This window comes from Lactuca virosa, chromosome 3, assembly GCF_052849685.1.
Source record: "Lactuca virosa cultivar CGN04683 chromosome 3, Lactuca_virosa_CGN04683_v6, whole genome shotgun sequence".
In the NCBI taxonomy this organism is placed as follows: domain Eukaryota; kingdom Viridiplantae; phylum Streptophyta; class Magnoliopsida; order Asterales; family Asteraceae; genus Lactuca; species Lactuca virosa.
This window is the reverse complement of record NC_136428.1, coordinates 444,253,489-444,325,577: the sequence shown is the minus strand read 5'-3', so window position 1 is coordinate 444,325,577 and position 72,089 is coordinate 444,253,489.

The window sequence follows — 72,089 nt, the reverse complement described above, 5'->3', positions numbered from 1 at the left end:
ACATCACAACTTACCAAAATGTGCAAGTGTAAGAACATTCCTACTTAAAATTATGTCACTCAAGTCACAATCTTGGAGTAATACTTTAAGACTTGATTTTGGAACGAAGTACGATACATCTTATTGACTTAACCACTACAACAATTCTCGATTCCTCTTCTTAACCAAACTAGTGCACTAAGGTGTCCTTAGAGGATGAATTGTAATATGGTTCCTACGATTACCAAGACGATCATAAAACACGATACAAAAGTACTCTCCCTTCTTTTTAGATTGGAGAAACTTTTCATCTTTCCGCCTTCATTGATTCTACTTATTCGTTATGCCGTTCATTGAAACTTTTCAATGATTTAGAATTACACTTAATCTTGTAAGTATAACCACATTTACTGGACTTTTAGTAAATCATGACGAATAATGTTATTTTTATTTATGGTGGACTTGACCAGTGTACAACATTGTGAACTCTATCTCCTAGTCCTTCACTTGACTCTTTGTCAAGGAATTAGCCTTAAATTTTATAAGTACCAGATTTACATACATCACATGATTCAAATCATATGTTTCCAAGATTCTGTCCAATTGAAACTTGGGCGATGGGAATCTTTCCTTACTTAGAAAATTACGACATTACCATAAATAACATAACTAAGAATCACATCCATTTAATATTGCTTATAATAGAAACACCCAGACATCAATTTTCACAATTGCCATTGAAAGGAAATATAAATAAGACAAAATCAAAATTTATTTTATTACGGAAAAATATATCCTTACAATGCAAATGAAAACTACGCTATTAAATATTCCTAAGCAATTTGTCATAGCTCTAAGCAGCAGCTCAAAAATCTGATCATCGAATCCATGCGATCGTAATCCATTTCTTCGCGATCAGACTCAGCTCACTCCTTCCTTTAAGCTTCCTTTGTTTTCTTCGATACTTCAAAACATAAAAATGTAATCTTATCACATCATGTATTAAGAATCTCCAAATAGGAACTTAATGGAGTTAGATAGTGGATTTTACCTGAAGCAGAGTCATACATCTTGACTCTCCCATCTCTTAGATCTCTCAAGTAGTCAGGACAGCTTCGTAACTAATGCCCCTTCTTTTGACAGTAGAAACATATGGACTCTTCTGGAATGGTACACGGGACTATCTCAGACTCTGCCTTTCTCTTACGTAGAGAAAACTTTTCTGGACTTCCAATGTTGCCATTGCTCGTAGAAGGTTGGTATATTGATTTATCAGACCAATTTTCTCGACCAGTGCGCCAAATCATTTCTGATTCAGTAGCAATAAGCAAATAAGTTAAATCAATGAGGGTCACGTCTCAGTCCATCATATAGTACTCTTTAATGAACTCACTATATGATTCGGGAAGTGACTGAAGAACCAAGTCAACAGCCAACTTCCTTGAGACATCGACACCCAACATTCCCAATCTATCAATATGCAACTTAATATAAAAAACATGAGCGCATACCGACTTTCCATCTTCGTGTCTTTTTGCCAATAGGGCTTGAGTGACCTTGAACTTTTTAAGTCTTCGAACACGTGGTCCAGGGAGAATTATTGGAGGAGGAGGAATTGAAGCATGATTTCCATTTCCACAATCCAATCGTGGAACATCATCTTCATGTTGAAAACTTTTTCCAACGGATTCAGGAAGACCATAGTTGTTAGACTTTGACATCTACAAAACGGGAGAAAATTCAAGTTAGTTGATTGATTGAGTCCTTAATAAACACCCAAATGAGATATTAAGGCTAGGACCCAACACAATATTCTACAACTTGGAAGAGGGATGTCGTAATCCAAATTGCAGAACATTTGAAGGTAAGTGAATGACGATTCACTAATTTTCCACCATGAAAAACGAAAAAGAGATTAAGTTTTAAATGTATTGAAAACTCCTAGATCCTTTGAGATTCATTGAACTTTTCAATGGCATGCTTAAATCTCGATATTCCCCTCGATTTGTGACTGGGATGCCGAGGATCACAAAACAGGGTTTGAATAACCATGCAAACTTACATGGTGCCCCCAATGTTACAGTCACCTATTCGATGTGCCGGTTAACCACACACGCTCCACCGAACTATGACAAACATCGCGTCACCCTTCGCTACCTTTGCTTAGAACCCATTTAGTGTGTCGGTTAACCACACACGCTCCACTAATGTCTCAGCAAGGGTACAAAGTGTAATTTCATGGAATTGCATCAAATTCACTTTTGCCTAAAGTAACTAAGATTAGGAATTTTGTAAAAACATTTAGTTACTTTATAATTCATTATACTATTAATGGAAAGGGTTTGCCCTGTAACATCCGGATTTCCAGGTATCATAAATTAAGTATTTATTTTTGAGTCAAGGAGAGGGACTCGACGAGTTGACGCCTAAACTCGTCGAGTAGGATTGCGACTGCTGGCTAGGATTAATGAATGGACTCGACGAGTCGGCGAGTCGACTCGACGAGTTTGCGCTGTGGACAGAAACTCTAAATCTTTGGGCATGTGCCCTATTTAAGGGTCCTTATGGCCCTCATTGCGGCCACACACCCACTTGAGAAACCCTAAGGAACCAGAGAGCATAGAGAGTGAGGGAAGGAGCTAACTGCATCACCTTTAGTGCGTTCTTGCAAGAAGGAGAGAGGGGATTCAAGCTAGGCTGATTGAGGAGCTCAAACCTACCATTAATTCACCAAAGGTTGCTGTTGAGGTATGAATCCATGCCTATTATCGTGTATAGAGTATATCTCTTGAATCTAGGGCTTCTTTACCCTTTCTTTAGTTGGAATATGGAGCATGTGAAGTCTCATTGAGGAATAGACTTTTGATCTGGACCTTGAGAAGTCCAGAGTGTCCCAACAACCAAGCTTTATGCTGTTACATGAGAATATTGAGCCTAGGACTCCATTTTTAGAGGTATTTCATCAAATAGAGCCATATGTGCGATGCATGAACGTAAAGTTCGGACCTTTACGTGACTTTTGGGTGTTAGAAGGTCAGATCTATAAGTTAGAGAAACAGATCTAACCTCAGAAGGTCGTTTGAGCATTCTCATGGAAGAAACTCACCGAGTCCATGAGAGGACTCGACGAGTCGGATTGTGTTGCACCACGATTCGTGATCAGTGGTTACCCGTCGAGAGAAAGGTTAACTCGACGAGTCAAGTGAGGCCTTAGGAGGATTCAGAGGACACACATGGACTCGCCGAGTCACCCGAGTGCACTCGACGAGTCTGGACAAAGTTGGACCGTTCACTGGGGTTGACTTTTAGGGTTTGGTCAACATTTGGACATTGGACCATTGGAGGGGTAAAATGGTCTTTTCCCCTTCTGAGAGAATATAGGGACGGACTAGTCTAGCCTTTGAGAGCCGTATTAATTAGAGATAATTACTTTATGTGATTAGGCGGAGGCTAGATCAGTGATTCGAGTTCGAGACTTTCCGAGATTACCCGAGGTGAGTCTTCTCACTATACATTACATAGAGTGCTAACTATGTGCAGACCGGAGGGTCTTATGTGTTATGTGTATGTTTGATTTTATGTGCATTGTGATATATGTATGCTATGTGTTATATAGACCGGACCGGAGGGTCCTACGATTTAGACCGGACCAGAGGGTCCAACGATTTAGACCGTACCAGAGGGTCCAACGAGCTAGACCGGACTGGAGGGTCCAACGAGCTACGGGACGGGAGGGTCCCGCTGAGATACATTGACCGGAGGGTCATACCGAGTTATAGCCTCGAGTGGCTTATGTGTTGTATGTGGTATTTTGGGGAACTCACTAAGCATTTACGCTTACCGTGTTATGTGATATGTGTTTCAGGTACCAGCGAGGATCGCGGGAAGGCGCCGGCATGATCCGTACACACTGGCAGAGGATTATGTGTTGAGATTCTGGGATATGTTTTTTTGTGGTGACATTTGATACATGAGATTTTGAGAATATTATATGAGTTTTATTATGTTTGAAAAATGAAAAATTGTTCTAAAATTTACATCGTTACAAGTTGGTATCAAAGCCTTGGTTTGAGGGATTCGGATGCACCTTCGGGCGTATCTGAACTCAAACTGAGGATTTGAGAAAAATTTTCATAAAAGAAACAATTTTTCTAAAAGAGTAAAAGATTTTTGAGAAAAGCAGAACAGAGCAGTGTGTACGATCAGCCAGCGCCCGGACGATGATTTCCTAAAATACCCTTACGTTATGTGTTATGAGATATTATATGATATGCTATGCATGCTAGAGTAGGCTAGGTATTCATGTCTAGGACTAGAGTGGCCTGATTTGTGATGCCTTAGCCTAGGAGATTATTGCTACTATGAGTTACTTCGAGAGTGAGTAGTTAGCAGCAAGGAGCTTATGAGTGGTCTACTGGAGGGTTGCCTGTGTTCAGCGAGATATAGGGTACTTGTGATCTGGGATCCTAGGAGGAGGACTTGGGGTGAATACTAATGCGGTGTGGAAGGTAGTATAGGGCCCGTACTACTGGAAACACCGGATCAGTGAGCAGTCCAAGTAAGAATCCTTAGGGTACTAAGGAACGAGTAGGGTTGAGTTATCGAGTGCGAGTATACTCGAGCGTGTCTCTGATTTCTTTGTGTTGTGTTTCTGAGACATCATGGTTGGGACACGCCACACACCAGGGGGTAGCGGCGTTAGCAACAAGGAGATTCGTCGGATGATTCATGACGAGGTGGCCGCGGCGATCCGGCAGGCCATTCCGGAGATGTTTGGGTCTATCAAGACCACACTGATTGAGACGTTTGAAGAGAGATATGTTGTTGTTACTGAGGCGGCGGCTGCTGCAGCCACTGCAGCTGTTGCTGCCGCAAGGCCACATGGAGGTGACTCGTTGCTGTACCGAGAGCTCAGCAACACGAAGCCACCAGAGTTTGATGGGACTCAGGATCCGATATCCGTGATGAGATGGATCACTGAAATTGAGGGATGCTTCTACACGTGTTCTTGCCCGGAGCATCTGAGAGTACGGTTCGTGCTGAACCACCTTCGCTTGGGGGCGAAGGATTGGTGGAAGTTTGTGACGGCTGATTTCACCACAGCAGAGCTTACCGCGGTGACTTGGGATAAGTTCACCTCCATGTTCCGAGATGAGTATGTTCCCCCGGTGGAGAGGGAACGGTTGGCGCAGGCGTTCTTGTTCCTCAAGCAGGGCACGGAGTCCGTGACTGTGATCACACGTATGTTTCATGAGAGGGCGTTGTACTGCCCTGAGCACGTGTCCACTGAGCGGGCACGTATGAGCCGATATATGAGCATACTGAGGAGAGACATTCGAGAGTTCGTGGCGAACTCGACATACCGGACATTTGCCGAGCTCCAGTAAAATGCCTGGAAGAGGGAGATTGATCTAGAGACTCAGGCCAGGGAGGAGGCCGAGTCTCAGAGGAGGGACAGGCAGCCGACACAGTCTCAGCTGGCAGCCAAGCGGGCAAAGCCCGCTGATTCGAGATCTGGAGGTCCGAAGGGCCGCAATTGCAGGAAGTGAGGCAAGAGCCATGAGAGGTGATGTCATGGTTCGAGTACCACGATTCGTAGCAGATTGAGAAGAGAGAACATGGTTCGAGTACCATTATTCGTACTGGATTGAGAAGAGAGAACATGGTTCGAGTACCATGATTGTAGCAGATTGAGAAGAGATAACATGGTTCGGGTACCATGATTCATAGCAGATCGAGAGGTGGCCACATGGTTCGAGTACCATGACTCGTGGCGGTTAGTGCTACTGGTTTACCAGTTATCATGTTCTGCTTTATTAGACCGAGATCAGATGTGATAGCGTGTGGGGCCCGAGGGCCATGTCGAGCGAGTTCTTAATGGAGCTTACCTTGATAGGGAAATCGAGTTAGTTCCTGAGGGACTTTTGGTAAGATGCCAGTTGGAGTTGCAAGACTCAGGGATGAGTAGAAGATGGTGATTTATGGAGGATTACGGTCCGATTTGAGCAGTCGGCTGATAAAGGAGATGTCACTTTCTGTGACCAGAGTTGTATTATTTCGGTCCCCTGTGATGGGCAGAAGAGATATTGAGCATCCGGTTTCAGAGTTGGAGGTAAACCCTGTGGGGTAGCATATGGTTGTGATCTTTTCACCAGAGTATTTGAGCAGCATATTTACTGCGAAGTATGTCCCATTCCATGAGAGGGTTATTAGTGGGGACTGAGATGCAGGAGAACGAGGAAGCACCTTTCTGGGTGAGGCATACTTTTGGCAGCAGTTCCAGGAGATTTCGAGGTGTATACCGGGGAAGTAGCCCTCGTCGTTATGCTGCGTATCGGCCGTGAGAGTGAGGTCTCGTGCTTTGATGATGATTCCCGTATTAGGGGGCTGGTCTAGGAGTTAGAGATGAGGTGGGTAATAGTGCATTATTTCCGGACCGAGAGTCAGGATTATTTCGGGACAGTTTGGGTATCCGGCGGTGTGTCGTTCTGAGGCTTCGAGATGACTAGAGACAGTCACGTCGAGAGGATTCTGAGATTTTTGTCTGAGTTATGGGATATTTGGAGTTGTTTGGTTTCCATCGGGAAGATCATTGATGTGACTACGTAGTACATTCCAAGGGTTAAGCATGATGTACCCGGTGAGACAGTCTGTGGAATAGACTGTTGGTATGACAATTGGTGATGGTTCAAACCATGACTGGGGGAGAACTAATACTTTATTAAGAGTCTCAGAGATTTGTTCAAGATTAGTCAGAGGACTGGATATAGTGACCTGCGGGATGGATACATTGCAGTATCTGAGTATGATGCCATGAGTATAAGATCAGCGGTAGAGTCAAGACAATGCGAGGTGCCGTGATGGTGTACCGAGGTATCCGATTATAATGCCCTGAATTTCAGATTATTTTGAGACTTGGTTTATGAGATGGCAAGTGGTGCATCGCGTGTCTACGGTTCCAGTGAGAGCCTTTCAGCTAATTGACATCAAGCGGGATTATCTGAGAATGTGAATTGCAGTGAGAAAAGGTGTTTTTGTCAATTTACGGTCGTCAGGAGTAGTGATGCTTAGCCTGGGTGGGTGTGTGCATCTATCTATGGTTGGTCCGTAGGGCATGAAGGCGTCGACCTGAGGATGAGTTTGTGAAGTGGTAAGAGCAAGTACGGTAAGACTGCGGGGAGCTGCAGTTTCAATGAGTTAGTGCAAAGGGGTGTGGTGATGCTACGGGGAGCCGTAGTACTCAATATTCAGTGAGAGGTTGTGGTGATGCTACGGGGAGCCATAGTAATCGCTATTCAGTGAGAGGTTTTGGTGATGCTACGGGGAGCTGTAGCACTCACTATTCAGTAAGAGGTTGTGGTGATGCTACGGGGAGCCGTAGTACTCATTATTCAGTGAGAGGTTGTGCTGATGCTACGGGGAGCCGTAGTACTCGCTATTCAGTAAGAGGTTGTGGTGATGCTACGGGGAGCCGTAGTACTCGCTATTCAGTGAGAGGTTGTGGTGATGCTACGGGGAGCTGTAGTACTCACTATTTAGTAAGAGGTTGTGGTGATGCTACGGTGAGCCGTAGTACTCACTATTCAGTGAGAGGTTGTGGTGATGCTACGGGGAGCCGTAGTACTCTCTATTCAGTGAGAGGTTGTGGTGATGCTACGGGGATCCGTAGTACTCACTATTCAGTGAGAGGTTGTGGTGATGCTACGGGGAGCCGTAGTACTCACTGTTCAGTGAGAGGTCGTTGTGATACTGTGGGGAGTCGTAGTACCCACTAGTCAGTGAGAGAATGTTGTGATGAAGTACTCCCTAATCAGAGGATGACGCAAAAGAGTTTTAGGCTTGGGTAGCCCTAATATTTGAGTTTGTGGGAGCCTGGTGGTCGAACCAGGGGCGAGACTGGGGTCTCCTTATTTGTCGGGAGTCGTTATATTCTGAATTGAGTAGTAGTTGTCGCAACCAAAGGGAAGTGGATCAGTGAGGAACACATGGGTTGCGGGTCACGAGTCATGTATTGAGTGGTTCATTGGGACGAGTGGTTCCAACTTTGGGGCAGATCAAACTCTCGAGTTTGAGTTTGGCTCTGGTAGCGCGTCGGGTAGGCGAGACGAGATTTTAGATTTAGAGATGTGTTCCATGTTGAAGGGTATTGGTTGTCATCCGGTGTCTTATACCTGAGTAGGTCAATTTGTTGGTATGGGAAAACCGCGAAACGCATGTAACTAATGAGTAGTATACGACAGAGGTCGAGGGTGAGACAAATTCCGTATTCGCTTGAGGTAAAGCGAACTTCATGACTTGTGTGTCACACTGGGCCGAGATAGTTGTTGTGAGAAGGAAGTCAGTGAGACGTTTTGGGACATGCAATGGGTAGCCTTTGAAGGTTCAACTGTTAGACCTGGTAATCAGTGTTAAAAAGGAATATGAGAAATGGAGTTGAGGCTTATGATTTCTAGATGTCTGAGGACACTTCTCAGCGAGCATGATTATTCTCTTGTGTCTGAGGGCAGGGTGTTGAGAATTAATTGTCCGGATGGGTTCTGTTAGCAATTCAGTGGATGAGCCCTGGTGGGATGAGAACCCTTCCATTTCTTGGGGCGTGCATCGAATCGTTACTATGTTTGGTATGAGTGATCGGTAACCGATTGTTGGATTTTGTCTGGAGAGAATCAGATGGGCAGTGAGTTATCAGGGTTTGTTATTCGAGGAGCGAATAACATAGTGGTATCTTGAATGGGTGGTCTGGCGGTAGGCTAGGCTACTAGAGCTTCCAGATTTTGGGAGGTCAGAAAGGGGGGTAACTTAGCGGCAGAAGGGGGTCGGTTTTGTTCCGGATTTAGGAGTTCCTATTTGGATTCAGGTGTCCATAGAAAAGATATCGGTGGGGTATGAGGCCCTTTTCAGTGGTGCTTTCCGAGTTATAGGTTCGAGCTATGTGTGAATGAAGAGCGATTTCGAGGGAGAAATCAAATTAAGTGGGGGAGAATTGTAACATCCGGATTTCCAGGTATCTAAAATTAAGTATTTATTTTTTAGTCAAGGAGAGGGACTCGACGAGTTGACGCCTAAACTCGTCGAGTAGGATCACGACTGCTAACTAGGATTAATGAATGGACTCGACGAGTCCGCGCTGTGGACATAAACCCTAAATCTTCGGGCATGTGCCCTATTTAAGGGTCCTTATGGCCCTCATTGCGGCCACACACCCACTTGAGAAACCCTAACGAACCAGAGAGCACAGAGAGTGAGGGAAGGAGCTAATTGCATCACCTTTAGTGCATTCTTGCAAGAAGGAGAGAGAGGACTCAAGCTAGGCTGATTGAGGAGCTCAGACCTACCATTACTTCACCAAAGGTTGTTGTTGAGGTATGAATCCGTGCCTATTTTCGTGTATATAGTAGATCTCTTGAATCTAGGGTTTCTTTACCCTTTCTTTAGTTGGAATATGGAGCATGTGAAGTCCCATTGAGGAATAGACTTTACATCTGGACCTTTAGAGGTCTAGAGTGTCCCAACCACCAAGCTTTATGCTGTTACATGAGAATATTGAGCCTAGGACTCCATTTTTAGAGCTATTTCATCAAATAGAGCCATATGTGATATGCATGAACGTAAAGTTCGGACCTTTACGTGACTTTTGGATGTTAGAAGGTCAGATCTATAAGTTAGAGAAACAAATCTGACCTCAGAAGGTCGTTTGAGCATTCTCATGGAAGAAACTCGTCGAGAGAAAGGTTAACTCGACGAGTCGAGTGAGGCCTTAGGAGGATTCAGAGGACACGCATGGACTCGCCGAGTCACCCGAGTGCACTCGACGAGTCTGGTCAAAGTTGGACCGTTGACTGGGGTTGACTTTTAGGGTTTGGTCAACATTTGGACATCGGAGCATTGGAGGGGTAAAATGGTATTTTCCCCTTCTGAGAGAATATAGGGAGGGACTAGTCTAGCCTTTGAGAGCCGTATTAATTAGAGATAATTACTTTATGTGATTAGGCGGAGGCTAGATCAGTGATTCGAGTTCGAGACTTTCCGAGATTACCCGAGGTGAGTCTTCTCACTATACATTACCTAGAGTGGTAACTATGTGCAGATCGGAGGGTCTTATTTGTTATGTGTATGTTTGAGTTTATGTGCATTGTGATATATGTATGTTATGTGTTATATAGACCGGACCGGAGGGTCCTACGATTTAGACCGGACCAGAGGGTCCAATGATTTAGACCGAACCAGAGGGTCCAACGAGCTAGACCGGACTGGAGGGTCCAACGAGCTACGGGACTGGAGGGTCCCGCTGAGACACATTGACCGAAGGGTCATACCGAGTTATAGCCTCGAGTGGCTTATGTGTTGTACGTGGTATTTTGGGGAACTCACTAAGCATTTATGCTTACCGTGTTATGTGATATGTGTTTCAGGTACGAGCGAGGATCGCGGTAAGGCGCCGGCATGATCCGTACACACTGGCAGAGGATTATGTGTTGAGATTGTGGGATATGTTTATTGTGATGACATTTGATACATGAGATTTTGAGAATATTATATGAGTTTTATTATGTTTGAAAAATGAAAAATTATTCTAAAATTTACGTCGTTACATGCCCTATCCTACCCGTTCGGCTAACGATCCTCCAATAGTCAAGAGTGCGGTGGGTAAGAGTGGACACCCAATGGCGGTCATTTTACAGGCCGTTTCCTTAAACACCCCTTGTAGACCAACTTCGTGAATGAGACCTACTAACGGTAAGACTAACATTTAAGTTATACATATATAATATTAGACCTTTAATTTTATATATAGTATAAGGGTGTATTTTACACTTTTAAAATACTATGTGGTCTAATTTAACAAATTACACTTTTAATTTAATTAAATGTAAACTATATCATTATGGATTTATTAACTCTCTTTTAATTATACACTTAATTAATTTAATAAAATCATCAGGGTGCAATTTGAACTTTTTAAAAAATTAGGGTTTTAGAATTTAACATTTTAAAATTAAACTTTTAATTAAAATTTAAATTCCAAAACTTGAGGACAAATTTTGAAACTTTTCAAAACTTTAGGGATTAGAATTTAAATATTCCAAAATTAAACTTTTAATCAAAATTTTAAATTCCAAAACTTGAGGGCAAGTTTTGAAACTTTTCAAAACTTCCTAGATCAAATTACAAATAATTCAATTAATCAAATAATTAGTGATTATCTAAATTTGACCTAATTCATTTCCTTACAAGATAATTTAAATCAAAACTACAAATAATTAATCTTTATCTTATAAAACAAGTAATTATCTTAATTTTAACAATTATCTACTATTTGGATTAGGATAATCAATGCCATATCTGGAAAAACAATTTATGGTAATTATCTAAATCAAAATATGGCAAAAATTTCGAGATTAGCTGTCAGAACTGAGCTCACGTCGTGAGCACTATGCTCACGTCGTGAGGCTAGTCAGAACCCAATAAAACGAAATATTTCCATATTTGAATGATCAAATATAGCATCAAATACATTAGATAAACAACCTGTCTCTCATACCATTGATGGGTTTTGAGCACTACATCATTCCTATGGTATACATGCAAACCCTAAAGCTTTGGATCTAGTTTGTCTAATGAACATGCAATAATCATCCAAAGCTCATAAACCCTAGATCTAGCATATGTATATCGAAATTAACATGTAAGAACACATCTAGATGAATACCTCTTATAGAATGGCTTGAATCTCGTTTCCTTGGAGCTTAGAGTCACAAATGTCACTCCTCTAATGGTTTACAAACACCAAGAGCAAGAGGATGACTTATGAGAAGGACGAGGAGCAGCAAAAACATCCTAGGGTTCTTTCAAAAAAAGTTAGCCACGTTTTTGGGGCCATAGGGGTCTTTATATAGTGAGGCTATTAGGGTTATCAAACAAGGAAACCCTAATTTGACTGCTTAGGCTCCAAACAGCCCATGGACTCCTTTAGAACACCCCTTAGACGAATTCCTTATGGGCTTCCCACATAACTCGTCCAAGCTATGTTCCAAGGTAATCCATAGCCCAATTGCAATTATCTTATAATTACAATTCCAGTCCCCTAAGTTTAATTAATGTCTTTTAGTCACAAAACTAATTCTTAATTAATTCTTGACTAATATTAATTAAACAATATGATTTCTCCTTTAATATATTAATCATATAATATATTAATAAATCATAATTAATCCTCTTTCTCCATAAATCATCCTATCAAGTTGCTTTGGTGAAGGCAACCCTAAAGGACCATGCACAACCGGGTCAAATACTTACCAAATATAGTTACGGGCTTAGACACTAATCGAACATAATACTGCCTGAGGGGCGAAGTACAGAAACTAGAGCATGAGCTGTGGAATCTTACCATGGTAGGCTCAGACATTGTAGCATACACCGATAGGTTCAGCGACTTAGCTGCACTATGCCCAGGGATGGTTACCCCGGAGAGTAAGAAGGTAGAGAGATACATTTGGGGACTACGTTCTCCAATCCAAGGAAACGTATTGACAGTGAAACCTCTTACGTTTGACAGTGCCAAACGCCTGGCTCGAACATTGGTGGATTATGGGATCCGCCAAGGCATAATGGACCCCATTCATGGGTCAACCAAAGGAGGCGATGATAATCAAAGGCCCGAGAGCAAAAAGAGGAGACAATCAACACAGTTATCCTCCGAAGGACAACAGACAGGTGCAGCCTACGCTGCTACGACACCAACCACCCCAGCACCCGGCAATCGCTATGCTGGAACCCCCTCTAAATGTAATAAGTGCAACTTCCATCATCTCGGAAGGTGTCGGAAGTTGTATTGCAAGAACTGCCTCAGAAGGGGACACACCATCCGCTTTTGTAGGGTACCGGAACGAACAATCTCTCAGGTCCCATTTGAGGAAGTGAGCCAGGCCTGCCACGACTGTGGTGAAACGGGGCACTACAGGAGAGATTGTCCATTGGCCAGTAACTCTGGTAAAGAGGGAGGAATAGTAATGATCACCGCAGGTGAGTCTACCCTGGAAACCCCCGAGAACAGCGGTATGTCTTCCAACTCAAATCTTTTCCCAAACCTATATTTTCAAGGAAACCATCTCACAACTAAGTTCTAACTATAATAATTTCTTCCTCGTTTAAACAAAGTACATAGTTTATGTAGAAACTAAATACTCTTTTCCGGTAGGCTATAATGACTTGGTGTAAACAGTAGGGCCATATATAATTAAGGACCAATAGACTTAGAGGACGTGATTCCGCCTTATTTCCTGTTCCTTGTCTGGTTGTGGATTTAGGGCAGAGTCACTCGATCGACCGTCTTAATCATCTTAATTATATATGACTTGTAGACACCAAGCGATTATAGAAGGACCGGATAGGAATCATAATATCAAGTATCATTCACAAGAACAATTTCTCAGTTAGTACACTTAATAAAGTACAAAACATTCGCAGTAGTAATAGAAGGTCAACACAAAAAGCACTAGAAACGTTCACACACAGATACACTGATGCCATAACGAAACAATCCTTCCGAACTAACTTAACACGCGATCTTACGATGTCATCCCGCTTAGTCTAACTGAGTCTACGTTATACCAAACCCACGTGTCACCGAGGAGACCCTTTGCCTTAAACCGACCGAATAACAAAACTCTCGTCACTCATAACGACAAACTAGATGCGAACCTCAAAATTTCATCTCGTTTCAAACCCCCGAAAATACTCATGCGAGGAGTATGGTATCCACCCGTAACCTTCCTTAAGCACCCTTAGCAGACTATTTTGGAAACACCACTCGCGCAGCAAGTCAAGTTCAAACATAGAGGCTAGGGACAGATACGGTTAGCCTATCGATGTTGAATGTACACGCGAGGGTGGTATATAATTAAGATTCTACAGACTTAAGATGTGTGTTTCCACCCTATCTCCTGTTCCTTGTCTGGTTGTGGACCTGGGGCAGAGTCACCCATCTGATCGTCTTATCAATCTTAATTATATACGACTTGTGTACATTAGACAATGGTAGATGGACCAGGTATGAGTCCTACCATGAACTTCAGGACAAAGGCTGCTCAGAACTACGAAAGGACATTCTACCAGTTGGATGAACATAGTTGAGCAAACTAAACCTACACGCCCACCACAGATAAGAATAACGCACCCATCAATGATAATCCGCCGAAGCAACCAGCGAAGATCTGGATTCATTGAAAGAATGCAAGGATTGAATGGAACCAAAGTAACCATCTATTTTCCTTATCCTTAACCATCCACTCGGAATCCGAATTTCGGGACGAAATTCCCTCTAACGGGGGGATGATGTGACAACCCGAACCTTTTTCCATTTCCGTTATCCAAATTCCGTTAATAAAATTTGGATTTTTAATTTAGTCCTGTCGATTCCTTTGGCTTGGAAAGTCAATTTGTTATATAATTGAGCTTCATATATGAGTCGGGACCAAAACTACGCGAAATTTCGAGTTTTCCTTCGATCAAAACAACATTCACGGCCTGACTTGGGTTCACAACCGTACACTTGTTTACGGCCAACGTCGGGGGGACCCCACCACCGACCACAAAAACCCCTATAAATACGAGACCCTACCCCTCATTTACATTTTTCTGGCCGAACACCCTCTATTTCTCTCTCTAGACTCTCGACCGTACACCCCTAAAGCACCTTTATTCTTCAGTAAAACATCAAAAAACACCATTGGGGGTTCATTTCGGAGCATCTAGGACATGTACTCATCGATTCCAGCACTCTTTTTCTTGAGTGTACGACCGTATTCCTTCAAGTTCGTTGACCGTACACTTATTCACGACCGTACACCTTCAAAGGCCGTACACCCTTCAAGGCAGTCTACGGCTGTACACGGTTCACGGTTGTACACTTCCTTTCACGGGCGTACACACTCCTTAAGTGATACATTAGGCTAAAAACCGCTTTCCTCGATTCAATCAAGTCCCGGTAACATCCCTTAACCGAAAGCAAGTGTTTTCCAACACTTTATGTAATGAAATCACTAATTTAGATACATATATGTATTTAATTGTTATTAGGATTCCATTATGTGCCACGTACAACAACTCGAGGGTCTTCGTTTCCAGTTCATTGATTCGATGCTTGCACACAATTAACGGTGAGTTCATACCCCTATACTTTTCCGAGTTTTTAATGTTTTCAAGAGGAATATAAGCAAAAGCACAAGTAATATTGTGTTTAAAAATATAATTTGGTTTATTATATTTTCCTATCATTAGTATACATTGAACATAAAACTTACTAAACATGATGAACATGGTTACTACTACATTTGCGGACAGTTTTATAAACATGTTAAGATACAAACTTTACAAACACAGTTTTCAGAACAGAGGAAATAAACTTATGAATCATGAAATAAAGATATTATTTTATAAGGATTCATAACAAAAAGGGTTTTCATAGTATTATTCGTGGATTCGTTGAGAGAACTACAGTGTGCGACGCCTTGTAACTAGAGTCTCCTGGAGGGAGAGCATGAGTTTGTGTATAGATCTATACGGGACTGACAATCCCACACCTAAACTGCTAGCTACAGTTAGGCAGGCATGCCAGGTGTGACAAACGTTTGTTTAGTTGTTGACATCTGAAGTACGTTGTTTTGGTATTCGTCCATCGGTATAGTTATAAGAATCCACAGGTGAAACAACGACTCGTCCACGTAATAATACACCTAACAAATAGTCAACAGGGTTAGTAACTATGTGATTGACTTAGTATGTACATTAGAGTAATACAAAATTAACATACGACTTGAAGTGGGATGTGTGATCTCCGCCTCATTTCCTGTTCCTTTTTTGGTTGTGGGCTTAGGGCAGAATCACCCAACCGACTGTCTGTTCGATCTAGATTTCTATAACTCGTATGTACTAGGTGATCACAGGAGGGTATTAACAACACTTTCAGGATACAGAACACTATGTTTTTAACTAGTTTTATTTATGTAATAAAACTAATATACATTACTGGTAGTAGCCAGGGTTTTTAAACAAAACAATGCTTAAACAACATAAGTATGGTAGATACTTGTACTCAACGATTTTGAAACAGAGGATTCGATAATGTACACTTAGGAAAATATAGGATTTTCGAGGGTAAACATCAGTACTTTACAAAAATTGGTTAATTATTCAATTAACGAATATTCATTATAAATTCTATAATTCCTTAGTTTGTGCATCCGGGTAACATATGAAGAATATCCGATAGACTGTGGAATGTGTGGTTTCCGCCTCATTCCCTGTTCCTTATTTGGTTGTGGGTTTAGGGTAGATCCACACAATTAACTGTCCATTCGATATTGGTTTATATTAACTAGTATGAACTAAGTAGTTATAGAAGGAATGGGTTTAATCATGCTTTACATTAAGAAAATATTGGATTTTCTTGAGGAACACTTTCAAACAGATATCAAAGGACCAATACAGTTAACTTTTAAAGTATCTAGTGAATACTTTATGATTATGTACATGAGGATCCAACAACCAGTGGAATGTGTGGCCTCCGCCTCACTTCCCGTTCCTTGTTTGGTTGTGGGCTTAGGGCAGAACCACACTATCGATTGTTTGTTCGATCTGGATTCTATATGAATTGTATACACTAAGTACTCGCAGGAGAAACTAGTAAGAATCATTTTTACTGAAGGTCTATACATTCATTACATCAGAAAATATAAGGTTTTCTGGAGAAAGATAACACACTTTTCAAAAGAACAAAGAACAATTATTTTTTAAAACAAAATGCTTATGAACTCACCAGCTTTATGCTGATACTCTTTCAAAATCTACCTGTATTCTCAGCACATTAGTAGACAGGTACACGCACATATTCAAGAAGACGAAGCATAGTAGCTTCGAGTCTTTACTTGTATTTACTTTTGGAGTCAATCATGTATGATTCAAATGTAATATAAACACTATACTATTAATACAATGGTTGTCGTTGCTTTGATTACTATTATTCGGTTTGGGGGTGTGACACTCGATGATTTTGTTTTTGACTTATGTGTCGGGCCCGGTCAGAACCGAATTGATGTGTTCATTTAAGTTCTATGTCAAAAGAATCAGAGATCGAGAAACAACTATTGGACAATAAGTATGACTATGTTCCATGTAATTGTCCGCACGATATCTAGAACAGAGGATTATACGATCCCTTATCTAAAGGACAGGTTGCTGATAAGATCAGAAGAACGTCTTTGAGAGCTATGATTGCTAATCGGATTGTCTTTACATTTGTAGTTAGCAGACGAATCCAAGTGGAAGACTGTTGAATTAGTGTCTAAGCCCGTAACTATATTTGGTAAGTATTTGACCCGGTTGTGCATGGTCCTTTTGGGTTCCCTTCACCAAAGCAACATGATAGGATGATTTATGAATAAAGAGGTTATTATGATTTATTAATATGTTATATGAATAATATATTAAAGGGGAAATCATATACTTTAATTAATATTAGACAAGAATTAATTAATAATTAATTTTGTGGCTAAAAGAGATTAATTAAATAAAGGGACTGGAACTGTCAATTGTGTGATAGTTGATTTGGGCTGAGAATCCTTATGGAATTAAGGGGTGGACGAAATTAGAGTAGGAGTCCATCTAAATTTCGTCTAAGGCCTTTATTCTGGAAGGTTTTGTGGACTGCTTAAGGCCTAAGCTATCCAATTAGGGTTTTGACTGAAACCCTAGCAGCACAAGTATAAATAGACCCCTTAGGCTTCGGCTAACCCTATTCCTAAGAGTACTAGAGCCGAATTCTATAGCCTCCAACCTCTCTCCAAGATCATCCTCTTGCTTGTGGTGTTTGTAAGCCATTAGAGGAGTGGCATTTTTGAATCTAAGATCAAAGGAGAAGAAGATTCAAGCTTTGAAGAAGAGGTAATCATCTAGATCTGTTTTGTTATGTTAATTTCGAAATATATACACTGGATCTAGGGTTTGTAAGTCTTGGATGAATTTCATGTACAATAGAGAAATCTGGATCCAAGCATTAGGGTTTGCATGAGCACATATGATATTCTTTTCGCTAAAACCCATCAGTTTCTCTCCCTAACTAAAAGTTACACCCTTTTGAGTCAGGGTAGTAAGCGGTTTAGCGATTCTGGAGAAGTTTTGAATAAATTTGCGATAGTAACCAGCAAGTCCCAGAAATTGACGGATCTCTGTGGGCGTTCTCGGTGCTGACCAATTCTCGATTGCTTTAATTTTGGAAGGGTCCACATATATGCCTTCTTCGCTAACCACGTGACCCAAGAAAGCTACCTTCCTAATCCAAAACTCACACTTAGAGAATTTCGCGTAAAGCTTTTCTGCTCTCAGTGTTTCTAGAACTTGTCTTAAGTGCTGGCTGTGTTCATCCTCGCTTCGTGAATAGATAAGTATATCGTCTATGAATACTATCACGAACTTGTCTAGGAAGGGGCAGCACACCCTATTCATCAGGTCCATGAATACGCCAGGTGCGTTGGTTAGACCAAAGGGCATCACTACAAACTCGTAGTGACGATACCGAGTTCGAAAAGCTGTCTTAGGAACATCACTCTCCTAGACTCGTAGCTCATGTGTCACACCCCCAAACCAGACGACGGAAATGTCTGGGGGTGGATGACTTCATTTGTTGTATCAAAACACATGCATGATAGTAATCATAGTACAAACAACGATGTATTTAAAAAGTATAAGTATTTACATGTGTTCAATCACTGTATATTGACACCAAAATAGTTATACAAAAAGAAGAAGACATGACTCAAAATAGCTCCATCTTCTCAAAAGCTTGGGGAGTACCACTCTACTGATTCCCTGAGAATACAAGTAACTTTAAAAGAGAGTATTAACATAAAGTTGAGTGAGTGCATAAGTATTTATGTTTAAAAGAATGTTTTCTGTTTCTTGAATATGTAAACTGTTCCAGAAAATCCTATATTTTCTACTGTATAAGAAAAGTAGTTTTAATCTCGTAAAACCGTTCTGTTTGTAAACCAATGTTTTGTATTTGTATTCCTTTTGTAAAACCTGTAACTGTGAGTGTGCCTGGTTCCACCAGCTGTTATTGTAAACTGTAATGTAATATTGTAAATTGTATCTGTTGGATTAGTGTCTAAGCCCATAACTATTTTGGTATGTACTTGACCCGATTGCGAGCATGGTCCTTTTGGGTTGCCTTCACCAAAGCAACTTAATAGGATGATTTGTGTAGAAAGAGATTAATTATGATTTTTTAATATATTATATGAATAATAAATTAAAGGAGAAATCATATTGTTTAATTAATATTAGTCAAGAATTAATCAGAATTAATTTTGTGGCTAAAAGACATTAATTAAATAAAGGGGACTGGAACTGTCAATTGTGTGATAGTTGGATATTGGGCTAATGGACTCCATAGAGGATGGAGTGGACGAAATCTATGGGGAAACCCATTAGAATTCGTCCAAGGCCTCTAAAGGAGGAGTCAATGGGTTGCTTAGGGCCTAAGCAGTCAAATTAGGGTTTCCTTGTTAGATAACCCTAATAGCCTCACTATTGAAGGACCCCTAGGGCACCAAAAACGTGGCTAAGAGTTACCTTAGGGTTTGTTGACGTTTTTGAGTGCCTCTCCTCTTCTCCTTCTTCATCCTCTTGCTCTTGGTGTTTGTGAGCCATTAGAGGAGTGACATTTGTGACTCTAAGCTTTTAGAAGCCAATTACAAGAAGGAATTGAGATTGTTATTACTACATAACAATCAAGGTAAGATCTAAACCCTAATTCATATGTTATTTGATTATCACATGCTAGATCTAGAGTTTGTGGCTTTGGATGATTATTGCATGTTCATTAGACAAACTAGATCCAAAGCTTTAGGGTTTGCATGTACACCATAGGAATGTTGTAGTGCTCAAAACCCATCAGTGGTATCAGAGCCTAGGGCTGTTTGTTGATGAAATTGTGGCATATTTGATCATTCTTTGGCTAAAAATCGTTTTTTTGCTGTCTGCCTGACTGGCTCGGCGAGTCAGTGGATCAACTCGGCGAGACTAGTCCCTGACTTGGCGAGTCTAAGGGTTAGACAGAGGTATCTTCGGGATTTTTTGCTGATTTGGCTTGGATAAGTTACCAAAAACGTTTTTAACTCTTAAAATTCGATTTTTTATGTTTAGTATTGATTATCCTTGCTAGAATAAAAGATAATTGTCAAATCAATTAGATAATCATTGCCTTATGTGATAAACTTGATTTATTTGAATTATTTTAATTATTTGATAGATTATCTTGCAAGAAATTGAATTAGATCATATTTAGATAATCACCAATTAATTGTTTAATTGTTATTATTTGTAAGTTGATCTAGAATGTTCTTGATAAAGTTTGGAAAAGTTTCAATTTTCTCCCTTTAGGTTTCATAGTTTTAAATTTCAACTTTAAAAGTTTTACTTGTGAAATTTAAATAGTTAAACCTTAATGTTTTTTAAATGTTTCAAAACTTGCCCTCAAGTTTTGGAATTTAAATTTTTGATTAAAAGTTTAATTTTTGAAATTTTAAATTCTAAAACCCTAGTTTTGAAAAAGTTCAAATTACATTCTCATGGTTTTATTAAGTTAATTAGAAGTATAATTAAAAGAGAGTTAATAAATCCATAGTGACATGGTGTATGTTTAATTAAATTAAAGGTATAATTCATTAAATTAACCCACCTAGTATTTTAAAAGTGTAAAATACACCCTATACTATATATAACATTAAAAGTCTAATATTATATATGTATAACTTAAACTGCTAGTCTTACCGTTAGTAGGCCTCATTCACGAAGCCGATCTATAAGGGGGGCTATAAGGTTATTGCCTATAAAATGGTCGTTTAATGGGTGTCCACTCTCACCCACCGCTTCCTTGATTGGTGGAGGGTCGTTAGCCTAACGGGTAGGATAGGGCAAACCCTCTCCTCATTAAAAGTATAATGAATGTTAAAGTAACTAAATGTTTTACTAAATTCCCAAATCTTAGTTACTTTAGGAAAAAGTGAAAACGATGCAATTCCATGGAATTGCACTTTGTACCCTTGTCGAGACAATTAGTGGAGCGTGTGTGGTTAACCGGCACACTAATTTGGGTTTGGCATTGGTAGCGACGGATGACTCAATGTTTGTCATAGATCGATGGAGCGTGTGTGGTTAACCGGCACGTCGATTAGGTGACTGTAACATTGAGGGCACCACGTACATTCACATGGTTATTCACACCTTATTTGTGATCCTCGGCATCCCAGTCACAAATGAAGGGCATAATCAAGATTAAACATGACATTGAAAAGTTCAATGAATCTCAAAAGATCTAGGAGTTTCAATTCATTTAAAACTTAACCTTCTTTTCGTTTTTCATGATGTAAATTGGTAAATCGTCATTTACCTACCTTCAAATGTTCTGCGAGTTGGATTACGGCATCCCTCTTCTAATTTGTAGGATATTGTGTTGGGTCCTAGCCTTAATATCTCATTTGGGTGTTTTATTAAGGACTCAATAAACTAAACTTGAATTTTCTCCCGTTTCATAGATGTCAAAGTCTGACAACTATGGTCTTCCTAAATCCGTTGGAAAAAGTTTTCCACGTGAAGATGATGTTCCACGATTGTATTGTGGAAATGGAAATTATGCTTCATTTCCTCCACCTCCTCCAATAATTCACCCTGACCCACGTGTTCGAAGACTTGAAAAGTTCAAGGTCACTCAAGCCTTATTGGCAAAAGACATGAAAATGGAAAGTCTATATGTGCTCATGTCTTGGATAAAAGGTTACATATTGATAGATTAGGATTGTTAGGTGTCTATGTTTAAAGTAAGTTAGTTGTTGACTTGGTTCTTCAGTAACTTGCCGAAACGTATGGTAAGTTCGTTAGAGAGTACTATATGATGGACCACGACATGACCCTTATTGATTTGACTTATTTGCTTATTGCTGCTGAGTCAGAAATGATTTGGCGCACTGGTCAGCAAATTTGTCTGGTAAATCAATATCCCAATCCTCTATGGGCAATGGTAACATTGGAAGTCCAGAAAAGTTTTCTCTACGCAAGAGAAAGGCTGAGTCTGAGATAGTCCTGTGTACCATTCCATAAGAATCCATGTGTTTCTACTGCCAAAAGAAGGGGCATTGGTTACGAAGCTGCCCTGACTACCTGAGAGATCTAAGAGATGGGAGAGTCAAGATGTATGACTCTACTTCAGGTAAAATCCACCATCTATCTCTATTAAGTTCCTATTTGGAGATTCTTAATACATGATGTGATAAGATTACATTTCGATGTTTTGAAGGATCGAAGAAAGGAAAAGAAGCTTAAAGGAAGGAGCAAGCTGAGTCTGATCGCGAAGAAATGGATTTCGATCACATGATTCAAGGATCAGATATTTAAGCTACTACTTTAGAGTTAGGATAGATTGCTAAGTAATATTTACATAGTTTTCATTTGTAATCGCATCGTAAGGACAATATTTTTCCGCAATAAAATAAATTTTGATTTATCTTATTTATGTTTCCTTGCGATGGATTTTATGAAAATTGGTGTTTGAATGGTTCTATTGTTAGCAATATTGTGAATGGATTTGATTCTTAGTTATGTATTTATGGTAGTGTCGTAATTTTCTAAGTAAGGAAAGATTCCCTTCGCCCAAGTTTCAATTGTACAGAAGCTTGGAATCATATGATTTGAATTATGTGATGTATGGAAATCTTGGTACTTAGAAATTTTAAGGCCAATTCCTTGACAAAGAGTCAAGTGAAGGACTAGGAGATCGAGTTCACAATGTTGTACACTGGTCAAGTCCACCATAAATAAAATGAGATTATTCGCCATGGTCTACTAAAAGTCTAGTAAATATGGTTATGCTTACAAGATTAAGTGTAATTCTGAATCATTGAAAAGTTTCAATGAATGGCAAAACGAATAAGAAGAATCAATTAGGTAGAAAGATAAAAGTTTCTTCAATCTAAGAAGAAGGGAGAGTACTCTTGTATCGTGTTTTATGATCGTCTTAAGAACCATATTACAATTCATCCTCTAAGGACACCTTAGTGCACTAGTATGGCTAAGAAGAGGAGTCGAGAATTGTCAAAATGGGTTAAGTCAATAAGATAAATCATACTTCGTTCCAAAATCAATTCTTAGAGTCATACTCCAAGATTGTGAATTGAGTGACATAAACTTAAGTAGGAATGTTCTTACACTAGCACATTTTGGTAAGTTGTGATGTCTTGGATAAGACAAAGACCAACTAGTGCCAAATTGTGTAGGTTTGTCTTGATAAAGACACACACTGACTCTTGAATATTTGTTTTGTCAAGAAATGTTTCTTGATAAGAGAATCTTATATGTCAAGAGGTCAGTAGGAGTCTAAAGATCTTGAAAAGTTTCAAGAAAAAAGCAAGAAGTAAACCTATTAAACACTAGCACACGACTTGAGGATTGTAACCTATCGTGTTGACAAAATTTTATTTATGTGCCAATCCAGTTGAGTGATTATGCATATGAGTTCTACGAGTTCTCAATTGAATGCCTAAGGGCAAACACCTTGATCAATGAAAGTACATTGACTGGCATAGGTGAGCTGCTAAATAACTTGGAAGCAATGGTGGGACCCTTGATGGCAAGAAATTAAGAATGAACAAGTTCTATCCATAAGAGTTTGAATTTGTCACGAACATTATCTTACAATTATGCTTATGACAAATTTGCATGGATAGGAACACATGTACCATAAAATCTAAGTGTCATAAGGTTTCTCTCCTTCATGAAAACTATTGTGAGGAAACGCTTTCACTAAGAGAGATTTTAAGGAGATAGCGATTATGTAAATTGCATTCTCAAATTCGATTATGATTACGACATCCCTCTTCATAGTTCGAATTGTGAGATTTGGCAATTAGTCTGAACATTTGGGACTTAGTAATATAAGTTCTGAATTAGTTTAGACACGCATGTGAGCTATCTAAGGAAAGGTGTGTGGATTTGAGAATCTTAGATAAAGGCTTATCGAAGCACATCGTATTGGAAATATGAACTTTGGAAAGTCAATAAGCATTGTTTTCTAGAAGTTCAGCTGATTTCTGAATACATGTCAAAGCTAGTGGGAGCATAAGTGTTATGCTATTAAGGAGACAATCATCATGTTAGTGGGAGCATGATTATTATTGCAACTTAGCAATATTAATTATAGAAAACAAAAGTTTCACCTTGCAAAGTTGCATAGGTTGAAAAGTTGTTTTGCTATAATTAAGGGAGAGAATATTATACTTCGTTTTAAATCTAAAGGTTTAGATCGATAAATTTTGATCAAATTTAGTCAAAAAGATATGTGAATGTTATGTTGAAAGGATTCAACGTAAGAGAATTCTATATATGGAAATAATTGTTGCGTTCTCACACTCGATTATGATTACGGCATCCCTCTTCATAGTTCGAATCGTGAGAACATGGAAAATAGAAATAGAAATATTATAGCAAAAGACTAATAAAGTATCATGTCGTTGTAATATTTGACCGTTCTAAAATTTTCCAAATGCCTAGGACATTAAGAGGGAAAGAGGACTAGAATCGGATTTGACTGAATTAGTTAAACAACTGTCAAGGATAATCTAAGGTTCGCCAAGGATTAGTCACTTGTGGACAGTTAGAAGTATAGTCATGGATGGACCATATTGATATTATTATGATTAGATAAGATTCTATTTTAAATGAGTTGTCATATGGAAATATATGGAAATGTTTCCATATTGGGAGTTGGACGTTAAGACTTTATGTCTAGATTAGAAACTTTTATGCAAGAAGGATGTTCAAAGGAATGTACTTTGAATGTGAGACTTCATACCTATGGAATTGTCTTGTAACAATCTCCAATAGAGCATTTTGTAATTTCATTGAGTCTTGGTGACTTTTGTGCCGTGACATTACGAAAGGACCGTTGCATAAAATGTTAGAATCTAACATATTCTATAAGTGGCAAGAATTTGGTATTCTCACACTTGTGGTAAGGATTGGGAATTATGAAATGAGTGTGATTGAAAATGTTATTCAATTATACTATTTCACAATGTAAGGACCATAAGTAAACATAGTGTGCATGCTAAGAGCATGAGACAATTGTCGTTATAATTCAAGTAAGAAGTTGATTACCCAAAACAACAAATAATGAGTAATCAATATGGTGATTAAATAAAAGTGCTTTATTTATACTCAAAAGTTTGGGGCCATATAAGATTAGTATTATTCTTGTGTTTCAATTTGCATGTTTTGACTTCCTGAATAATAAGATTATTCGAACGTTCCACAGTCGCTCATACTTTCGAAGTAGGTATGAAAGAAGATTGTCATGAATTGGTTTGTAGATTGTCTAAAGTGTATTAGACATAGAAAAGGTTTGCTGCAACGTTCATGAGTGCTTATGAATATGATTTGAGCATTAGATTAAACCCACGCTCACTTGGATCGCTTCATGGATTTTATCACGAGTGATTGGTGAGACGATAATATCTTATATTCTTGAAACCGAGATGTGTGAGTTGTATCTTGCGATTCGGTTGCACATTGATAATATGTAAACGCACCAGTAACTTGGTGTTATAAAACATATTGTTGTGTGTAATTCGGTGAGTGAGTACAAGCGAGCATTGAGTCGAATTTTATCCGTTCCTTTTACCCAAAGTGGGATAAAAGCGATATCTGTGGGCCCCTCGATGATTTAGTGATGACAAAGGAAAGTGCTCGGCCGGGCCAGGACTGATTTGATTTGTTCAATTAGTCAGTTGTTATAAATCAGAAATCGGGAAACAACACATAGACTGAGAGAATTATTTCAATCCATGTCTCACGTCTATATGATATCTAGAATGGAGGAATATATGATCCCTTATCTAAAGGACGCGTATCTGATAAGATCAGAGTTGACAGCGGCTTTTGAAAGCTACGATTGCTGATCAGGATCTGAAGTCATACGCAGAATAGTTATTAGAATTATCCAAGTGGGAGACTGTTGGATTAGTGTCTAAGCCCATAACTATTTTGGTTTGTACTTGACCCGATTGCGAGCATGGTCCTTTTGGGTTGCCTTCACCAAAGCAACTTGATAGGATGATTTGTGTAGAAAGAGATTAATTATGATTTATTAATATATTATATGAATAATATATTAAAGGAGAAATCATATTGTTTAATTAATATTAGTCAAGAATTAATCAGAATTAATTTTGTGGCTAAAAGACATTAATTAAATAAAGGGGACTGGAACTGTCAATTGTGTGATAGTTGGATATTGGGCTAATGGACTCCATAGAGGATGGAGTGGACGAAATCTATGGGGAAACCCATTAGAATTCGTCGAAGGCCTCTACAGGAGGAGTCCATGGGTTGCTTAGGGCCTAAGCAGTCAAATTAGTGTTTCCTTGTTAGATAACCCTAATAACCTCACTATTTAAGGACCCCTAGGGCACCAAAAACGTGGCTAAGAGTTTCATTAGGGTTTCTAGACATTTTTGAGTGCCTCTCCTCTTCTCCTTCTTCATCCTCTTGCTCTTGGTGTTTGTGAGCCATTAGAGGAGTGACATTTGTGACTCTAAGCTTTTAGAACCCAATTACAAGAAGGAATTGAGATTGTTATTACTACATAACAATCAAGGTAAGATCTAAACCCTAATTGATATGTTATTTGATTTTAACATGCTAGATCTAGATTTTATAGCTTTGGATGATTATTGCATGTTCATTAGACAAACTAGATCCAAAGCTTTAGGATTTGCATGTACACCATAGGAATGTTGTAGTGCTAAAAACCCGTCAGTATCTTGTAAACTAGTACTTTGAAAATGTACTTATGTTTTAGTTAATTATACACTAACGTATTGTTAATATATTTTTAATGAGTTATTATAACCATACTGAGACTAGATGGCTTGAGAAAATGCTTTGAAGGTGTTTAACTGTTGATAACAATTGTCACTCGTAGGCGTGTAGGCCTAGCTGTAGCTAGCAGTCTGAGTACGAGGTTGTCAATCACAATATAGATCTATACACACTTGTTTCGATCCCCGACTGGAGATTCTGGTTATAATTGTTGGATTAGTGTCTAAGTCCATAACTATTTTGGTATGTACTTGACCCGATTATGAGCATGGTCCTTTTGGGTTGCCTTCACCATAGCAATATGTAGGATGAATTAAGGAGAGAAGGGTTTAATTATGATTTTTTAATATATTATAAGAATAATATATTAAAGGAGAAATCATATTGTTTAATTAATATTAGTGAAGAATTAATTAAGAATTAATTTTGTGACTAAAAGAGATTAATTAAACTTAGGGGACTGGAATTTTAATTATAGGATAATTGCAATTGGGCTATGGATCACCTTGGAATAAAAGGTTGGACGAATTCTATGGGGAAGCCCATTAGAAATCGTCCAAGGCATGTTCCAGAAGGGGTTCATGGGCTGCTTAGGGCTTAAGTAGTCAAATTAGGGTTTCCTTGTTGGATAACCCTAATAGCCTAAGTATATAAGGAACCCTTGGGCACCAAAAACGTGGATAACATTGGGATTAGGGTTTCCAGCCGTTTGTGTGCCTCCCCTCTCTTCTCTCCTTCATCCAATTGCTTAGTGGTGTTTGTGACTCCATTAGAGGTGCAACACTTGAGGCACTAAGCTTTCTGAAGCCAATCAAAGCAAGGAATTGATTGTTATTACCATATAACAATCAAAGGTAATTACTAAACCCTTATTTCAGTTCTTATATGATAGATCTAGGGTTTATAGCTTTGGATATTCGATTGCATGTTCATTAGACAAACTAGATCCAAAAGCTATTAGGGTTTGCATGTACACCATAGGACTGATGTTTTGCTCGAATCCCATCAGTGGTGTCAGAGCCTAGGGCTGTTTGTTAGTGAATTTGATGCTTATTTGATCGAATTTTGGCTGAAAATCGAATTTTTTTGAGGTTTTCGACTTCACTCGCCGAGTCAACTGGGTGAGTCGCCGAGTCCATAGTGAACTCGACGAGTCCAAGCGTGACTCGACGAGTCAGCGAGTCAGATGGAGCTTATTTCGGAACTTTGACCTGTTTTGGCTATGGATAATTACCTAAAACGTTTTTTATTAATAAAATCCGATTTTTATCAATATTTGGAGATTATCCTTGCCAAAATAGAAGATAATTGTCAAAATTTAGATAATCTTTTGTTTTATTTGATAAAGATTGATTATTTGTAATTTAGATTTGAATTATCTTGTGAAAAAGTTTCAATTTTCCCCTTTAGGTTTTATAGTTTAAATTTGAACATAAAAGTTTTGTTTTTTGAAATTTGAATAGTTGAACCCTAATGTTTTCAAAGGTTTCAAAACTTGTCCTCAAGTTTTGGAATTTAAATTTTTTTGATTAAAAGTTTAATTTTGAAATATTTAAATTCTAAACCCTAATGTTTTGAAATGTTTCAAAACTTTCCCTCAAGTTTTGGAATTTAAAATTTTGATTAATAGTTTAATTATGTAATATTTAAGTTCTAAAACTATAGTATTTTGAAAAGTTCAAATTACACCCTCATGGTTTTGTTAAGTTAATTAAAAGTTTAATTAAAAGAGAAAGTTAATAAAACCACATAGTATTTTAAAAGTGTAAAATACACCCTATACTATATATATGTAACATTAAAAGTCTAATATTATATATATATATATATATATATATATATATATATATGTGTGTGTATATATATATATATATATATATATATATATATATATATATATATATATATGACTAAAGAGTCAGTCTTACCGTTAGTAGGCCTCATGCACGAAGTTGGTCTATAAGGGGTGTTTAAGGAAATTGCCTATAAAATGACGATTGAATGGGTATCCACTCTTACCCACCGCACTCTTGACTAGTGGAGGGTCGTTAGCCGAACGGGTAGGATAGGACAGAAACCTTCCATTGTAAGTATAATGAAGTACAAAGTAACTAAATGTTTTCCCAAATTCCCAAATCATAGTTACTTTAGGCAGAATGTGAAATTGTATGCTAATCCATGGAATGACACTTTGTACCCTTTCCGAGACGTTAGTGGAGCGTGTGTGGTTAACCGACACACTGATTTGGGTTTGGCATTGGTGGCGAAGGGTGGCTCGATGTTTATCATAGATCAATGGAGCGTGTGTGGTTAACCGGCACATTGATTAGGTGATAGTATCATTGAGTGTATCACGTAGATTCGTATGGTTATTCACACCTTGTTTGTGATCCTCTGCATCCCAGTCGCAAATTTGAAGGGCATAATCGAGATTAAACATGCCATTGAAAAGTTCAATGAATCTCAAAAGATCTCGGAGTTTCAATTCATTTAAAACTTAAAACTCTATTTCGTTTTTCATGGTGGAAATTGGTAAATCGTTATTTGCCTACCTTCAAATATTCTGCAACTAGATTACGGCATCCCTCTTCTAGGTTGTAGAGTATTGTGTTGGATCCTAGCCTTGATGTTTCATTTGGGTGTTACATTAAGGATTCTTATCAACTAACTTGAATTTTCTCCCTTTTTGTAGATGTCTAAATCTTACAATGGTCTTCCCAAGTCCCTTGGAACAAGTTTTCCAAATGAAGATGACGTTCCACGATACGATCAAGGAAATGAGAGTCATGCTTCACTTCCTCCACCTCCTCCTCTTATTCTCCCTAACCTACAAGTTCAAAGGCTTGAAAAATTCAAGCTCACTCAAGCCCTATTGGCAAGTAAACACGAAGATGGGAAACCTATGTGTGCACACGTCTTGGAGATAAAGTCACACATTGACAGGTTAAGGATGTTGGGTGTCGATATTTCAGGTGAGTTGGCTGTTGACTGGGTTCTTCAGTCGCTTCCTAAATTATATAGTGAGTTCGTTAGAGAGTACTATATGATGGACCATGACGTGACCCTCATTGATTTGACCTATTTGCTTATAGCTGCTGAATCAACAATGATTTGGTGTGCTGATCAAGCAAATTTGTCTGGTGAATCAAACTCCCAAAACTTCAATCGACATTGAAAATGGTGACATTGGATATCCAGAAAAGGCAAATTCTGAGATAGTTCCTTATGCCATTCCAAAAGAGTCAATTTGCTTCTATTGCCAAGAGAAGGGGCATTGGAGACGAAGCTGCCCTATTTACCTGAGAGATCTGAGAGACGGGAGGGTCAAGACGTATGGCTCTACTTCAAGTAAAATCTATTAACTAACTCTGTAAGTTCCTATTTTTGATTCTTGATACATGATGTGATAAGATTACATTTTGATGTTTTGCAGGATCGAAGAAAAGAGAGGAAGCTTAAGGAAGAAGCTTGCTGAATCTGATCATGAAAAAATGGATTTCGATCGCATGGATTCGAAGATCAGATTTTTGAGCTGCTACTCTAGAGTTAGGATAGATTGATAAGAAATATGTGACAGCATAGTTTTTCAGTTGAATTGCATTGAAAGGACAAATTTTTCCGCAATAATATAAATTTTGATTTTGTCTTATTTATTTATCCTTGTAGTGGCATGTATGAAAAATTGATGTTTGAATATTTCTACTATTAGCAATAATGGATTTTATTCTTAATTATGTTATTTGTGGAAATGTCGAGAATTTGCTAAATAAAGGAAGATTCTCATCGCCCAAGTTTCAACTAGACAGAAACTTGAATCATACAACTTGGTTGCGTGATGAATGAGAAACTTCATATTTGGAAATTAGAATAATTCTTTGACAAAGTGTCAAGAGAAGGACGAGGGGATCGAGTACACTAGATTGTGCGTTGATCAAGTCCAGCACAAGAGTGATAAAGATATTCATCATGATTTACTAAAGTTTAGTAAATATGGTTATACTTATAAGATTAAGTATAATTCTGAGTTGATCGAAAGAGTTTCAATCAATAGCAGAACGAATAAGAAGAATCAAGTAGGCAGAAAGATAAAAGTTTGTCTATTCTAAGAAGAAGGGAGAGCACCTTTTATTGTGTTTTATGATAGGTCTTAATGATTAAGAACCATGTCTCAATTGATCCTCTAAGTGAGTCTTAGTGCAGTTGCATGTCTAAGAAGAGGAATCGAGAATTGTAGAAATGGTTAAATCAAGAAGTCAATCATACTTCGTTCAAATATCAAGTCTTAGAGTCAAGATTCTGACATGAGTGACAAGTCTTGAGTAGGTTTATAACACTCGTCAAATGTGGAATTTGGAAAAGTTTTCTTATTCTTGCACATTTGAAATTGGTAAGTTGTGATGTCTTGGATAAGCCAAAGACCAACCAGGACCAGTTGTGTGAAGTGTTAAACTTGACAAGAGGCTGCACTAACTCTTGAATATTTGTTTGTCAAGAAATGTTTCTTGACAAGAGAATCTTATATGTCAAGGAGTCAGTGGGAGTCTTAATGGTCTTGAAAAGTTTCAAGAACAAATCAAGAGTAAAACTAGTTAATCATCACTAGCACACGACTTGAGGTTTCTGTGCCATTCCAATTAAGCTAAATATGTATGTGAGTTCTATGAGTTCTCATTTGAATGCATAAAGACAAAGCACCTTGATCAATGGAAAGTACATTGATATGTAGGGGTGAGTTGCTTGGAAGACATGGTGGGCACTCGTGTTACCATGAGGCAAGAAATCAAGATTGAACAAGTTCAGTCCATATGGTTTTGGATTTGTCGCAAACCTTCGTTTTGCCAAATTCACATGGATAGGAACACATACATAATAAAATCTAAGTGTCATAAGGTTTCCCTCCTTCATGAAAATGATTGTGAGGAAATGCTTTCACTGAGAGAGATTTTAAGAAGATAGCAATTGTGAAAATTATATTCGCAATTTCGATTATGATTACGACATCCTTTTTCATAGTTCGAATTGTGAGATTTGGCAATTGGTCTGAACATTTGGGACTTAGTAACATAAATTCTGAATTGTTTAGACACACATGTGAGCTATCTAAGGCAAAGGTGTATGAGCTTAAAAAGCTTAGATAAAGGCTTATCAAAGCATTAAGTATTAGAAATTTGAACTTAAGGAATTCAATAAGCATTGTTTTCTAGAAGTTCAATTGTTTTCTGAATACATGTCAAAGCTAGTGGGAGCATAAGAGTTATGCTGGTAAGAAAATAATCATCATGTTAGTGGGAGCACGATTATTATGGTAAGTATTGCAAGTTAGCAATATTAGTTATAGAAAACAAAGATTCACTTTGCAAAGTTGCAAGGGTTGAAAAGTTGTTTTGCAATAATTAAGGGAGAGAATATTATACTTCGTTTCAAAATTCTAAAGCTTAGATCGAGAAATGTTAATAAATTTAGTCAAGGATGCATAGTGCATTCTCAAAATTCGATTATGGTTACGGAATCCCTCTTCATAGTTCGAATTGTGGGAACATGGCACATAAAATATTATGGCAGAAGGATGATAAAGTATCACGTCTTTATGTGAGACATTATGCATCGTGTCCAATACGCTTCGGGTATAGGATAGATTGCATATGCTATAATATTTGACCATTCTAAAATTTTCCAAATGCCTAGTGCATAAAGGGGGAAAAAGGACTACAATCGGTTTGACTAAAATAATTAAACAACTATCAAAGGACGATCCAAAGTTCGCTGAGGATTGGTCACTTATGAGTAGTTGGAAGTATAGTATTGGATGGACTATATTGACATTATTATAAATAGATAAGATTCTATTTAGAATGAGTTGTCATGTAGCAAATATGGAAATGTTTCCATAAATGGGAGTTGGAAATTAAGAATTTATGTCTAGATTAGAAAATTTTATGCAAAAAGGATGTTCAAAGGAATGTACTTTGAGTGAGAGACATCACATCTATATAATTGTTTTGTAACAATTTTTGATAGAGTACCTTTTAATTTCATTAGCCGGGTCTTGGTGACTTTTGTGCTATGACATTACGAAAGAATCATTGCATAAAATGTTAGAATCTGACATATTCTAAAAGTGGCAAGAATTTGGTACTCTTATACTAATAATAAGGATTGGGGATTGTGAAATGAGTTTCATTGGAAAAGTTTTTCAATTGATCTATTTGTCACACCCCGAAACCGATGGCGGAAACGTTCCGGGGCGGAGTGACGTCATGTAGAGTATCACAACCAATGTACATAGCAAGCATAGTAAACACAACCATTACATTACATGAGAAAGTTTTACATTTGTTTTGAAAATAAAGTACTACAAGTTTTCTTAGATACATTGGTTAGAACAAAAGTAAAGACGAGTCTTCTATATGCTCCGTCTTCTCCAAAAAGTTAGTAGGAGTACCTGTCTATGGATGCCCTGAGAATACAAGCAGTTTTAAAATATCAGCATAAAGCTGGTGAGTTCATAAGCGGTTTGTTTTCTGGAAAAAAGATTCAGTTCCCTTTAGTTTCATGAACAGTTGATATCCAAGAAAATCCCGTATTTTCTTATAAAAGTAGTTTGGTTATCCCTTTTGTTACACAATTTGAATTAAGAAAATCCTGCAAGTTTCCTTATGAAAATATGATTTGATTTCTCGTTAGATGTACCATACAACCATGTTTATGAAAAGTTACGTTATCCCAAGAAAACCCTATGTTTTCTTATGAAAAATAATCGTTGGTTATCTATTCTGAAATGATGTGTACAAGTATCTACCATACTTGTATCGATTAAGTGAAGCATACTGAATGACTAGTATCCCGTGATAAGCGTATTAGTTTTGACACGTACACAAAACTAATAAGTGAGTAGTGAACTAGTAGTAATCAAAGACAGTTATTACTAGGAGGTTAGTTCACTAGGTTCGTTATTACCTTATCAGTAAAACTCCATTATCTAAGTTGCGAGTTCCATAACCATACGATAGACTAGATATGGCAATAAGAAGTCCATCATCATTTTATGACTTTTGTCACCCATGGACCTGACGATCCAACTGTAGCTAGCAGCAGGGTGCGGGGTAGTCAGCCCCGTATAGATCTATACACTCAAGTCACGCTCTCCAAGAGATTCTAGTTACGGGAGTAGTCCTCCACTCTCGTATTCATGTGGAGTGTTACCGAGGACGTGTCTCCAATCATAAGGATAATGAACTTTACAAGTAATAGTATGGAAAATCCCGGTTTATGAAATGACATGAAATCCTTGTGAAATGTAAAAATGTAACATTTTATAATGAGTTTCACAATTGATTTTTTAAAACTAACTCCACGAGTTAGACGGTTGGTTAATACGGATTTCAATGTTTAAAACATATTGAACATGTAGTTATGTTATACGAAATAATAGATTTGAGTACAAGTTTCCTTGTACTTTTGCTTGTATTCCCCCCCTGAAAACATGAAAAACACAGAAAATGGTGTAGGGGTATGAACTCACCTGACGAGAATGTGCCGATTTAGATGCTAAGTATCAGTTTAGGGCTTGAACACGCGTGAGGTTCCTATGTAACATGGAGAGATACATAATTGTATCTAATTAGACTTTGATTTACTAAGATAGCAGGATAATACACTCCGAGGCACGAAAACACTTTAATTCAAGTGTTAGTGATGGTACGGGTTGTATTTAAGGAGTGTAGGGCCTAGATAAGGTGTTTACTCTTCAAGTGTAAACCCTTAGGGGAGTTTACGGTTCAAAGACCACATCCCCCATGAGTTTACGGCCGTAAACTCATGGGTGTGGTGGTTTGAGTGATCCAAGGTCTCATCTTGCACATAGGAAGGATCTAGGGTTGATTCGAGGGCTTAGGAAGTGATCGGGACATGAAATGGCCTAGGAATTAGGGTTTACAGTTCTTGGACCACCCTTGGGGAGTTTACGGTCGTAAACTCATGGGTTTACGGCCGTAAACCCACTCTTGTCCATGTTTGTTCATTTTCCATGTGTTTTGGTGGTTTGTAGGCCATTCATGCAAGTTCTAGACTCAAATACAAGCCATGCAAAGTGTTTGGAGCATTAAAACACCCTTGGGAGGTGTTTACGGTTTTGGGAGATGTTCCCAAACCGTAAACTCATGTTTACACTTCTTTGAACATGTTTTAGGGTTCTAAGATCATCCAAGCAAGTTTCAAGGCCATTAGACATGCATTGGAAGGGTTAAGGAGCATCAAAACCCCATGAAAGGGTGTTTACGGTTTTTGAACATTCAAGAACCGTAAACTCATGTTCATGGCCAAAAATTCATGATCTTGTGGTTCTAACTCCATGCATGTAAGGATCTAAGCATTAGAAGAGGTTTGGAAGGGTTTTGGGGCTTCAAAACCTCCATTGAAGGAGTTTACGGTTTTGGGAGGCTCCCCCAAACCGTAAACACGAGTTTTTGATGCATTTGAGAGTTTAAGACATGGATTTGCATGCATGTTAGGATAAACAACTAGTTAGGAAGGATCACTTACCAAATTGGAGCTTGAAAGTGAAGATTTCTTGAGAGAGTTCGATTTCTAGAGAGAGAGTAGAGAGAGAAAGTTGAAGTGTGGGAAAAGCTCAAATGGTGGTCACTCCACCCTTTTATATGTCTAGAGTTAGTGACCCGGTGGGAATACACCCAATACGGACATTAAACGGAGCTTATTATTTTACCTGGGTGAATAACCATTACCCGCACTAGTCATAGTCTAGAAATTTTCAAAAGATTATTTAGAGTGTTTTCACTCAAATAAATATTTCGTTTCAACACATAGGAAATTATAATAATAATTCTAAATGAATTATCTAATTTGAAAGTTAACGGAAAAAACCCAAAATAAAATAAATTTTATTAACGGCATGGGTTATGTTAACAGAATATCTTTCGGGTTGTCACATTATCCCCCCGTTAGAGGAAATTTCGTCCCGAAATTTAGAATTTAGATACAAATCATGGAATTGGAAAGAGATGCGGGTATTTCGTTTTCATCGAGTCTTCGCGTTCCCAAGTGAATTCGGGTCCCCTCTTGGCGTTCCAGCGAACCTTCACTATCGGGATGCGGCTTTGTTTCGTTTGTTTGATCTCTCTATCCATGATTTCGATGGGCTCTTCCACAAAGTTTAGGTTTTCGTTGATTTCGATCTCATCCAGAGGAATGACAAGGGTCTCATCAGAAAGACACTTTTTAAGGTTTGAGACGTGGAAGACAGGGTGAATATTGCTAAGTTCATGAGGTAATCGGAGTCTGTAAGCCACGGGACCAATCCTGGCTAGGATTTCGAAAGGTCCTATGTACCTTGGGTTAAGTTTTCCACGCTTTCCGAAGCGTATCATGCCCTTCCAGGGTGAGACTTTCAACAAGACACGGTCTCCAACCTGGAATTCCAAGGGTTTTCGTCGTTTATCGGCGTAGCTCTTTTGTCTATCTCGGGAGGCCTTAAGTCGTTCTCGGATTTGTACGATCCTTTCAGTAGTTTCGCGGATGATTTCTGGACCAGTGAGAGTGCTGTCAGGGACTTCTCCCTTGACCAGCTGCGTGTCACCCACCTCAGCCCAGCACAGAGGGGATCTGCACTTGCGGCCATAGAGGGCTTCGAACGGCGCAGCCTTGATGCTGGTATGGTAGCTGTTGTTATACGAAAATTCAACCAAAGGAAGATGAGTATCCCATGACGCGCCAAAGTCGATGACGCAGGCTCTCAACATGTCTTCCAAGGTTTGGATGGTTCTCTCACTCTGTCCATCTGTTTGAGGATGGTAAGCTGTGCTCATATCCAGCTTAGTTCCAAGAGCCTTCTGTAGTGACTGCCAGAACCTAGAAGTGAACCTGCTATCCCGATCAGAAATGATGGACACAGGTACACCGTGCAGTCGGACCACCTCTTGGATGTAGATTCGCGTGAGTCTTCCCATTTTGAAGTTTTCCTTGATAGGAAGGAAGTGAGCAGATTTGGTCAGTCGGTCGACAATTACCCAAATGGTGTCGTACCCACTCGGAGATTTGGGTAACTTGGTAATGAAATCCATAGTAATCATTTCCCATTTCCATTCAGGTATTTCGGGTTGTTGGAGTAGACCGGAGGGTTTTTGATATTCGACCTTCACCTTGGCGCAAGTCAGGCACTTGCCCACGAAGGTAGCGATTTCGGCCTTCATATTTGGCCACCAGTACAGTTTCTTGAGATCCAGGTACATCTTATCCGAACCTGGGTGTACGGAGTATTTAGTATTATGAGCTTCGATCATGACAACCTCCCTGAAACTACCGAACTTTGGGGTCCAGATCCAGTCCATGAAACAATAGACTCCGTCGTTTCTGATCTCAAGATTCTTATCCATTCCTCTCAGGGCTTCGCCTGACACGTTCTCTGGTCTTAAGGCTTCCAGCTGAGCCTCTTTGATTTGCGCGGATAAGTGGGAATGGATAGTCATAGTCAGTGCCTTCACCTTACGACCTGAGTATTCCTTCCGGCTGAGGGCATCTGCCACCACATTGGCCTTGCCGGGATGGTAGCGGATTTCACACTCGTAGTCGTTGAGTAGTTCAACCCATCGCCGTTGTCTCATGTTTAGCTCCTTTTGGTCGAGGATGTGCTGTAAACTTTTATGGTCAGTGAAGATAGTGCACTTAGTTCCGTAGAGATAATGTCTCCAGATTTTTAATGCGAAGACCACTGCTCCCAATTCTAGGTCGTGAGTCGTGTAGTTGACTTCGTGTACTTTTAGTTGCCTGGAAGCATAGGCGATGACCTTGCCTCGTTGCATTAGAACACAACCGAGACCTTGATTGGATGCATCGCAGTAGACAACGAAGTCTTCCGTCCCATCGGGAAGGGACAGGATAGGTGCGCTGCACAAGGCTCGCTTCAGTGTTTGGAACGTAGTGTCTTGCTTTTCGCTGCAACAAAAGGGTACACCTTTCTGAGTTAGAGTGGTTAAGGGTTTGGAAATTTTGGAGAAATTTTGGATAAATCTGCGATAGTAGCCAGCGAGACCCAAGAATTGACGGATTTCGGTGGGTGTCTTCGGTGCTGACCAGTTTTCTATCACTTTGATCTTGGAAGGATCCACGTGTATGCCCTCCTTGCTTACCACATGACCAAGGAAAGTAATCTTCCGGATCCAGAATTCACATTTGGAGAATTTCGCGTACAGTTGCTCCGATCTAAGAGTTTCCAACACTAGCCTCAAGTGTTGTTTGTGATCCTCTTCGCTTTTGGAATAGACAAGTATGTCGTCGATGAACACGATAACAAACTTGTCCAGAAATGGACGACACACCCGGTTCATTAAATCCATGAACACCGCCGGCGCGTTGGTTAGACCGAAAGGCATAACTACGAATTCGTAGTGACCATATCGAGTCCGAAAGGCTGTTTTGGGAACGTCACCCTCATGGACTCGCAGCTGATGGTACCCTGATCTTAAATCGATTTTGGAAAAGTAGCTAGCTCCTTGAAGTTGATCGAAGAGGTCGTCTATTCGAGGAAGAGGATAGCGGTTTTTGATCGTGAGCTTGTTCAGCTCTCGGTAATCGATACACATTCGAAAAGATCCATCTTTCTTTTTCACGAATAAGATCGGGGCTCCCCACGGTGAGGAACTCGGTCTGATGAATCCTTTACTGAGCAGCTCATTGAGTTGACTAGATAACTCCTGTATTTCTGCCGGAGCTAATCGATAAGGAGATTTGGCTACGGGGGTAGCTCCGGGGATTAAGTCGATACGAAACTCCACTTGGCGTTCAGGAGGGATTCCGGAGAGATCCTCTGGAAAGACATCAGGAAAGTTGCAGACTTCGGGGATGCTCTCGAGGTCTTTAACTCCCTGCTTTTCGTTAACGACATGGGCTAAGAATGCATAACACTCCTTCCGCAGAAGTTTCTGGGCTTTGATGCACGAAATGATGCGAAGGTTTGAACTGAGTTTATCCCCGTAGATTACGAGAGTTTCATCCGAAGGAAGATTGAGACGGATAGCTTTTTCGAAACAAAGGATATCAGCACGATTGAGGCTCAACCAATCCATGCCAATGATGACATCAAAGCTTTTTATGGAGACTTGCATAAGGTTAATGAGAAATGAACGGTCGTTTAAGGATAGGGTACACCCTACGTATATCTCGTTAGTGCTCTCTTTCTCACCGTTTTCCATTTCGACGGTAAACGTTTCGGTTAATGGTTGGGATTTTTGCTTAATAAATTGTTTGAATGCATGACTAACAAAGCTCCTTTCAGCACCAGAATCGAAAAGAATGCATGCATAAGAGTTGTCGAGGAGAAACGTACCCGTGACAACAGTGGGGTCAGCGACTGCCTCTTCTTGTCCCATGGTTAGAACTCTCCCGGTGTTGTTGGTTGTTGCTGCTTTGGGGCAGTCCCTCTTGAAATGCCCGATCTCCCCACAGTTGTAGCAGGCTCGACCAACACCCGCTCCAGAGGCTTGATTTGTTGGTTGGGCTGGGGTTCTACAAAATCGCATCGTGTGCCCCTTTCTGCCACAGCTTGTGCATGACATCTCCCGGCACGGGCCGGGATTATGGTGGTAGTTACACTTGTCACACCGAGGAAGGGTGCTATTGTACCTGCTGGTAGGAGCCTGGGTGGCAGGAGTAACAACAGGGGTAGTAGCAGCGTGGACCGCCACAGTTTGCTGTTTCTTTGAGGATCCTTGCGAACCCTGACCCTTTCGTTTGTTCTAAGATTTCTTCTTGTTTTCACCGCTCCCTTTAGCCGGATCAGAGGCGGTGGCTATCTCCTCGGGATCGTCGCTAGGATCAATCAGAATTTGTGCCAAACACTTGGCGCTATCGAAGGTTTCCGGCTTCGCAGACAAAACATTTCCCTTGGTTGGCTGGGTCAGCCCCCAAATGAATCGTTCGATCTTTTTGCTTTCCGGGGATATCATTCCCGGACAAAGGAGTGCTAGGTCCTCGAACCTAGAAGTGTAGGAGGCAATGTCAGAACCCTTCATCTTTAGGGTCCAGAGTTCGTGTTCGAGTTTCTGCATCTCGCCCCGTGGGCAATACTGGGCTATCATGAGTTCCTTCAGTTTGTCCCAACCCATGGCATTTTCCACTGGCAGGGTTAAGGACTTAACCCGGCCGTTCCACCAGGTTAATGCTTTGTTGAGGAAAGTGCAAGCGGCGTACTTCACTTTGTTGGATTCGGAGACTGCGCAAATCTCGAATATGGACTCAATCTTTTCCAACCATTGAGTCAGAGCAATAACACCTCCTTTTCCGTCGAAAGATGTGGGTTTTGCGTTCATGAAGTCTTTATAGGAGCACTCCTTTTGGTGTCCCTGACCACTTTCCTGTAATTGAGGATGCACACCACTTCCCTGACCACCCGATCCACCAGAATTTATTTGCGACATGGTAGCAGCCACTGCAGCAGTAACAGCTGCCTGAAACATGACAGGATCAAATTGGGGAGGAGGCGGTGGTGGAGGAGTGTCGTTGTTTCTCCTGGTAGATCTCCTTCGGGGAGGCATCTTGATCTGAAATGACCAAGAAAGAGGAGGATGGAATTTAGAGATATAAAGCAAGGATATATCTCATAATAATTTTTAGAGTGTTCTACTAAGCGATAGGACAGGAAAATTACTTAAAGTAAGTAAACTATCGCTAAGGGAGGAATGAGTAGTAACACTCGGAATGGATTTCCATGAAGTATTTGGTTCGGATTAAAATACTCCCATAGTATTTTATGTTGAATGGATATTAGGTAAGTTATAGGCCTGTTGTACACCACAGTCACTCCCAAGCACATGTTGGCCGTGTCTCGAATGAATATAGTTGATCAGGCTATATTGACCCTAGACATGACTACATAACTGCCCAGGTTTAACCACAGTGCACAACACCCAAATTACTTATGCTTTGTTCTCTTCGCAATACGGATTTCGGCGCTCGGGAATACTTGTATATTTTTATAAAAATATTTATATTTTAAAAGCATACTTTTAGTTTAGAGCTCTTAGGCCCCTTAGTGTTTATAGTTGTATACCATGTAAGGTTCGGTATACTTAGTTCACTATAAACAAGGGCTCTGATACCAATCTGTCACACCCCGAAACCGATGGCGGAAACGTTCCGGGGCGGAGTGACGTCATGTAGAGTATCACAACCAATGTACATAGCAAGCATAGTAAACACAACCATTACATTACATGAGAAAGTTTTACATTTGTTTTGAAAATAAAGTACTACAAGTTTTCTTAGATACATTGGTTAGAACAAAAGTAAAGACGAGTCTTCTATATGCTCCGTCTTCTCCAAAAAGTTAGTAGGAGTACATGTCTATGGATGCCCTGAGAATACAAGCAGTTTTAAAATATCAGCATAAAGCTGGTGAGTTCATAAGCGGTTTGTTTTCTGGAAAAAAGATTCAGTTCCCTTTAGTTTCATGAACAGTTGATATCCAAGAAAATCCTGTATTTTCTTATAAAAGTAGTTTGGTTATCCCTTTTGTTACACAATTTGAATTAAGAAAATCCTGCAAGTTTCCTTATGAAAATATGATTTGATTTCTCGTTAGATGTACCATACAACCATGTTTATGAAAAGTTACGTTATCCCAAGAAAACCCTATGTTTTCTTATGAAAAATAATCGTTGGTTATCTATTCTGAAATGATGTGTACAAGTATCTACCATACTTGTATCGATTAAGTGAAGCATACTGAATGACTAGTATCCCGTGATAAGCGTATTAGTTTTGACACGTACACAAAACTAATAAGTAAGTAGTGAACTAGTAGTAATCAAAGACAGTTATTACTAGGAGGTTAGTTCACTAGGTTCGTTATTACCTTATCAGTAAAACTCTATTATCTAAGTTGCGAGTTCCATAACCATACGATAGACTAGATATGGCAATAAGAAGTCCATCATCATTTTATGACTTTTGTCACCCATGGACCTGACGATCCAACTGTAGCTAGCAGCAGGGTGCGGGGTAGTCAGCCCCGTATAGATCTATACACTCAAGTCACGCTCTCCCTCCAAGAGATTCTGGTTACGGGAGTAGTCCTCCACTCTCGTATTCATGTGGAGTGTTACCGAGGACGTGTCTCCAATCATAAGGATAATGAACTTTACAAGTAATAGTATGGAAAATCCCGGTTTATGAAATGACATGAAATCCTTGTGAAATGTAAAAATGTAACATTTTATAATGAGTTTCACAATTGATTTTTGAAAACTAACTCCACGAGTTAGACGGTTGGTTAATACGGATTTCAATGTTTAAAACATATTGAACATGTAGTTATGTTATACGAAATAATAGATTTGAGTACAAGTTTCCTTGTACTTTTGCTTGTATTCCCCCCCCCCCCCTGAAAACATGAAAAACACAGAAAATGGTGTAGGGGTATGAACTCACCTGACGAGAATGTGCCGATTTAGATGCTAAGTATCAGTTTAGGGCTTGAACACGCGTGAGGTTCCTATGTAACATGGAGAGATACATAATTGTATCTAATTAGACTTTGATTTACTAAGATAGCAGGATAATACATTCCGAGGCACGAAAACACTTTAATTCAAGTGTTAGTGATGGTACGGGTTGTATCTAAGGAGTGTAGGGCCTAGATAAGGTGTTTACTCTTCAAGTGTAAACCCTTAGGGGAGTTTACGGTTCAAAGACCACATCCCCCATGAGTTTACGGCCGTAAACTCATGGGTGTGGTGGTTTGAGTGATCCAAGGTCTCATCTTGCACATAGGAAGGATCTAGGGTTGATTCGAGGGCTTAGGAAGTGATCGGGACATGAAATGGCCTAGGAATTAGGGTTTACGGTTCTTGGACCACCCTTGGGGAGTTTACGGTCGTAAACTCATGGGTTTACGGCCGTAAACCCACTCTTGTCCATGTTTGTCCATTTTCCATGTGTTTTGGTGGTTTGTAGGCCATTCATGCAAGTTCTAGACTCAAATACAAGCCATGCAAAGTGTTTGGAGCATTAAAACACCCTTGGGAGGTGTTTACGGTTTTGGGAGATGTTCCCAAACCGTAAACTCATGTTTACACTTCTTTGAACATGTTTTAGGGTTCTAAGATCATCCAAGCAAGTTTCAAGGCCATTAGACATGCATTGGAAGGGTTAAGGAGCATCAAAACCCCATGAAAGGGTGTTTACGGTTTTTGAACATTCAAGAACCGTAAACTCATGTTCATGGCCAAAAATTCATGATCTTGTGGTTCTAACTCCATGCATGTAAGGATCTAAGCATTAGAAGAGGTTTGGAAGGGTTTTGGGGCTTCAAAACCTCCATTGAAGGAGTTTACGGTTTTGGGAGGCTCCCCCAAACCGTAAACACGAGTTTTTGATGCATTTGAGAGTTTAAGACATTGATTTGCATGCATGTTAGGATAAACAACTAGTTAGGAAGGATCACTTACCAAATTGGAGCTTGAAAGTGAAGATTTCTTGAGAGAGTTCGATTTCTAGAGAGAGAGTAGAGAGAGAAAGTTGAAGTGTGGGAAAAGCTCAAATGGTGGTCACTCCACCCTTTTATATGTCTAGAGTTAGTGACCCGGTGGGAATACACCCAATACGGACATTAAACGGAGCTTATTATTTTACCCGGGTGAATAACCATTACCCGCACTAGTCATAGTCTAGAAATTTTCAAAAGATTATTTAGAGTGTTTTCACTCAAATAAATATTTCGTTTCAACACATAGGAAATTATAATAATAATTCTAAATGAATTATCTAATTTGAAAGTTAACGGAAAAACCCAAAATAAAATAAATTTTATTAACGGCATGGGTTATGTTAATGGAATATCTTTCGGGTTGTCACACTATTTCACAAAGTATGGACCATAGGAAACCAAAGTGTGCATGCTTGGGGCATGGGACAATTGTGGTTATAGTTCGAGTAATAAGTTGATTTTCTGAAACAGTAACTATGAATAATGAGTAATCAATATGGTGTTTAAATAAAAGTGTTTTTATTTACGCTCAAAAGTTTTGGGGCCATATTGGATTAATATTACTATTGCGTTTCACTTTGCATGTTTTGACTTCCAAAATAACTGAGTTATTCAAACCTCCACAGTCGGTCATACGTTGGAAGTAGGTATGAAGGAAGACTGTCATGAATTTGTCTGTAGATTGTCTAAAGTGTTTAGACATAGCACAAGTTTGCTGCAGAGTTCATGAGTGCTTTAATAAGATTAAAGTATTGGATTAAACCCACGCTCACTTGAATCACTTCATAGATAGTATCACGAGTGATTGTGAGACGATAACATTGTATATTCTTAAAACCGAGACGTGTGAGTTGTTATTTGCTGGTCGGATGCACATTGATGATAAGTAAACGCACCAGTAACTTGGTGTTATAAAACTTATTGTTGTGTGTGATTCGATTAGTAGGTGCAAGCAAGCATTTGAGTCGAAGTTTATCCATTCCTTTTACCCAAAGTGGGATAAAAGCGATATATGTGGGCCTCTTGATGATTTAGTGATGACACCCTAAGCGCTTGGCCAAGTCGGGACTAAGTTGATGTGTTCAATTGTAGTCTGTTGTCAGTCGTCGTAAATCAGATGTCGGGAAACAATACATAGACAGAGAGAATGATTTAAATCCATGTCTTATGTCTATACGATATCTTGTAGAATGGAAGAATATATGATCCCTTATCTAAAGGACATACATATCTGATAAGATCAGAGTTCACAGCGGCTTTTGAAAGCTACGATTGCTGATCAGGTTCTGAAGTTATACAAAATAGTTATTAGACTTATCCAAGTGGGAGACTGTTGGATTAGTGTCTAAGTCCATAACTATTTTGGTATGTACTTGACCCGATTATGAGCATGGTCCTTTTGGGTTGCCTTCACCATAGCAATATGTAGGATGAATTAAGGAGAGAAAGGTTTAATTATGATTTATTAATATATTATAAGAATAATATATTAAAGGAGAAATCATATTGTTTAATTAATATTAGTCAAGAATTAATTTTGTGACTAAAAGAGATTAATTAAACTTAGGGGACTGGATTGTAATTATAGGATAATTGCAATTGGGCTATGGATCACCGTGGAATAATAGGTTGGACGAATTCTATGGGGAAGCCCATTAGAAATCGTCCAAGGCATGTTCCAGAAGGGGTACATGGGCTGCTTAGGGCTTAAGCAGTCAAATTAGGGTTTCCTTGTTGGATAACCCTAATAGCCTAAGTATATAAGGAACCCTTGGGCACCAAAAACGTGGCTAACACTGGGATTTGGGTTTCCAGCCGTTTGTGTGCCTCCCCTCTCTTCTCTCCTTCATCCAATTGCTTAGTGGTGTTTGTGACTCCATTAGAGGTGCAACACTTGAGGCACTAAGCTTTCTGAAGCCAATCAAAGCAAGGAATTGATTGTTATTACTATATAACAAACAAAGGTAATTACTAAACTATTATTTCAGTTCTTGTATGATAGATCTAGGGTTTATAGCTTTGGATATTCGATTGCATGTTCATTAGACAAACAAGATCCAAAAGCTATTAGGGTTTGCATGTACACCATAGGGCTGATGTTTTGCTTGAAACCCATCAATAATGTCAGAACTTTAACTATGTTGTTTAAATGAACTAAACAACCTGAATCAATTGACTCATAAAAAGCATATAGAGATTACGTGTATAATATAAGTGAAAACCCAATCATTCTAAAATAATGATTGATTGTATACTCTTGAATTTGTATTCTTAATATGTATATGAAAGATGTATACCCTTGATTTTGTTTTGAATGCAACCCTTGTTCTTTGTAAAACGATGTACTCTAGTATACTTGACTCGTGAATTAATGTTCTATGAATCATAAATTATATCTATTATAATTTATATGTACTTTCTGAATTGATACTAATTGTTCATGAATGCAACCCCTTGCTCAACATGTTACAAAGGGTATCTAGACTGAATGAAATAACTTTTATATTTATATACATATATAAATATATATAAGTAAAATTTAAATGACATTCGGACAAATAACCGATTCTTATAAGCCCACATCCAAACAAGGAAAAGGAACCAAAGTGAGTTATCAGTCCTAAGCCTTTTAAATCTTATTTATATATATATATATATATATATATATATATATATATATATATATATATATGATTTTTGGGGAAAACATAAGTTTATAAAATCATTTAAAAAGTTTAATATTTTAACACAATATGAAACCATTTGATTTGATAATAATTGAAATCCATTTTATTTGTAACACAAAAATCCTTGTGTTAGACTTGTATTCCCCTCCTTAAAACAGTAAAAGCTATGAAAATACGGGGTATGAACTCACCTTTTGGAGGGTGATTCAAATGATGATTTGCTAAAGGATGTTTAGTTCCACGAGTGAAATCCCGCAACAAAACAAGTGCTATATAATAATTTGTATAACATATATGCATCCAATTAGCTAAAATAGTCATAGGAATGATTGGAAATTGAATTAACTTGTATGTATAACTTACAAATTGGAGTGTAAGAAGCTAAAAGGGAAGCTGATAGGTGTTCACGGCCAGGAGAGGGGTGTTCACGGCCTAAAAGCATGAAGGGTTCACGACCCTGAAGGTGTTCACGGCCAGAAGTTCTTGAGGAAAGATGGACACTTGATGATTCTAAACCAGTGTCTAAGAAGATTCAAAGGTTTTCATCTGGGTGTTTTTCATGTTCTTCATGAAAAATAGATGAAATTAACGGGTTTCAATCTAATATAAAAAGATTGAAATATGTTCTTGAAGTGTTAACAAGAGAAAGAAATGATACCTATTAGATCTTGTGAAGAACTAGTGATTATTGTTTGAATATGATGAGAAGGGATGATTATAGCATGTTCTTGAGGAGAGAGGTTGTTCTTCGTGTTCTTGGCTGATGATACTTGAGAGAAAATAGCTTGGAATGGTGTTTGAATGTGTAAGAAGTGAAGAAAAATCGACTGAAATGAATATATATGAGAGGGTTCACGGTCCGAGGGGTTCACAGCCGTGAACCTCGTATACGATCCGAAGTCGGTTGGCCGAGAACGGGTTTACGGCTGCGAGGGTTCACGGTCCGAGGAGTTCACGGCCGTGAACCTTTTGCGGCCCGAAGTGTTTACGGCTGCGAGACTGCTGTCCGAAGGAAAAGAAGAAAATGCATGCGATACTTCTCGAATTTCAAGCCATACCCTTCTTAACACAACAACACTTGAATACTATGATTAAACCCATAAAATACATTACTCTAACTTATAAAAGATAGAACTTTAGTTAACTTAAGTTTGACCATGTTTGACTTTCTACAAGAAAATAACGGGATGTTACATGATGGTACCCCAATCGCAGGTCTATCTTTGAAAAGTAGCTAGCTTGTAACACCCATAAACTTGTTTTCAAAATGTATCATATCAGAGTATCCCAGAAACAAAGTCATAAAAAGTGAGGAGTTGTACGATCACGCCTTTGCCTTTCCATGATCCCTTGATGCACCTGAAACAATAAACTAAAACTGTAAGCCCAAAAACTTAGTGAGTTCCCCAAAAATACCCATACCCGCAACAATACACATATAATCATAAACATCATACTATGGGTCCAATCAACCATCAAGTTGGAATACCCCAGGCCCTCAACCAACAGGTTGGAATGCCAACACACTATGGGTCCAATCAACCATCAGGTTGGAATACCCCAGGCCCACAACCAACGGGTTGGAATGCCCACATACTATGAGTCCAATCATCCTCGGGATGGAATACTCACGGCCCACAACCAACATGTTGGAATGCCCAGGTCTATTGGCCTCCACACAAAGCAGATAAGCCTCAACCGCCAAACAAACATTTGCACATATAACAAATAATCATATAACAGTCTATAGACAACAACTGATCTAACGGATCATACCACATACCACATAATATTATCCTACCCTCTAGGATACCGAACTAACAGGTCATACCGCATATCACATTATATCATCCTACCCTCTAGGATACCGATCTAACAGATTATACTAGCATAACATAACCAAATAACAATTCAAAGGGTCGACCTTGGTGCCTTAGACCCTTGAGTATAGTGAGGATAACTCACCTGGCACTGCTTAAGTCCCGCAGATAAAACTCCAGCTGCTGGTTGACAGATTCCCGAATTGTCAACATCAAATAATACCCAATTAATAATTGGGTTCCAAGCCCAAGGTCCAAATCACACTCCAAAGGCCCAAAAGTCAAGTAATGGGCCAAAGCCCAATATATGACCAAATTTTCCAAATTGGGCCCAGACCTCTACATGGTCTTTCGTTAAGGCCCGTTCAATTATTCTAGGCTAAACTATTTGTATTCCCATGTCCCAATATCACATAACCATAAAGGCCCAGTTATGGCCCAATTTTCCAAATTGGGCCCAAGACTCTCACATGGGCCTTGTCCTAAAACTCATACAATTATTTAGTCAATTTCCTTATTCTTGGAAAGCCCATTAATAGTCCAATCACCAAAGCCCAATAGTTAGGCCCAATTCAAGGCTCGAGTGAGATTAGGGCTTTCACATGAAATGATGATTAGGGTTAGGTGTTTCTTACTTAACCCCTTAAGGACTTAATCCATTAAGTTCATTATTGCCTTAAGTTAGTTTGCCAATGATTATTAATTATTATTTTAGGTTTAATAATTAATTCTAGTGTGTGCCCCAACCAATTCCCACAATTTAGGGTTTTATGCTCTTAGGGTTTTCCAAACCCAATACCAGCCCATTAGTGCATTGGTTGGGCTTTTAGGCCACTTTGCGCCTTATTGGGCCAAATAGGGTATCTTTAGGTCCACTAGGGTTTCATTAGGTCAATTAGGGTTTCCTTGGGCCCATTAGGGTTTTATTGGGCCCACTTTGTCCAAGCATCCCCAAACGAGGTCCAAAAGCAATCAAAGCACACCGCCACCCGACACGACGGCCGGTGGCGGCAGGAGGCGGAAACCACCACCTCACGGTGGTGGTTATGGATTTTTCTATTGTTATTCCGGCCGATTACAATACAATTTACAACCCAAAAACCAAATAACACACACACGTAAGATAACACACACAAAATTAACACGTTACAGCAACATACACACCCGCCATGGCTTTCCTTGAGGCGGCATCCACCACGGCCGACAGCCATGGTGGTTTTTCTTGGGTATTTTTCCGGCAGCAGCAACCTAAGACACCCAGAAGCTTGTGAAACACAACTGAAGCACGCACACACTAGATTAAACACCCACACACAACACTCTTCTGCCTGCAATGAGTCAAACCACCCACCTAGTGGCGGCGGTGTAGAGAGTGATAGCAATAGCAGCGGTTAGCGGCAACGTCGTTGGCGGCAGCCACCATGGCCGGCCGCCATGGTGGTTTGTCTTCGAGGTTTTTTTTCTGTCCCTCGAGCATCCCTATCGCAATCCGCAATCTAAGTCACCCACGAGCTTGAGAGGCACGACAGAAGTACGGACACCCAAGCTTAGCAGCGACGACGATCCATCGCCGAAACAGTGACTACATCAGCAGCAGAAGAAGAAGAAGAAGAAGAAGAAGGATATGGTGGGCAGCGGCACAAGGCAGTGGCAGCAGCAGCGCTATCCGCCGGCTAAAGCGGAGCTGGATTCCGCTGGTGGTTCCCGGGCATTTGTTACATTCTCAACGGCGGATGAGGGCTGAAAGGCATCCTAATCGAGCGGCGGCGGTCACACACACAGCTTCATCATTCTGGCGTCAGGGTGAGCATGAGGGGCTTGCTCTGGTGGTTTGGGGTCTCAACCGGAGTGGCGACAGCTAGAAGTTGGGAGGGTGACGGCTGCACATCTAAATTTAGGGTTAGGGTTTGCATGTGGGTTAGGATGAATATATATATATATATATATATATATATATATATATATATATATATATATATATATATATATATATATGGAGTTAGAAAAGGGTGACGGGTTTAACCCGTCTTCAACTTTCAAATCTATGCACATTTTACACTTCCAGTCCCTCCCTTCTTATTCTTCTCAAATTAAATCCAAATATTACCGTTTAACCCCTCCTTCTGAAAATCCTTACATCTTAGGTCCATAATTTACTTTTTAACCCCCATTTCCATAAATTCTTACATATTAAGTCCAAATAATATCATACACCCCCTTGACTTATAAAAATCTTTACAAATTAAGCCCCACAATTACACTTTAACCCCTGGGGTTCAAATCTTGTCATTTGACTTCCTGAAACCAACACTCTATTAATTATTATTCGATTTTGGGCTATAATAATATAAAATAATAATAAAATTACTTCTCAGGGTTCCGGGTTTATTATTTAATCATTCTATTTTAAACGGGATGTTACAACTCTCCCCCACTTAAATTTGATTTTGTCCTCGAAATCTTTTTTTATCATTCCTTACACGCCAAACACTTGAACTACTTGGCTACCACCCTGAGCAGAACTCCAGACTCTACAAGGCAACCATATCCCACCCTCGCAGGGTTCTAAAACCAGGAAAATAAACGAATCCCTTACAATATGATCACATTTACTCAGTCCGAAATCTGGAATCTCGAGATGGTCTGGGTTCCTGACGAACCGCCCACACTGGATCATTGCCGAGCTCATTGCACTTATCTCCCAACTAGCTACTCATCTGCTAATAACCTGGGGGTTCCCACCCGAAAACGGAATCACAAATCCCACACTGCTAACTATGATCCTTTAGTTCCCGAACCACATACATATAATAACCGGCTCATAAGCACAAATACTAATACCTGGACCAATCAACCTCGGTTGGAATACCAGGCATGCCTACGACGGGTCCAGTCATCCCTAGGATGGAATACCCTCGTATCACACAAATGTTTGGTCCAATCAACCCTCGGGTTGGAATACCAAACACGTCAGGTCCACTCAATCGTAGGGTCCGGTCATCCTCATGCTGGAATACCCTAGATTGGAATATCACTATATACATAACTCGGGTCTAACCCATAACTTGAAATCCAAGGACCTATCCTTGCATCTCATCCAAAATCCTTTGATTCGTCACAACCGAGTAACACTCATCTGAAATACCGGGTTCTGGCTCGGTCGCGGAGCTAAAGGACTCCCACATAGTTGACTCACACGACTTCCAAACGAAATCCTTCCCTAGAACTAGTTGCCACTAGTTATCATTCCATCGCGACTCTAACAACCTCCTGATCCAACCGATCGACTCCATGCGTCGTATCCCGCCATTACCAAATCCACGGCTAAAAGTAATTGCTACATGACTAATGGTAGCCTTACATCACAAGCAACCTTAAGCAATCCATTACTTCCTTGATCTCATAACTGTAGTGATGTTCCTACAGTCTTACCACTGGCTTAATCAGGTCTAATCCCTATGGGAAACCCATAAACCAATCTGTGGATTTCCATATCCTCACTTCTACACTCGAACTGGTGGTTACTACTATCCCTTCCGCGTCCTAGCAACGTGCTCATGCTATCTACCAACCTAGTGAATGTTGCGGCTACACCCACAAACTTACATCACTCTAGCACTATCTGCTGCTAGTGAATGCTACGGCTACCCCCGCAGTCTTACAACACTTTCCATACTAACTGATCGCAGTGAATGCTACGGCTGCCCCCGCAGTCTTACAACACTTCCCATACCAACTGATCGCTATTGAATGTTACGGCTACCCCCGCAGTCTTATAACACTTCCCATACCAACCGATCGCTAGTGAATGCTACAGCTACCCCCCACAGTCTTACAACACTTTCCATACCAACTGATCGCTAGTAAATGCTACGGATACCCCCACAGTCTTACAACACTTTCCATACCGGTCGAACACGTGCTCGACCTGACACACCACCGAACTTAATGCATGGCTAGAATCCCAACCTGCTTTCCTAAGTTCTGCTATCAAGCACCGAGAAGACGTGATTCATATGTTGGGGAGTTTTTACCGATCTCCCAACTCACACAACACTCAAACCAAGCATCTACTAGGGTTGTCTTCCTTCCTGACAACAATGCGAAACTTATCCCATTTTCAAACCGCTCCTGCTTCTGAATTCCGGGTCGATTCTCCCCCACTTAGATTCAACTAAGTCTTCACAATACATGGAAATTTGAGAATTCCCCATCCTTCTTACTTTGCAATGATCGATCTGATGACAACCAGACCTTTCCAACTAGTGCTTTATTACCAGCCAATCGCAAGTGATCACACACTTCTAAGAACTAGCTGAATACTTCCTGAATCCCAGTGAAACCGACAATCGCTAATGCTTGAATGATCCCACACTCAAATCTTGAAGTCCAAAAGACAGATACTCCAACTAATACCTCAGCAACGAGCTACTTCCTTTGGCGCTTTCATTCACCAATCAATGACGGTTACTAAAACCACTATATCCTGACAATGCTGAATAACCATCCTGGGGGACCCCATCCGCAGACCTCCCACATGATACCCTTCTTCCCCAAAGTGCTCCAACAAATCTCTCATTCTCGGCTCTAGAAATTATACCGTTCAGGGTCCGCACCCTGACTCACTCACCAGCTCAATCGTACATAGCTAAATTGCAGTAGCTGAAACAACCTCTGCCCTAAACCAGACTACAAACTACTCCCAATACATAGTCTTCAATCCCAAAAGTGCAATAGATCACACAATCAATCCTTACCGTCGGATGCAAGAGATCCAAGGCGAATCGGATCTCACAAGATACTTATGCCACCTCAACTCACCCGCGCTCACCAGCGCTGAACTACTGTCGCCAATCCCGGTGACCAACTGAACCCGAGCTGGAATACAACCTAATCCTGGGTCACAAGCCTGCTCAATCCTTCGAGCTCGTAAACTGAAAGGGCACAATCCTTGCCCTGGAAAATGACATTCTAAAACATCAATTAACCATTCTACTTCCAGTTGCAAAACCCCAGCTGAACATAATCATCACTCCTTTACGGAGTCCCCGCGACTCATATTCTAGCCTCGAGCAAAACCCCCGAGCCTCAAATCTAGAAACTCATGTGTTATCCTTTCCCGCTCAACCCGCGGAAATATAACGAGTACAGATCATCTTCCTGATCCCATATAACTGTAGCCCTTTGCTCATCAGAATATGTCCCAGTAACAAGTCCCGATATTGGAAAGCTCGATCAGCTCGTCTCCCGGCCGTCGTTACAGCTGATATAGCTGTCGCGGCAACCGTCTCTGCAATGGCTGCATAGCGCTCGTCGAAATACTCAACCATGGCGGTCTTAATAGACCGAAACATCCCCGGAAACTGTCCCCAGACAAACTCGATCACCTCCTCCCGGATGATCTCACTGACACGGTCCTCTGACAATGCTGGCCTATCCTGGCTGCCAGCTCCCGATCCTCATCTGGATCCGATCTCAAGACGTCTCGTAACCACCATTCTGGTAAAACACCAGAAGGATCACTGATAACCCATATAGAGACAGGGAACCAACTCCCAACCCAACCCTAGGGGTTGTGATTTCCTTGCTACGTGTATGGGTCCTGTGCTTTCAGTAGTATGGGCCCCTACTACCTTCCACACCTACCCATATTTGTCTCAAGTATCACCACAACACCCTGACAATATACGTAAACATAGCGAGCGCTCAATCCTCACTCCTAGAGGAATGCTGAATATATCATAACTAGCCTCCCGGCCTCTCACTACCCACCCATTAATGAAACTTCCACCAACCATGCAGCACTAGTGTATGCTAGCCATACGCAACACTTGACCATATAGACTTTCGAATATCCAATCCTACCCTAAGCTCCCAATCAAACAAGGACATAACATAAGGCCAAATCAAATATTCTCAGGCCATAAGATCTTAATTATGTATAACCGTGATGCATACACTAAGCAACTACAATAATGATGTCAATCTCATATAAAGGAAACCCTAGGCTAGCAGGCATCATGTAATCAGGCAATTCTATCATGCAATTCCTGAAGATCCCTAGCCTAGCACTAGCATGCTATTCTAACATATCACATAATCAAATAATTGTATGGTATTTTGGGGTCTACTTACTGGCTCCGGCTGATCGTACACCCTGCATCCTCCTTTACTTATTTTGAAAACCATTTAAAAAAAATCATTTAAAAATCCTTTCCTTGATTTGAGATTGGATTCACACAAGTGTTCCTCTAATTCACTCAAACCAAGGCTCTGATACCAACTTGTAACACCCATAAAAAAATCATGCCAAATTTAAGCTTTTAAAAACATTACAAATCTATTAACCATTACAAAACTTGTTTTCAAAATGTATCATATCAGAGTATCCCAGAAACAAAGTCATAAAAAGTGAGGAGTTGTATGATCACGCCTTTGCCTTGCCACGATCCCCTGATGCACCTGAAACAATAAACTGAAACTGTAAGCCTGAAAGCTTAGTGAGTTCCCCCAAAATACCCATACCCACAACAATACACATATAATCATAAACAACATACTATGGGTCCAATCAACCATCAGATTGGAATACCCCAGGCCCTCAACCAACGGGTTGGAATGCCAACACACTATGGGTCCAATCAACCATCAGGTTGGAATACCCCAGGCCGACAGCCAACAGTTTGGAATTCCCACATACTATGAGTCTAATCATCCTCGGGATGGAATACTCACGGCCCACAACCAACAGGTTGGAATGCCCAGGTCTATTGGCCTCCGCACAAAGCAGATAAGCCTTAACCGCCAAACAAACATGTGCACATATAACAGATAATCACATAACAGTCTATAGACAACAACTAATCTAACGGATCATACCACATACCACATAATATTATCCTGCCCTCTAGGGTACCGAACTAACAGGTCATACCACATATCACATAATATCATCCTACCCTCTAGGATACCGATCTAACAGATTATACTAGCATACCATAACCAAATAACAATTCGAAGGGCCGACCTTGGTGCCTTAGACCCTTGAGTATAGTGAGGATAACTCACCTGGCACTGCTGAATTCCCGCAGATAAAACTCCAGCTGCTGGTTGACAGATTCCCGAACTGTCAACATCAAACAATATCCAATTAATAATTGGGTTCCAAGCCCAAGGTCCAAATCACACTCCAAAGGCCCAAAAGTCAAGTAATAGGCCAAAGCCCAATATATGGCCCAATTTTCCAAATTGGGCCCATATGTCTACATGGTCTTTCCTTAAGGCTCGTTCAATTATTCTAGTCTAAACTATTTGTATTCCCATGGCCCAATATCACATAACCATAAAGGCCTAATTATGGCCCATCTATGGCCTAATTTTCCAAATTGGACCCAAGACTCTCACATGGGCCTTGTCCTAAAACGCATACAATTATTTAGTCTATTTGCTTATTCTTGGAAAGCCCGTTAATAGTCCAATCGCCAAAGCCCAATAGGAAGGCCCAATTCAAGGCCTGAGTTAGATTAGGGCTTTCACATGAAATGATGATTAGGGTTAAGTGTTTCTTACTTAACCCCTTAAGGACTTAATGATGGGCTTTGAGCACTACATCAATCCTATGGTGTAAATGCAAGCCCTAATAGCTTTGGATCTAGTTTGTCTAATGAACATGTAATTGATAATCCAAAGCCATAAACCCTAGATCTAATAAACTATAACTGAAATTAGGGTTTAGATCTTACGTTTGATTGTTATATAGCAATAACAATCAATCCTTGGCTTCAGAAAGCTTAGTGCCTCAAGTGTTGCACCTCTAATGGAGTCACAAACACCACTAAGCAACTTGGATGAAGAGGGAGGAGAGAGGAGCCCCCAAAAACGGCTGGAAACCCTAAAGGAAGTATTCACCATGTTTTTGGGGCCATAAGGGTTCCTTATATATGCTGCCTATTAGGGTTTACAGCTAGGAAACCCTAATCTGACTGCTTAAGCCCTAAGCAGCCCATGGACTCCCTCTTTAGAAGCCTTAAACGATTTCTAATGGGTTTCCCCATAGAATTCGTCCACTCCAACTTCTATGGAGTCCATTAGCCCATCTATGTAATTATCTTATAATTACACAATAAGTCCCTTAAGTTTAATTAATCTCTTTTAGCCACAAAATTAATTCTTAATTAATTATTGACTAATATTAATTAAACAATATGATTTCTCCTTTAATATATTATTCTATTAATAAATCATAATTAAACCTTTCTCTCCTTAATTCATCCTACATATTGTTATGGTGAAGGCAACCCAAAAGGACCATGCTCATAATAGGGTCAAGTACATACCAAAATAGTTATGGACTTAGACACTAATCCAACAGTCTCCCACTTGGATAAGTCTAATAACTATTTTGCATAACTTCAGAACCTGATCAGCAATCGTAGCTTTCAAAAGCCGCTGTCAACTCTGATCTTATCAGATACGCATGTCATTTAGATAAGGGATCATATATTCCTCCATTCTCAAGATATCGTATAGACACAAGACATGAATTTCGATCATTCTCTCTATATTGTTTCCTGACTTCCGATTTATGACGACTGACAATAGACTACAATTGAACACATCAACTTAGTCCCGGCTTGGCCAAGCACTTAGGGTGTCATCACAAAATCATCGAGGGGCCCACAGATATCGCTTTTATCCGACTTTGGGTAAAAGGAATGAATAAACTTGGACTCAAATGCTCTCTTGCATTTACTCGTCAAATCACACACAACAATAAGTTTTATAACACCAAGTTACTGGTGCGTTTACTTATCATCAATGTGCAACCGACCAACAAATAACAACTCACACGTCTCGGTTTCAAGAATATACAATATTATCGTCTCACTAATCACTCGTGATAAAACCATGAAGTGATTCAATTGAGCGTGGGTTTAATCCAATACTTCAATCTTATTAAGGCACTCATGAACTCTGCAGCAAACTTGTGTTATGTCAAAACACTTTAGACAATCTACAGACAAATTCATGACAGTCTTGCTTCATACCTACTTCCAATGTATGACCGACTGTGGAGGTTCGAATAACCCAGTTATTCTGGAAGTCAAAACATGCAAAGTAAACCACAATAATAATACTTAATCCTATATGGTCCCAAAAATATGAGCGTAAATAAAACACCTTTTATTTAAACACCATATTGACTACTCATTATTCATTGTTTAATGTTTCGGATAATCAACTTGTTACTTGAATTACAACAATAGCTGTCCCATGCTCCGAGCATGCACACTATGTTTCCTATGATCCTTACTTTGTGAAATAGATCAATTGAAAACATTTCCAATGAAACTCATTTCACAATCCCCAATCCTTATTATTAGTGTAAGAATACCAAATTCTTGCCACTTTTAGAATATGTCAGATTCTAACATTTTATGCAACGATCCTTTCGTAAAGTCATAGCACAATAGTCACCAAGACTTGGCTAATGAAAGTCCAAGGTATTCTATCGGAAATTGTTACAAGACAATTCCATAGACGCGAAGTCTCTCATTCAAAGTACATTCCTTTAAACATCCTTCTTGCATAAAAGTTTCTAATCTAGCCATAGACTCTTAATATCCAACTCCCAATATGGAAACGTTTCCATATTTACCATATGACAATTCATTCTAAATAGAGTCTTATTTATCCAAAATAATGTCAACATGGTCCATCCAATACTATATTTCCAACTACTCACAAGCAACAAATCCTTGGCGAACCTTAGATCGTCCTTTGATAGTTGTTTAATTATTTTAGCCAAAACCGTTCTAGTCCTTTTTCCCTCTTAATGCGCTAAGCATTTGGAAAATTTTAGAATGATCAAACATTATAGCATATGCAATCGATCCTGTACCCGAAGCGTATGGAACACGATTCATAATGTCTCACATGAAGACGTGATACTTTACCAGTCTTCTGCTATAATATTTCTAATTGCCATGTTCTCACAATTTTGATTATGAAAAGGGATGTTGTAATCATAACCAAATTTTGAGAATGCAATTATCCTTTCCATATATAGAATTTCCTCATGTTGAACCATTCCAACACAACATTCATATATATTTGACTAAATTTGATTAAAATTCCACAATCTAAGCCTTTAGATTTGAAATGAAGTATAATATTCTCTCCCTTAATTATAGCAAAACAAATTTTCAACCCCTGCAACTTTGCAAAGTGAATCTTTGTTTTCTATAATTAATATTGCTAACTTGCAATACTTAAAATAATAATCATGCTCCCACTAACACGATGATTATTACCATACAAGCATAACACTTATGCTCCCACTAGCTTTGACATATATCTAGAAAACATCTGAATTTTCAGAAAACAATGCTTATTGAATTCCTTAAGTTCATATTTCTAAATACTTTATGATTTGATAAGCCTTTATCTAAGCTTCTTAACCTCATACACCTTTGCCTTAGAAAGCTCACATGTGTGTCTAAAGAAATTCAGAACTTATGTTACTAAGTCCCAAATGTTCAGACTAATTGCCAAATCTCACAATTCGAACTATGAAGAGGGATGCCGTAATCATAATCAAATTTGAGAATACAATTTTCACAATTGCAATCTTCTTAAAATCTCTCTTAGTGAAAGCATTTCCTTACAATCATTTTCATGAAGGAGGGAAACCTCATGACACTTAGATTTTAAAGTGTGTGTGTTCCTATCCATGTGAATTTGCCAAAACCAAAGTTTGCAACAAATCCAAACTAATATGGACCGAACGTGCTCAATCTCGATTTCTTGCCTCATGGTAACATGAATACCCACCATGTCTTCCAAGCAACTCACCCTTTCATATCAATGTACTTTCCATTGATCAAGGTGCTTTGTCTTTATGCATTCAAATGAGAACTCATAGAACTCACATGCATAATTAACTCAATTGGAATGGCACAGAAAAAGAGTATGTCATCCACGATAGGATTTAAACCTCAAGTCGTGTGCTAGTGATGATCAACTAGGTTTAACTCTTGATTTTTTCTTGAAACCTTTCAAGACCATTAAGACTCCCACTGACTCCTTGACATATAAGATTCTCTTGTCAAGAAACATTCCTTGACAAAACAAATATTCAAGAGTTAATGTAGTTTTTATCAAGACTATCACTTCACATAATTGGTTCTAGTTGGTCTTTGTCTTATCCAAGACATCACAACTTACCAATCTCAAATGTGCAGGAATAAGAAGACTTTTTTCAATTCCACATTTGTTGAGTGTTATAAACCTACTAATGACGTGTCACTCAATTCGCAATCTTGGAGTATGAATCTAAGATTCGATATTGGAACGAAGTATGATTGACTTCTTGATTTAACCATTTCCACAATTCCCGATCCCTCTTCTTAGACATACAAATGTACTAAGACTCACGTAGAGGATCAATTGAGATATGGTTCTTAATCATTAATACTTTATCATAAAACACAATAAAAGGTACTCTCCCTTCTTCTTAGAACAGAGAAACTTTTATCTTTCTGCCTTCTTGATTCTTCTTATTCGTTCTGCCATTTATTGAAACCTTTTCAATCAACTCAGAATTACACTTAGTCTTATAAGTATAATCATATTTACTAAACTTTAGTAAATCATGACGAATATCTTTATCACTATTGTGGTGGACTTGATCAGCGCAAAACCAAGTGTACCTGATCCCTAGCCCTTCACTTGACTCTTTGTCAAGGAATTTGTCTAATTTCCAAAATATGAAGTTTCTCATTCATCACGCAATGCATGTCGCATGATTCCAAGTTTCTGTCCAATTGAAACTTGGGTGATGAGAATCTTCCTTTATTTGGCAAATTCTCGACATTTCCACAAATAACATAATTAAGAATCAAATCCATTATTGCTAATAATAGAAACAATTAAACATCAATTTTTCATACATGCCACTGCAAGGATAAATAAATAAGACAAAATCAAAATTTATTTTATTCCGGAAAATTTTTGTCCTTACAATGCAATTCAACTGAAAAACTATGCTATTACATATTTCTTATCAATCTATCCTAACTCTAGAGTAGCAACTCAAAAATCTGATCTTCGAATCTATGCGATCGAAATCCATTTCTTCATGATCAGATTCAGCACGCTTCTTCCTTAAGCTTCCTCTCTTTTCTTCGATCCTGCAAAACTTCAAAATGTAATCTTATCACATCACATATTAAGAATCAAAGAATAGGAACATATAGAGTTAGTTAATGGGTTTTACCTAAAGTAGAGCCATACGTCTTGACTCTCCCATCTCTTAGATCTCTCAGGTAAACAGGGCAGCTTCGTCTCCAATGCCCCTTCTCATGGCAATAGAAGCAAATGGACTCTTTTCGAATGACACAAGGAACTATCTCAGAATTTACCTTTTCTGGATTCCCAATGTCACCATTTTCAATGTCCATTGAAGTTTGGGAGTTTGATTCTCCAGACAAATTTGCTTGATCAGCACGCCAAATCATTGCTGATTCAGCAGCTATAAGCAAATAGGTCAAATCAATGAGGGTCACGTCATGGTCCATCATATAGTACTCTCTAACGAACTCACTATATGATTCAGGAAGCGACTGAAGAACCCAGTCAACAGCCAACTCACCTGAAATCTCGACACTCAACATCTTTAACCTGTCAATGTGTGACTTTATCTCCAAGACGTGTGCACACACATGTTTCCCATCTTCGTGTTTACTTGCCAATAGGGCTTGAGTGAGCTTGAACTTTTCAACCCTTTGAACTTGTGGGTTAGGGAGAATAATTGGAGGAGGTGGAGGAAGTGAAGCATGACTCTCATTTCCTTGATCGTATCGTGGAACGTCATCTTCATTTGGAAAGCTTGTTCCAAGGGACTTGGGAAGACCATTGTAAGATTCAGACATCTACAAAACGGGAGAAAATTCAAGTTAGGTTGATTGAGTCCTTAATAAAACACCCAAATGAGTTATTAAGGCTAGGATCCAACACAACACTCTACAACCTAGAAGAGGGATGCCGTAATCTAGTTGCAGAATATTTGAAGGTAGGTAAATGATGATTTACCAATTTCCACCATGAAAAACGAAAAAGAAGTTTAAGTTTTAAATGAATTGAAACTCCTAGATCTTTTGAGATTCATTGAACTTCTCAATGGCATGTTTAATCTCGATTATGCCCTTCAAATTTGCGACTCGGATGTCGAGGATCACAAACAAGGTGTGAATAACCATACGAATCTACGTGATGCACTCAATGCTACTATCACCTAATCAATGTGCCGGTTAACCACACACGCTCCATTGATCTATGATAAACATCGAGCCACCCTTCACAACCAATGTCAACCCCAAATTAGTGTGCCGGTTAACCACACATGCTCCACTAACGTTTGGCAAGGGTGTGAAGTGTAATTCCATGGATTAGCATACAATTTCACATTTTGCCTAACGTAACTATGATTTGGGAATTTGTAAAAGCATTTAGTTACTTTGTACTTCATTATACTTATAACGGAAGGTTTCGTCCCATCCTACCCGTTCGGCTAACGACCCTCCACCAGTCAAGAGTGCGGTGGGTAAGAGTGGATACTCATTCAATCGCCATTTTATAGGCAATTTCCTTAAACACCCCTTATAGACCAGCTTTGTGAATGAGGCCTACTAACGGTAAGACTGACTGTTTACTCATACATATATATAATATTAGACTTTTAATGTTATATATAGTATAGGGTGTATTTTACTCTTTTAAAATACTAGGTGGTCTAATTTAATAAATTACACTTTTAATTTAATTAAATGTAAACCAAAACTTTATGGGTTTATTAAATCTCTTTTAATTATACACCTTAATTAATTAATAAAACCATAAGGGTGTAATTTGAACTTTTTCAAAAATACTAGGGTTTTAGAATTTAAATATTACATAATTAAACTATTAATCAAAATTTTAAATTCCAAAACTTGAGGGCAAGTTTTGAACTTTTCAAAACATTAGGGTTTAGAATTTAAATCTTTCAAAAATAAACTTTTAATCAAAAATTTAAATTCCAAAACTTGAGGGCAAGTTTTGAAACTATTCAAAACACACAAGATCAAATTGCAAATAATTTAAAATTAAACCATTAATTTATGATTATATAATTTGACTTTTGATTTTATTTTCACAAGATAATTCAAATCTAAATTACAAATAATCAACCTTTATCTAATAAAACAAATGATTATCTAATTTTTGACAATTATCTTCTATTTTGGCAAGGATAATCACCAAATATTGATAAAATTCGGATTTTATTCATGAAAAACGTTTTAGTTAATTATCCACATCCAAAACAGGTCAAAATCCCGGAAAATCAGCCTTCTGCGCCTCAGACTCGACGAGTCAACACTGGACTCGTCGAGTTCCTAGTGGACTCGGCGAGTTCAGTCATGAACTCGGCGAGTCCAGCCCCCAGAAAGCATAATTTTTCGATTTTAAGCTTGAATAATCAAATATAGCATCAAATACATCAAACAAACAACCCTAGTCTCTGATACCACTGATGGGCTTTGAGCACTACATCAATCCTATGGTGTACATGCAAACCCTAATAGCTTTGGATCTAGTTTTTCTAAGGAACATGCAATTGATAATCCAAAGCCATAAACCCTAGATCTAGTAAACTATAACTGAAATTAGGGTTTAGATCTTACCTTTAATTGTTATATAACAATAACAATCAATCCTTGGCTTCAGAAAGCTTAGTGCCTCAAGTGTTGCACCTCTAATGGAGTCACAAACACCACTAATCAACTTGGATGAAGAGGGAGGAGAGAGGAGCCACCAAAAACGGCTGGAAACCCTAAAGGAAGTATTCACCATGTTTTTGGGGCCATAAGGGTTCCTTATATATGCTGGCTATTAGGGTTTACAGCTAGGAAACCCTAATCTGACTGCTTAAGCCCTAAGCAGCCCATGGACTCCCTCTTTAGAAGCCTTGGACGATTTCTAATGGGTTTCCCCATAGAATTCGTCCACTCCAACTTCTATGGAGTCCATTAGCCCATCTATGTAATTATCTTATAATTACACAATAAGTGCCTTAAGTTTAATTAATCTCTTTTAGCCACAAAATTAATTCTTAATTAATTCTTGACTAATATTAATTAAACAATATGATTTCTCCTTTAATATATTATTCTATTAATAAATCATAATTAAACCTTTCTCTCCTTAATTCATCCTACATATTGCTATGGTGAAGGCAACCCAAAAGGACCATGATCATAATCGGGTCAAGTACATACCAAAATAGTTATGGACTTAGACACTAATCTAACACTTAATCCATTGAGGACTTAATCCATTAAGTTCATTATTGCCTTAAGTTAGTTTGCCAATGATTATTAATTATTATTTTAGGTTTAATAATTAATTCTCATGTTTGCCCCAACCAATTCCCACAATTTAGGGTTTTATGCTCTTAGTGTTTTCCAAACCCAATACCAGCCCATTAGTCCATTAGTTGGGCTTTTAGGTCACTTTGGGCCTTATTGGGCCCACTAGGGTCTCTTTAGGCCCACTAGGGTTTCATTGGGTCAATTAGGGTTTCCTTGGGCCCATTAGGGTTTTATTGGGCCCACTTTGTCCAAGCATCCCAAAACGAGGTCCAAACGCAATCAAAGCACACCGCCACCCGACACGGCAGCCGGTGGCGGCAACCACCACCTCACGGTGGTGGTTATGGATTTTTCTATAATTATTCCGGCCGATTACAATACAATTTACAACCCAAAATCCAAATAACACACACACGTAACATAACATACACGAAATTAACACCATACAATAGCATACACATCCGCCATGGCTGTCCTTGAGGCGGCAGCCACCATGGCCGGCAGCCATCGTGGTTTTTCTTGGGTATTTTTCCGAAAACAGCAACCCGAGACACCCACAAGCTTGTGAAACACAACTGAAGCACGCACACACTAGATTAAACACCCACACACAACAATATTCTGCCCGCGATGAGTCAAACCACCCATATAGTGGCGGCGGTGTAGAGGGTAATAGCAGCTGCAGCGGTTAGCGGCAACGTCGTCGGCGGCAGCCGCCATGGTCGGCCGCCATGGTGGTTTGTCTTCGAGTTTTTTTTTTCTGTCCCTCGAGCATCCCTATCGCAATCCGCAACCCAAGTCACCCACGAGCTTGAGAGGCACGACAGAAGCACGCACACCCAAGCTTAGCAGCGACGGCGATCCATCGTCGGAACAGAGACTACATCAGAAGAAGAAGAAGAAGAAGGATATGGCGGGTAGCGGCACAAGGCAGTGGCAGCAGCGGTGCTATCGGCCGGTTAAAGCGGAGCTGGATCCGGCTGGTGGTTCCCGAGCGTTTGTTACATTCTCGGCGGCAGATGAGGGCTGAAAGGCATCCTAATCGAGTGGCGGCGGTCACACGCACAACTTCATCATTCTGGCGTCAGGGTGAGCACGAGGGGGTTGCTCCGGTGGTTTGGGGTCTCAACCGGGGTGGCGGCGGCTAGAAGTTGGGAGGGTGGCGGCTGCACAACTAAATTTAGGGTTAGGGTTTGAATGTGGGTTAAGATGAATATATATATGGAGTTACAAAAGGGTGACGGGTTTAACCCATCTTCAACTTTCAAATCTATGCACATTTTACACTTCCAGTCCCTCCTGTCTTACTCTTCTCAAATTAAATCCAAATATTACCATTTAACCCCTCCTTCTGAAAATCCTTACATCTTAGGTCCATAATTTACTTTTTAACCCCCATTTCCAAAAATTCTTACATATTAAGTCCAAATAATATCATACACCCCCTTGACTTATAAAAATCTTTACAAATTAAGTCCCATAATTACACTTTAACCCCTAGGGTTCAAATCTTGTCATTTGATTTCCCGAAACCAACACTCTATTAATTATTATTCGATTTTGGGCTATAATAATATAAAATAATAATAAAATTACTTCTCAGGGTTCCGGTTTTATTATTTAATCATTCTATTTTGAACGGGATGTTACATAGCTCCTTGAATTTGATCGAAGAGGTCGTCAATTCTGGGTAGAGGGTAGCGATTCTTGATAGTGAGTTTGTTGAGCTCACGGTAGTCTATGCACATCCGGAAAGACCCATCCTTCTTCTTAACGAACAAGACCGGTGCTCCCCAGGCTGAGAAGCTTGGTCTAATGAATCCCTTACTTAGCAGTTCGTTAAGTTGGCTGGATAATTCCTGTATTCCCACTGGAGCTAGACGATACGGGGATTTGGCTACGAGGGTAGCTCCAAGAGTTCAGTTGATTCGGAACTCGACTTGGCGTTCGGGAGGAACTCATGGAAGATCCTCGAGGAAGATATCGGGATAGTTAAAGACTTCGGGGATGCTCTCGAGGTATTTAACTTCTTGTTTTTCGTTGACGACATGGGCTAAGATGTTGGATTAGTCTCTAAGCCCGTAACTATAATTGGTATGTACTAGACCCGGTTGTGCATGGTCCTTTTGGGTTGCCTTCACCAGAGCAACTTGACAGGGTGATTTATGAAGAGAGAGGTTATTATGGCTTATTAATATATTATATGAGTAATATATTAAAGGAGAAATCATATAGTTTAATTAATATTAGACAAGACTTAATTAGGAATTAATTATGTGGCTAAAAGACATTAATTAAATAAAGGGGACTTAAACTGTCAAATGTGTGATAGTTGAATATTGGGCTGAGAAGCCTTATGGACTAGGCATGGATGAAATTAGGGATGTGTCCATCCTAATTTCGGCCATAAGGGCCCTATTCCAGAAGCTTCCTTGGATTGCTTAAGGCCTAAGCTGTCCATTAGGGTTTTGACCGAAACCCTAGCAACACAAGTATAAATAGAACCCCTAGGGCATCATATTACTTGAAACCCTAGAAGAGTTTATAGCCGAAATTATGCCTCTCCCCTCTCTCCAATATTATCCTCTTGCTTGTTCGGTGTTTGTAAGCCATTAAAGGAGTGACATTTGTGACTCTAAGCTCCAAGACAAGAAGATTCAAGCCATTGTTGAAGAGGTAATCATCTAGATCTATTTTCATATGATAATTTTGAAATATGTATGCTAGATCTAGGGTTCATAAGTCTTGGATGAATTGCATGTACAATAGAGAAACCTAGATGCAAGCTTTAGGGTTTGCATGAGCACATAGGATGTTCTTTTGTATAAAACACATCATAAGAATGCGTGACACTCTTTTCGTAATATTTTTGGGCTTTAGTGCACAAAATGATACGAAGGTTCGTGCTGAGTTTGTCACCATAGATAACGACGGCTTCACCAGATGGCAGATTGAGGCGAATGGCTTTTTCGTAATAAAGAATATCAGCATGATTGGGGCTCAACCAATCCATGCCGATGATGACATCAAAGCTTTTTATGGAGACCGGCATAAGGTCAATGGAAAAAGAGTGGTCGTTTAGAGTAAGGGTACAGTCTATGAATATGTCGTTAGTGCTCTCTTTCTTTCCGTTAGCCATTTCGACGGCGAATGGGTTTACGATCATAAACTCCATGAGAGTTGGTCCTAAAGTCGTAAACTCATAAAGAGTTTACCCTTGGACCCTAAACTCAAAAGCCAAGCCCTACAACCCTTAGATGCAATCCTTAGTACTTATAACCCTTGAATCAAGGTGTTTTTCATGTCCTAGGGTGTCTTAACTTGATTAATTAGTTGTTAAATGACTAATTGGATACATATATGTGTTATTATATGTTAACTAGGATCCTTGTGTGTGTTCAAGTCTTCACTTGACACTTAGCATCCTATACCATCCGTTCATCTAAACCACTCACTACAGGTGAGTTCATACCCCTTAATTAACCTTTTAAATGTTTTTAAATGCTTTTATGGGGGGGGGGGGATACAAGTTGATCTATTATAGTTATTATATCAATCACATGTGATTAATAACTACCAGACTAGTGGATTTCTTACTTTTCAAACTGTGTTATCAAACAAACTACTTCAAACTGTTTTACATGTCAAATACTTTTATTAAACTCTTTTAAACTTATATTCTGTTAAATGTGTATCTATATAGATATAGTTATATAAGTAGGATTGAAAGGACATAGGACTGATAGCTCACCTTGCCTCCTGTTCCTTGTTTGGTTGTGGACTTAGGGTATCGGTTATTTGTCCGAAGGTCGTTTGAATCCTAGTCATATATTATGTATATGTATATAGATATAAAAGTTCCTTCATTCTATTCACAACCTTTGGGTAGCAAAGGTATACAAACATGTTCATGTCTTCAAACAACATTACTAGTAAACTATAATAGGTATAGTTTAGGAAGTTACTAATACTATTACTAGAACAGTGAAACATACAATGAGTCAGTTCATACATGAGTCAATACCATACAGAGAGAACATAACATACAGATAGAGAATACTATGATGAGAAAGAAACAATACCATACAGAGAGAACATAACATACAGATAGAGAATACTATGATGAGAAACAAACAATACCATACAGAGAGAACATACATACATACTAGACAGAGAGAGAACATAAAATACAACTAGTACATACAATACATACACAAGTGCACTAATACAGTTATATGAGCCACGTAACAGGGAATGGCATCACCTGTCATGGCTCGTTTTGTATCCAGAATCTCCTTAAATGGAGAGCATTGAGTTTGTGTATAGATCTATATTGGATTGACTATCCTACACCTTGCTGTTCGCTACAGTGGGACTTGCAAGTCTACGGGTGCCAAACGTCATTTCTTCCGACGTCTTACATCGTCGTGTTTATACTCGGTAGTATGGTACAGGCCGATCACATGGTACTTTAAATAACAATTGGTTTAAGGTAGTTAGTACAGCAGTAGTTACTTAATACAACACTACAGTACTATTTCATTTTCCCATTGCATTCACTTTGTGATCTTCACACAATAAACAGTAATGTAAAAAGTATATTTTTGGTTAATGATAGTCAGATTTGGGAAAATACATACTCTTACAAGAGACACACACACAAACACTTGATGCCTTGGTAGAAGGCTACTTTTAGTTGGAAACATAGGGTTTTCTAGGAGAATTCAAACACTTACAAACATTTACAAACTTATACATTACATACTTACAAACACTTTCATACAAACACAAACACTAATATACTTATGAGCTCACCAGCTTTAAAGCTGATAAACTCTTTCAAAATAACTTCTATTCTCAGGTCACCAGTAAACAGGTACCGGTGCCAGGTTTTGAGAAGATGGACCTCGTTCAAGACTCGTCTTTTATTTTGATTCATATTTTTGGTGTCTATTTAACTTGATAGAACACACTTGTATTAAATTATATTATTAATGCAATGGATGATGTTGTTACTTGTTTACTACTATGCATTGTTGTGATACTGTACATGACGTCCTCCACCTCCGAAAGATTTCGCCGTTCCGGTTTTGGGGTGTGACAGATTGGTATCAAAGCATTGTTTATAGTGAATCGAGTATATCAACCCATAAAAGATATACGAACTATAAACACAGCGGGATTAAAATACTCTGATAAAGAGTTTATACTTTTAAATAATAAAATATTTAACCAAGTATACATACCTGCATTCATACTAAAATCATTGTCACCAGGACAGAACAAAAGTATTACTATTGTTGGGCAACACAAGTAGACTTAGAGACATATGGTCAACCCTGGGAAGATATAGCCTGATCAACTATATTATCCGAGGAGTGACTAGCATGTGCCTAAGGATGGTTGTGAGGTTGCAACAAGTCTAAAAACTTACCAACACTACTACAATGGAAACAATAGAACAGAACATAAACTTAAAATACTATAGGAGTATTTGTGTTACTATAATTACTTATCTGAGAACTAAAAAGGTCTTTATTAGTATGTCAATAGTTGCAGAGTGGATACACTAAGGTTATATGTAACTAGGATGTCATAGACTTAGAATCTGTGGTCTTTGCTTTACTTCCTGTTCCTTGTTTGGTTGTGGGCTTAGAGTTAGGGTCACTTATTCGAAGGTCTATCCTGTCTTGGTTACATATGACTGGTATGCACTACGCAAATGTTGAAGTAACTGATAAAGATCATCTTATAATTATCTAATTAGTGCGTCTATTTAGTTATTTATTTATCCCTTTTCTCGCGTAGATATAATGGCTGGATTCCATCTTCCCGGAGACCCGTACTATCCCAACAACGGCAATGCAGGATGGCTGGGAGAAGAACCAGAAGATGATCATCCAATCCCTTTGGATGATCACCTCGCTGAAGGTTTTTCTGATGGTTCTGACTCAGAGCCAGAAGTCAACAACCTACCCCCAGCTGCTCAAGACCCAAACCTGAACCCTCGTCCATCATTTCAAGGACCCACACCTCTGTGGGCCACAAACTTGAATAGATAGAGTCAGGAACAGGGTCAACCCATTCCCTACAATGGTGACAGAAGCTTCTACAACCTCACCGAGGGAGGTTCAGCTGACAGGGTCCTACCCATTATGGTTCGTAGGATTTCTCGAAACACCGAACAGGGTCGAGCAACTATCGACCGAGTCGTGGAGATTGATGCCAACTATGGCGTTAACACAGTCCGTATTCGCCAGCTAGAGTCTGCTAATGAAAGGACTCAGGTCCGCAATGCAGCTCTGCAGAGGGAACTTGCTGAAACCCAAGCTGAAGTCAGGGAACTTCGAGCTTAGCAAGCAAGATCTGATAGGCGCATGAGGGACATAGAACGTCTTCTGTCGGAGTCAAGAACTCACTCTAGTAGTTCTCGTCGCCGATAGAGTCTCACCGACTTCTCTTTTGGATATAACATAGTTTATGTAAAAACTATAGTCTAATTTCCTATCTTTGTAAATCTTAGACCTGTTAGGTCTTGATTAGGTCGTAGTTCTGTCAAAATTTTCCCATCTTGGTTGATGTAAGGCCTACTTCTAGGTCATTTTTCCCGAACTTATTACATCTGTAATTCCAGTATTATTGACAGATATCTAATCTCATGGAAATTATTATCCAAATGCTATCATCTGTTAGTTCTAGATCTACATTCAACCGTGCTACTCAATTGTGCTGTTGGGCTATGGAGAGTTAGTCCATGAATCATTCTTATCAAATTCTCCCTATTAAATTCTTATCAACATCTTCATCTTTGTAAACTTATAGTTGAAAGATGCCTCCACGTCGATCAATGAGACGTGATCCTCCGATAACTGCAACACCACCTGCTCCTCAAATCGATACGGCAGCTCTGAATGCTGCTGTATCTACGGCTGTGGCTACAACCATGGCCCAATATCATTCTTCTGGTTCCACTGGAGGAGGAACCCCTATTCAATCTACTCATGGTGAAGCTCCTGTGCGCTTGAGAGAGTGCTCTTATAAGGACTTCACTAACTGCAAGCCCAAGTCCTTTAGAGGGACTGGCAGAGTCATTGCCCTCTCGCAATGGTTCAAGAAGACCGAATCGGTTTTCGAAATCTGCTCTTGTCCAGAAGGGAACAAGGTCAAGTTCGCTGCTTGCACCTTTGAGGAAAAAGCCCTGACATGGTGGAATAGCCATGTCAAGTCACTATCTCTACTGGTGGCTAATGCTATGGGCTGGGAAGCTCTGAGAGAGCTAATGATTGAGGAATACTACCCGAGGGGCGAAATCCAAAAACTGGAGGAGGAACTGTGGAGCCTAACCATGAACGGCTCCTACATAGTCTCCTACACCGCCAGGTTCTGTGAGCTGGTGGCCCTCTGTCCCAACATGGTTCATACATAGGGAAAGAAGACAGAAAGATACATATGGGGGCTGGTGCCTCCATTCCAGGGAAATGTTTTGGCTTCAAACCCCACTACATTCGATAGTGCCAAGCGATTGGCACAACGGCTTATAGACCATGGGGTTCGTACCTCGCCCGCAACAACAACCCTGGCCATCTCAGAACCTTCCAAAACCGCTGATTCCAAGCGGAAGTTCTGGGATGACAAGAAGAAGAAGAAGGCTGCCAAAAAGCAGCAGGTCGTGGCAGTTCATGCTACGATAGCACCTGCCGCTGCTGCTCCGGTAAAGCAGTACGCTGGAAGTTTGCCTAAGTGCAACAAATGCAACTTCCACCACACGGGAGCTTGCTGGGAAATGCAGTGTTCGAACTGCAACAGGAAGGGGCACACCGCCCGTTTCTGCAAAGCTCCGGAGAGGCCAATCAACCAAGTCCCCGGCGCTGGTGTGGGCCAAGCTTGCTACGGTTGTGGCGAGGTGGGCCACTACAAGAGGGACTGCCTAAAGACAGGGAATGACGGTAGAGTGGGAAGAGTTCTAGCCATAGGCCACGAGGAAGCGGTTGCCGACCCCACAGTGGTCACGGGTACGTTTCTCCTCGATAACTCTTATGCATGCATACTGTTTGATAGTGGAGCGGAGAGGAGTTTCGTGAACCAAAAATTTGCTCATTTACTTAAGCAAAAATCACGAGCACTAAAAGAACCATTCACTGTAGAAATGGCTAATGGAAAGACGGAGAGCACTAGCAGTATATTCATAGGGTGTACCCTAACACTAGATAGCCATTCATTTTCGATCGACCTCATGCCGGTCTCAATTAAAAGTTTTGACGTCATTATCGGCATTGATTGGTTGAGTCTTCATCATGCCGACATCATGTGTTACGAAAAGGCAGTTCGCCTTAATCTGCCGTCTGGTGAAACTCTAGTAGTTTATGGCGACAAACCCGGCAGGAACCTTCGTATCATCTCGAGCATTCAAGCCCAGAAATTCTTGCGAAAGGAATGTCACGCATTCCTTGCTCATGTGGTCGATGTGAGCCAAGAAACGAAAGACATTAAGAACATTCCAGTAGTACGCGACTTTCCCGACATCTTTCCGGAAGAACTCCCAGGATTACCTCCGCAACGTCAAGTCGAGTTCAGAATCGACTTAGTTCCAGGGGCTACCCCCGTAGCCAAATCGCCCTATCGTCTAGCACCTGCAGAGATTCAAGAACTGTCCTGTCAACTTAACGAACTGCTCAGCAAGGGCTTTATAAGACCAAGCTTCTTACCCTGGGGAGCTCCAGTCTTGTTCGTCAAGAAGAAAGACGGATCGTTTCGTATGTGCATCGAC